This window comes from Lactuca saligna, chromosome 3, assembly GCF_052625555.1.
Source record: "Lactuca saligna cultivar CGN05327 chromosome 3, ASM5262555v1, whole genome shotgun sequence".
In the NCBI taxonomy this organism is placed as follows: Eukaryota; Viridiplantae; Streptophyta; class Magnoliopsida; order Asterales; family Asteraceae; genus Lactuca; species Lactuca saligna.
The window spans coordinates 167,972,131-168,044,219 of NC_136419.1; the positions used below are offsets into that span (position 1 = coordinate 167,972,131).

The 72,089-nt window shown below is 37.5% G+C and overlaps 1 protein-coding gene and 1 long non-coding RNA gene across 2 annotated transcripts; one reads left to right on the top strand and one right to left on the bottom strand.

Annotated features, from left to right (window-relative positions):
- Window positions 1-17,353: 17,353 nt before the first annotated feature.
- LOC145034022 (uncharacterized) lies at window positions 17,354-18,476 on the bottom strand. Its single transcript, XR_013677836.1, has 2 exons — window positions 18,207-18,476; window positions 17,354-17,778 (listed from the first exon to the last, which is right to left on the bottom strand). It is a non-coding gene; the product is annotated as an uncharacterized LOC145034022 (long non-coding RNA).
- A 2,931-nt stretch (window positions 18,477-21,407) lies between these two features.
- On the top strand, window positions 21,408-22,774 carry LOC145036138 (uncharacterized). The gene is made up of 2 exons (XM_078984613.1): window positions 21,408-21,534; window positions 22,356-22,774. Exons 1-2 carry the CDS (start codon window positions 21,408-21,410, stop codon window positions 22,772-22,774), a joined length of 546 nt encoding a protein of 181 aa, XP_078840739.1.
- The last annotated feature ends 49,315 nt before the right edge of the window (window positions 22,775-72,089 follow it).

Here is a 72,089-nt window from a genome sequence, read left to right on the forward strand (position 1 = left end):
ATATAATTTCTGGAGAAAATCCCGCTTTAAAATCTCGAAAAACGGGCTTAAAATGTTAAAAATATCAAAAATGGGCTAAAAGTGACAAATTTCCGAATTCTGGTCGAGGTTCGGCCTTCTGATGCTGAAACCGAGAGGAGGGAGGGTAGAAACCGAGAGGGAAGAAAGGAGAGAGAGGGAACCGAGAGAGGAGAAGAGAGACCGAGAGAAGAGAAGAGACTGAGAGGCGGAGTAGAGACCGAGAGTGAAGAAGCGACAGAGAGGAGAGGAAGCGACAGAGAGGCGGAAGGCGAACAGAGAGTGAGAAGCGACAGAGACCGAGGCTCGGTCTTAGCTACAGTGATTTGGTCCTCCGGTTTCGGCCAACAGAGGCTCGGTTCGTCCAGGAGAGAAGGCGACAGAGACCGAAAGCAGAGAAGAGAACAAAGAGGAGAGAAAGAAGCAGAGACCGAGAGGAGCAGAGACCAAGGATATTTGAGCGTGATTTGGGAGAGATTTCTCATACTTGGAGAGATTTGGGAGAGATTTGACATTCTTGGAGAGATTTCTCATACAAAGAGATATTTGAGAGGTTTCACATACTTGGAGAGATTTGGGAGAGATTTGACATTCTTGGAGAGATTTCTCATACAGAGAGATATTTGAGAGAGATTTGGGAGAGATTTCTCATACTTGGAGAGATTTGGGAGAGATTTGACATTCTTGGAGAGATTTCTCATACAAAGAGATATTTGAGAGAGGTTTCACATACTTGGAGAGATTTGGGAGAGATTTGACATTCTTGGAGAGATTTCTCGTACAGAGAGATATTTGAGAGAGATTTGGGAGAGATTTGACATAGAGAGAGATAGAGTGAAAATGGTTGAGAGAGGTTCCATGTGAGACAATTGTGAGTGTCCGGCATCGCAATGCATGGTTTGTAAACCCTGTTAAGCCTTGTTTAAGGATCTTACACACTCCCGATGAGTATGCAACATTGTTTTATCGGTTTGGGTCGCCACGTACTACAGTTTTAGGTTAAGGAGACCTAGATGTTCGCACTTTTTGCTTTATGATTTCTCATTAGAATAGAAGTTATGTAGAAGTTTCATAGTGTAAATTTTAGTACTCACGGGCAAATTGAGTCAAACGGTTTGACTTGCTGACTTTAGTTGACTTTGACTTGACCGAAATTTGACGGTTGTCACATCATCCCCCCGTTAAAGGGAATTTCATCCCGAAATTTAAATTTAGGCAAGGAGTAGGCATGAACAATCGAGCCAAGAAGTGAGGATACTTCCTAATCGACTGACTCACGCGCTCCCATGTGACTCTAGGTCCTTGGTTAGTATTTCAGCGAACTTTCACTAATGGGAAGTGGCGTTGTTTCATCCGCTTGACCTCGGTCCATGGTCACCATGGTTCTTCCAAGAAGGTGAGGCTCTTGTGGAACTCAATCTCGTCGAGGGGAATTGCTAGAGTCTCGTCAGATAGATATTTCTTGTAAATTTGGGGCGTGTTGGGTAGTGTGTACTTTACCAAGCTCGCGGGAGTAGATTGAAGGAGTGAGTTACAGGGCTGATTCTGACAAGAATTTCGAAAGACACAATTATTTGGGGTATTGGCTTTCCATGCTTTCCGAAGCGTACTAAGCCTTCCCAGAGTGAGTGTCTCTAGAGGAATTTGGTCGGTTATACCGGCGTTCTAAAGGTTTCTTCCTCTTTCTTCTCTTCTTGTCAAGGGTTGCTCCCTTTAGGGTCAAAGTTGGGAGGGGGGTTCGTATTTTTCGAGAAGTTCGAAAGGAATTAAGACGGTAGGTCAAGACCCAAAATCTTGGCGTGTTTCTGCTAACACCTGCGGTGCTGACTGTTTCTCAACGGTTTTGATCAATTGAAAGGGTCCTTATGAATTTCCACCTTGGTAACGATGTGTCTTGAGAATTGAACTCCTCAATTCCAAAACTCGTATCTAGAGAACTTCAGGTAATACTTCTCTGATCGTATTGCTTACGTGGTTTGTTGTAGCTGTTCTCCTTGGTTTCCTTCTTACTACGAGGGTAGATAAGTAAGTCATTTGTAATGACGATGATGAACTGATCCTAGCAAGAATGGTATATCCTATTTATTACGTTCATGAATCCAACGAGTGGGTCTGGTCCTATCCGAGGGTTATCACTACGAACTTTCAACATCTTCATCGAAATTGGAGGATTGTTCTCGGACATCCTTCTTCAATACTCATGACTGGTGATATTCAGATCTCAGGTCCACTTCCTGAAGGGTACCTCGTTCCTTGCGGTTGGTCGGCCTATTCGTTTATGCGAGGCAGATAGTAAAAGTTTCTATTAGAGATGTTGTCGGGGCCTCTGAAATCGATGGAATTGTGAGCAATTTGTCTTTCTAATTTGAAGAATAAGACGAGGGCTTTTCAGGGTAAGAAGCTTGGTTCTTCAATTTCATTGTTGAGTAGTTCGACAGGTTTTTCCTGACAGCTCTTGTAGCTCGGTAGGAAGTATGTGGGTTTGGTTCACGCGACTAGGACTTTTTGAATGGTAGGACATTTACTCGTCCTCCTGGGCAACCTTAGCCTGAAGCTCATGGCAGGACTCGTACCATATTTGTCCCAAGCTTCTATGCTTGAATCTTGTCTGATACATGCATGACATTCCCGAAGGTCTCCTGTAAATACATGTGATAAGGCTTCGGGAAGTATGACACTCCTCTGGTTCGTGTTTTGGAGTTCCACAGCGAGAGATGACCCAAAGGTCCGTGCTGGGTGTTTATGAGAGACGATAGTTTCGATATTCAGGGGTTAGGCGAAAGGCCCTTTTGTAGTCGTTTAATCAGGAAGACGAGGGCAATATCAATCAAAATTGGAATACGACAACACTATCTTTTTAGATAACATGAGATAAGTTGTATTCAAAGGAAGAGATCACTAGAGTGATAGAGTGTCCTGTATTTCTTTTCTGTGTGTTCCATTTTGTTAAATGTTATGATTATTGCATATGATTCATACCACAGTGTCTAGCACTGGTAGTGGGTGTGTTTTCGATAGCCAGTAATGATACTTGATATCATGATTCCTGACAGGTCTCCTCATGATCGAGCGGTATATGATCGTCGTATGGAAATTGATATCGTGCAATCGTCGAGTGGGTGACCCCACTCAACCCCTAATACTAGACATGGAATCGGAGTCAGGATGGAATTATCTGTTTCAAGACTTTAGTATTTTGATTTTAAATTAACCCCGATGTATGGACAAGGTCATCACAACTTACAGGTAATGCTCCTAAGGTCACATATGAATGTCTTTGGTTTGATTTGTATGAGAGAGAAAATATTTTAGCTTTTTTTTTTAGAAGGAAGGTTACTTTAGTAAGCGTACCAAATTCATTACAAGCATATAGTACTTAAACGTTTTGTCGTTGGGAACATTACAAAAGTCCCAACATGGTTCCCTTGCTGCTCCTGTTGGTGTGTTCATCACATTCCTCCTGTTCTTTCGTCATTCTTCTCAGTTGGACATTCTCTCTTGAAGTGTCCCATTTCACTACATAGGTAGCATACTGGGCCTACCTTGGTGCAGTTGATTGAAGGGAAGTGATGGGCCGAGGCCCTACAAAAACGAACGGTGTGCCCTTTCCTGTTGCAGTTTTTACAGTGCATCTCCCGGCAATCCCCATGGTGATGAAAGCCACATTTGTTGCACTTTGGGAGTGATCCCTCATATGGTCTGGCAGGCATTTGGGTGGCAGACCCCGAGGCTAGTGTCGAGGCATGTGTCGTGACTGCTGTTGTAATGGTAGGGGCGGCCCTAGGTCGTTGTCTTTTAGTGTATCCTTTAGATTGGTGGCGCTCTTTCATGTCCCAAAACTTTCTCTTCTTGTTCGTAGGTTTGTGGCCTGAGGTATTTTTGTTGGTAGGTACCCATTGGTGTCCCTGATTGTTACCACAATTTGTATTGTTAGTACCGCTTCCACCCCTGCTGACGTTGTTAGTATTGAATTGCGCCATGACGGCTGCCATGACTGCCGTGACTGCAGCCTGAAAAGTAGCAGCATCTATCTGCAGTGTTGGCGCCTTGCTAGTCAATTTCTTGCCTCTTGGTGAAGACATAGCTCTGTTTCATGACGAAAAACGACTTCATTAGTGGAAATGATTGTCTTAAGTGCATCCTTACAATTTATATTTACGCATATAAATTTTTGCACATTACTGTACTATTCTTAGTGTTTCTGCTAACGCTCCCGAGATGGAGTTATGGCAGTAGGTAGGAGTAGGTTTCATACGGACGTTGAGCTTTACTCCTCTTAGAATCATGTTTGTCCGAACACACTTGGCTGAGGAATTTTGATGGGATCCGGTGTATTAGTGCTGGAACGTTCACACTCCATAGGTCTATGAAGAAGAAACTTCTCAACAAATGTTTAAAGGTGAGACGATAATGAGTTTCTAGAATGGCTATATGTCGTGAGTTTTCTAACTAAGTTTATCTCATATCGATTTGTATCAAAGTTCGGTTGTTTAGGGTGTTCTGAAAACAATTTATAACGAGATTCTTTGTATAATAAACTCATGTATTTTAGTAGCTCGGTATCCAAGTGAAACCTTATACTTGACCCAAGCTAAGTCCTCATCACGACCTATTGATGTATGCTTGGTTATATAATTAAGTCTAGATAGACATTCGAGTCGGATAGGTACATCCTAAGCCCATCTTGTTAATATGACTCTAGAAATCATGGTTTCAGTGAAAATTTTGACCTCGATGCAGGTCTACTTCACATTTGTGCATGGGCGGGTTTTGATAGTAGATAGATTTCTTGATTAGTATGATCACTTAATTTGTAGTGTCGTGATTTTACTTACAATAGAGTAGCACCAACGCATACTTATGAAGCTAATTTACCAGGTCTGGTGAGCGGCATGAACTCTACTTACGATGATCCATCCCTTGTGATGCCTGAGGCAAGGTCGATGCAATTTTGTAGCTTTGCCAATCAACGCTTGGCTACAATCATCCTTCCTTTGAATGCTGTGTGTCCTACCCTGTTACTCTCTTTCCTCTTCACGAGTGGCGATAAGGTCCTAAAAAGAGAGTTGGTCTCAGGAATAGTAGTATAATTCTGAGTCACCGGTATATGAGATGGTGGGGTCTATAGTAGCGCGCAGTTTTCTAAGCTCAGATTGTAGTCTTCCTGTTTTAATCCCCGATGATCGCGATCTGCCGGGTCTTTGCCGGGAGGGCTCTGTCCGTCAGTCCCCCGTGGTTGAGGTCATAGCACCCTCGTTGGTCTCCACATGGTGGTTGTTTTCATTGTTGTCGACATTCAACCCTCGATCACGATTGCCCAACGGTTCACGGGTTCGTTATAGTCGAAACGGTTCACGGAACCCTTGCTATGCATGGAGGATTGATTACCTCCAGTCCCGCTTATGATTCTTCTCATAATCATTCACCATTCCTCGAGTTCGGATTAGGAAAGTAAGGGTCGTCCGGTAAGTAGGATTTTGCTATGCCGTATTTGCGAGAATAGAAGTGGAGGAGATAAGTACTATGCGTCTAACTCTATTATCAATTACTTATAGGGGGGTAATCCTTATTAGTTACTTCTATAATGACATAGTGCATACTAATTACATATAACAAGATACGATAGACCTTTGAATAAGTGATCCCACTCTAGGTCCACATCCAAACAAGGAAAAGGAAGTAAAGTAATGACCACAAATTCTAAGTCTATAATTTCTAAGTTATATATAACCTTAAGTATCCACTTAGGGACTATAGATCTATTATTAAGGATCTATTTAGTTTTCATATAAGTTATGATATTACAAAATACTCCTATAGTATTTTAAACTCATGTTCTATTCTAATGTTCTCATTGTGGTAGTGTTGGTAAGTTTCAGACTTGTTGACATATCACAACTATTCTTGGGCATGTGCTAATCACTCCTCGGACCAGCATAGTTGATTAGGCTATGCCACTCCCAGGACTGACCATGCATCCCCGAGCTTACCTGTGATATTCAACAATCATTACTTTTGTTTTGTTCTAGAGTGGTGCTGACCTTAATATGTATGTATGCATGTATACCTTTAATAAGAAACTATTTATTTCTAAAAGTATAGTTGTTTTGAAACTTTAAATCAGAGACTTAGTCCCAATGCATTTATAGTTTGTATATCTTATGTGGTTTGATATATTGAGTTCACTATAAACAATGCTCTGATACCAATCTGTCACACCCCCAAACCAAGGATGGCGGAAACGTCCGGGGGTGGAGGACTTCATGTAGAGTATCACAACAATGAGTATAATAGTGCTCAAAGTAAATACAACCAACACAAATATAATTGAAAACGTTACATCAAAGCACATGTTTACATGATTCACATCAATTACATTATAATACAAAATGAACTGTTTGACGATTTATCGTCCCATCCTCAAAACGTTGTTGATTTCCTGTTTTCACTGAATTCCTGAGAATACAAGTAGTTTTGAAAGGTGTCAACACAAAGGTTGGTGACATAAGAGATTTCGTTAGAAAAGTAAATCGTTTTCCTTGTAAAAGCGTTAGAATATGTATCCAGAAAATCCGATATTTTCTTTAAAATTTGTGTACTGTAGTCTTATGACTGAAGACCAAAATGTATAATTAACCTTTCTTATTAATAGAAAATGTTATGTGCTTAAATGGACATGGACGCGTTTGAATTAAATGAAATTATCGTATGTTCTCATGTTCGTTAATACTTTATATATGTAGTCCTAAATTATAGGACCGAGAAATAACAAGTATTGACCATACTTAAAAGTATAAATGTGGTTTCAAATGATGTGTAGTCGTAACTACCAAAACCAAAAGTGTACAGTAATATTTGTACTCGTAGAGATAAAAAGTGATTTTAAATCGACATAAAACTCATTTAGGTTTTAAAAATAAAATCCCGTAAACTTATGGATTGTTATATCCCTATGTGAGTCGCTATAATCATACTATGACTATGTGAACCTGCCACGACGTTCTCAGGCGTCGCGAAAATTAAAATGACATTTGTCACCCGTAGACCTGCAGGTCCCACTGTAGCTAGCAGCAAGGTGTGGGGTGTCAAACCCAATATAGATCTATATACAAGTATCACGTTCTACCTCAAGGAGATTCTGAATATAACTACCAGGAATTATATCCCGAACTCGGACGTACGGGGAGAGAGAGAGAGAGAGAGAGAGAGAGAGAGAGAGAGAGTCTCACAATATAGGTTAACAAGTTTACGTGAAATGTGTGTGAATATAAATCTTTCCTGTATGAATGTACCCTTTTTGTACGAGTGCATTGAGTGATGTATCATAAACTATACCTATTATAGTTTATCTAAAATGTATGTAATATGTATGAACTCTTTTATGGAAATGTATTAGTGTTATGAATTTATCAAACTATAGGTTAACAAATTTACGTGAAATGTGTGTGAATATAAATCTTTCTTGTATGAATGTACCCTTTTTGTACGAGTGCGTTGAGTGATGTATCATAAACTATACCTATTATAGTTTATCTAAAATGTATGTAATATGTATGAACTCTTTTATGGAAATGTATTAGTGTTATGAATTTATCAAACTATACTTTTTATAGTTTAATATACGTGTTCTAAATTGAATGAATAATATTTATTATGAATGACTTAGTTTTAGTTCATGATGATAAACTAACAAGGAAACACATTCAATAATTAGAGCTTATGATTATACACTTTGCTCAACATAATACAAAGTGTTATGATATTTACATGCTGTTGGCTAACTTTAGCCATTCTACCCTGTTTTGGAAAAATCATAGAAAAATCATACAAAGTCGAAAACTAGATCCGTAAATTCTGAGAGTTCAAAAAATGTGTCTAGTTTTTTCATAATTTTTATCACGATTTTTAATGACCTCCAACTTGGGTGAAAAAGTCCATAATCACAGACTGGTCCGGATTGTTGTTTGAAATGATAGGCAGTTTTGTAAAAATCACCATAAATTGTAGAAAAATCGTATGGAGATGTGCAAGTAGTCATTTTAAAGCTAAGAACTTGAACTATTTGCACCTTCTACAGTTTTGAAAACAAAAATGTTTAAGATGCCCAAAACAGTCCGTGAATGGAGTTGAACTTTTCTGATGAAGGCTATTTAAGATGCCCAAAATAGTGGGTGTGGGGTGGTTGCTTGTGACATTGGATAAGGCAAAGTCAACACTCCACCTTTAATAATTCACCCATTTGGTTTTTATTATTTAGATAATGATTTTCATCAAAATATGTTTAAATTATGAATATTTAGAGTTTATTATGTTAAAATATAATTTCTGGAGAAAATCCCGCTTTAAAATCACGAAAAACAGGCTTAAAATGTTAAAAATATCAAAAATGGGCTAAAAGTGACAAATTTCCGAATTCTGGTCGAGGTTCGGCCTTCTGATGCTGAAACCGAGAGGAGGGAGGGTAGAAACCGAGAGGGAAGACAGGAGAGAGAGGGAACCGAGAGAGGAGAAGAGAGACCGAGAGAAGAGAAGAGACAGAGAGACAGAGTAGAGACCGAGAGTGAAGAAGCGATAGAGAGGAGAGGAAGCGACAGAGAGGCGGGAGGTGAACAGAGAGTGAGAAGCAACAGAGACCGAGGCTCGGTCTCAGCTACAGTGATTCGGTCCTCCGGTTTCGGCCAACAGAGGCTCGGTTCGTCCAGGAGAGAAAGCGACAGAGACCGAAAGCAGAGAAGAGAACAGAGAGGAGAGAAAGAAGCAGAGACCGAGAGGAGCAGAGACCGAGGCTCGGTCTCGCATGCCTCAGCCAACAAAGGCTCGGTTCTAGTCCTAAGAGGCCTCTCTTCTTGGTTTCAGTTCCTAAAGCCTATTTTTCTCGTTTTCGCCCCGTTTTAAGCCGTTTTTGACCCGGTTAAGGGCCGGAATGACCCGAATGATTCTAAAAAGTTACGGGAACTATTTGAGGGAGATTTGGGAGAGATTTCTCATACTTGGAGAGATTTGACATTCTTGCAGAGATTTCTCATACAAAGAGATATTTGAGAGAGGTTTCACATACTTGGAGAGATTTGGGAGAGATTTGACATTCTTGGAGAGATTTCTCATACAGAGAGATATTTGAGAGAGATTTGGGAGAGATTTCTCATACTTGGAGAGATTTGGGAGAGATTTGACATTCTTGGAGAGATTTCTCATACAAAGAGATATTTGAGAGAGGTTTCACATACTTGGAGAGATTTGGGAGAGATTTGACATTCTTGGAGAGATTTCTCATACAGAGAGATATTTGAGAGAGATTTGGGAGAGATTTCTCATACTTGGAGAGATTTGGGAGAGATTTGACATTCTTGGAGAGATTTCTCATACAAAGAGATATTTGAGAGAGGTTTCACATACTTGGAGAGATTTGGGAGAGATTTGACATTCTTGGAGAGATTTATCGTACAGAGAGATATTTGAGAGAGATTTGGGAGAGATTTGACATAGAGAGAGATAGAGTGAAAACGGTTGAGAGAGGTTCCATGTGAGACAATTGTGAGTGTCCGGCATCGCAATGCATGGTTTGTAAACCCTGTTAAAGCCTTGTTTAAGGATCTTACACACTCCCGGTGAGTATGCAACATTGTTTTATCGGTTTGGGTCGCCACGTACTACAGTTTTAGGTTAAGGAGACCTAGATGTTCGCACTTTTTGCTTTATGATTTCTCATTAGAATAGAAGTTATGTAGAAGTTTCATAGTGTAAATTTTAGTACTCACGGGCAAATTGAGTCAAACGGTTTGACTTGCTGACTTTAGTTGACTTTGACTTGACCGAAATTTGACGGTTGTCACACTTACCTCGCTGCATCAGAACACACACGAGCCCTTGGTTCGATGCATCGCAATAGACTATGAAGTCCTCTATCCCTTCGGGGAGAGATAGTATTGGTGCAGTGCACAAGGCTCGTTTGAGCGTTTGGAACGCTCTCTCTTGTTTCTCTTCTTAGTCAAAGGCCACGCTTTTCTGGGTCAAGGTTGTAAGAGGTTTCGCTATTCGGGAGAAGTTATGTATGAATCTGCGGTAGTAGCCAGCGAGGCCTAGAAATTGACGAATTTCAGTAGGCGTCTTCAGTGCTGACCAGTTCTCAATGGCTTTAATTTTGGATGGGTCCACGTGGATTCCCTCTTCGCTTACCATGTGTCCTAAGAATTCGACTCTTCGGATCCAAAATTCACATTTCGAGAACTTCGCATAGAGTTTCTCCGTTCGTAAAGTTCCTAAAACTTGTCGCAGGTGATCGCCATGCTCTTCCTTACTTCGGGAGTAGATTAGGATGTCGTCAATGAAAACGATGACGAACTGATCCAAGTAAGGTCGATATACTCTGTTCATCAGGTCCATGAAAACTGCGGGCACATTGGTCAATCCGAATGGCATCACCACGAACTTGTAGTGTCCGTAACGAGTTCGAAAGGCTGTCTTTGGAACATCCTTCTCTGGTACCCGTAACTGGTGATATCCGGATCTCAGATCAATTTTGGAAAAATAGTTCGCCCCTTGCAGTTGGTCAAATAGATCGTCTATGCGAGGCAGAGGGTAACGATTTTTGACCGTCAGTTTGTTGAGTTCTCTGTAGTCAATACACATACAGAATGATCCATCTTTCTTCTTAACGAACAAGACTGGTGCTCCCCAAGGTGAGAAGCTTGGTCTTATGAAGCCCTTGCTGAGCAGTTCATTAAGTTGACCAGATAATTCCTGTATCTCTGCTGGTGCTAATCGGTAGGGCGACTTGGCTACTGGGGTAGCTCCTGGAACTAATTCGATTCTGAACTTGACCTGTCGTTACGGAGGTAATCCTGGTAGCTCTTCTGGGAAAATGTCGGGGAAGTCGCTCACTACTGGAATGTTCTTTAGTTCTTTCGTTTCGAGGCTCGTGTCGACGACGTGAGCAAGGAATGCATGGTATTCTTTACGCAGATATTTCTGTGCTTGAATACTTGATATAATACGGAGACTCGCACCGGGTTTGTCGCCGTAGACGATAAGAATTTCGTTAGACGGAAGGTTTAGGCGGACTGATTTCTCGAAGCACATGATGTCGGCGCAATGAAGACTCAACCAATCCATGCCGATGATAACGTCGAAGCTTTTAATCGAGACCGACATAAGGTTGATTGGGAATAAATGATTATCTAGAGTTAGGGTACATCCTAAGTATATGCTACTGGTCTTTTCTGTTTTTCCATTAGCCATTTCTACTGTGAATTGTTCTTTAAGTGCGTGTGGTTGTTGTTTAAGCATGAGAGCGAATTTATGGTTCACGAAGCTTCGCTCCGCTCCACTATCGAACAGAATACATGCATAGGAGTTATCGAGGAGGAACGTACCAGTTACCACCGTCGGGTCAGCAACTGCTTCCCCATGGCCTATTGCCAGTACCCTCCCTGCTCCGCCAGCATTCTTCGCTTTGGGGCAGTCCCTCTTAAAGTGGCCTGCTTCGCCACATCCATACCAAGTTGGGCTCGCGCTAGAGCCGGGGACTTGGGTGATCGGTTGTGCCGGGAACTTATAGAAACGGACGGTGTGTCCTTTCCTGTTGCAGTTAGAGCACTGTATTTCACGGCAGGGGCCGTTGTGGTGAAAGTTGCATTTGTTTCACTTAGGCAAACTTCCAGCATACTGCTTCATCGGAGCAGTAGCAGCAGCAGGGGTCACCGCGGCATGCACTACCACAATTTGGTACTTTTTGGCAGGTCGCTACTTCTTCTTGTCATCCCAGAACTTCCGCTTGGTGTCAGCGGGTTTGGAGGGTTCCGGGATGGTTAGGGTTGTTGTGGTTGCAGGGGTTTTGACTCCATGGTCAATGAGTCGTTGTGCCAGTCGCTTGGCACTATCGAAGGTAGCGGGGTTTGATGCTAGGACATTCCCCTGATATGGAGGCACTAGCCCCCATATGTACCTTTCGATCTTTTTCCCCTCAGTGGGAACCATATTGGGGCAAAGGGCCACCAGTTCGCTGAATCGGGCAGTATAAGCGACAATGTTGGTGCCCTTCATGGTCAGGCTCCAAAGCTCCTGCTCCAATTTCTGGATTTCGCCCCTCGGGCAGTATTCCTCAATCATGAGGTCTTTCATTATTTCCCAGCCTATGTCGTTGGCTACGACGAGGGTTAGAGCTTTAACGTAGTCATTCCACCATGTCAGGGCCTTTCCTTCAAATGTGCATGCGGCATATTTGACTTTGCTCGCAGCAGGGCATGAACAAATTTCGAAGACTGATTCAGTCTTCTCGAACCATTGCGAAAGGGAAATGACTCCGCCGGTCCCATGAAAGGACTTTGGCTTGCAGTTGGTGAAATCCTTGTTAGAGCACTCTCTCGAGCGCACAGGGGTTTCAACCGGAATAGAGTTAACAGGGGTTCCACCTCTGCTAGCATCAGTAGAGTGATATTGTGCCATGGCAGTTGCCACTACTGCAGCTACGGTAGCATTTAGGGCTGCTGTATCGATGACCGGAGGTGGAGGAGGCGGTGGAGGTGTAGGGTTATTCCGGGGAGATTTGCAAGGAGGCATCTTTCAGCTATAAGTTTATAAAGATAAGCAAAGTGGTAAGAATCAATTTGTAAGTAAGGTGAGAGTGACACATGGACTAACTAACCATAGCCCAACAGTTGAATGAGTGTTTGAGATCACAACAAGGAAGATTAGTAGGAAAACAAGAGTGTAAAGATTTTTCCCACAAATTAGATAGATGTCAATAGTACTGGTATTACCGATGTAATAAGTTCAGGGAAAATCGACCTAACAATAGGTCTTACATCATACCAGACGGAAAAGTTTGACAGTTCTTAGATTCCTAATTAGAGTACTAAAAGTTAGGAATATTTTACAGACAAGTGCTACTTAGAGCACAAATGTTAAATGCTAATCCTTAACCCAAAATATAATGATGTACTAGACATCATCTAACGGCGATGAGTATTCCTCGGGAGAACCCTGAGGTCTCTCATTTGACGGATCACCTCTTGAAGGTGTCGTTCATGAGCCCTTTGACGAGCTCGAAGTTCCATGACTTCTGCTTGAGAGGCAACCAGATGTTGCTGTAGGGTTTCATTGGTTCTCCGGGTCCGTTCCATGTCTTCTTCGAGACGGCGGATGCGGACTATGTTGACACCAGAGTTGGGTTTATAGTTTAGTATATCTTTTATGGGTTGATATACTTGATTCACTATAAACAATTCTCTAATACCAATCTGTCACACCCCAAAACCAAGAACGGCGGAAACGTTCTGGGGCGGAGGATGTCATGTAAAGTATCACAACACAGTAAATGTAAATAAGCAAACAACATCATCCATTGCATTAAATATATAGTTTTAATACAAGCATGTTCTGTACAGTTATATACACCAAAAATAATGTAAATCAAAATAATAGGATGAATCTTGGATGCGCTCCATCTTCTCAAAATCTGGCCTCGGTACCTGTCTACTGATGACCTGAGAATACAAGTTATTTTGAAAGAGTTTATTAGCATTAAGCTGGTGAGTTCATAAGTATTTTAGTGTCGGTATTTGTCATCCAAAAACGTTTGAACATGTATCAAGTGTAAGTTTGTAAAATCTTAGTAAGTGTTTGTAATTGTTTGTATGAGTTTGAATCTCTCAGAAAAACCTATATTTTCTATTAAAGTAGCCTTCTACCAAGGCTTAACTGTTTTGTATGCTCGTTTGTTGTAAAAGTGTGTAATTTCCCAAGTGTAACTATCATTTAACAAAATATAGTTTGTACATTAAAGTTTAAGTGAAACAATCACTAAAAGTATGTAATGGGTAAATTATTGTAGTACTGTAGTGTTGTATTATAGGAACTACTGCTGTACTAACTACCTTAAACCGGATTTATATTAAGGTATCATGTGATAAATTGCACCATACTATCGACTGGTAACAACGACATACGAATGGTCGTAATAACGAAATGACGTTTGGCACCCGCAGACCTGCAGGTCCGGCTGTAGCTAGCAGCAAGGTGTAGGATAGTCAATCCAGGATAGATCTATACGCAAACTCACGTTCTCCCTCCAAGAGAATTCTGGCTACAACTCGGGCCATGACATTTAAGGCATGCTCCAATACAGTGGATCACAATTGTTAACGTGTTCTTGTATATGTAATGTAATGAATTGTTCTAGTATAGTTGTATATGTTCTTCCTTTGGTATAGTTGTATATGTTCTCTGTCTAGTATAGTTGTATATGTTCTCTTTCTAGTATAGTTGTATAAGTACTCGTAGTAATAAGTATTGACTCATGAATGAACTGACTCATTTATCTAGAAATTGTAGTAGTATGATCCTATGTTACCCCGATGGTAACTTACTGATGATGTACTGATAAGTATGAATATGGAAGTACTTTTATGTCTATACATGTATATTTGATATATAACTAATATTGAAACGACCTTCGGACGGTTACCCGAAATCCCATCAGACCACATCCAAATCGAGAAAAAGGAAATAGGGCGGATGACCTTCCTAAGCCCTTTAAACATTTCTTATATATCTATACATATATGGGCATGCAATTTATAAGAAGTAAAACAAATTTTAATAAAAGCATTTGATAAGTAAAAGAGTTTGTAAAACATTTTGAAGTAAAACAGTTTGATAAACAGTTTGAACAGTGATAAAATCATTGGTTTTCTAGTTATTAATCGCATGTGATTAATGTAATCACATGTGATTGATATAATAACTATACGTATTTAACTTGTATTCCCCCCATAAAGTATTTAAAACATTTAAAAGCATTTCAAAGATTAATTAAAGGGGTATGAACTCACTTGTGGCGAGTGGATTGGATTGAAGTATCGGATACCGTGCTAGGTGGCAAACGGAGACTTGTTCACACGCACAAGCCTAGTTATCATATAATGAGCATATATATATAACTAATTAGCCAAATAATAACTTATTGGAATAAGTTGGGACACTCAGGAACATGTAAACACTTTGTATAAGTGTTATAGGTCCTAAGGGTTGTTTCTAGGTTGTTATGGGACAAGGCTAAAGGGGTTTAATGTACCAAAGGGCTTTATATAAGAGTTTACTATGCAATAAACCCCACAAAAGGAGTTTACTGTCATAAACCCTTGAGTTTACGGCCGTGAACTCTAATCTTGGTGGTTTTTGTTGTTTTGAAGTGTTGTTTGATTTCTAGAATAAGCCTTGCTTGGTGGTTTAATCCTTTGGGTAGTTTAGGGCCTTAAAATACTCCTTTGAGGAGTTTACGGCCAAAAGACCATTTCTTTTGGAGTTTACAACCGTAAACTCTCAAGGGATGGGTGTTTTAATTCTTTCAAGTCCCTTGCACAAGTAGGATAATTTCTAGGCTTTTGTTTAAGGCTAAAGAGGACCCTAGGTACACTTTAGTGCCCTTACTTGGTGTTTACGGCCCAAGAGTTGTTCCTTGGCCGTAAACTCCCTTTAAGGGGTGTTCTTGATGTTTAAAAGTCCATAGATTAGCTAGGATTAAATGGGTATTAAAGTCTAAAGCCTTAGGAGTAATTAGGACACATTTTCTCCCTTGAATTTGGAGTTTACGGCCTAAGACTTTCTTGGGTCGTAAACTCCTAAATCTATGTGTTCTTGATTGTTTTCTAGCCTTAAATGTACATACATATCATCCTAAGCTAGTTACCTAACAAGGAAATGGGACTAGATAGCCTTTAAGCTTCGTTTTGGAGTTTACTCCCCAAGAACGTTCTTGGGCGGTAAGCTCCCGAATCTCACATATTTGACATGTAATCTATGTTATTAAGCATATAACAAGCATTAAATAACAACTAGAGAAGTGTACTCACGATTTGGGACGAAAACACGAAGATCCGTGAGTGAGAAAATGGCTTTTCTCTAGTTGGAAATGTGAATAATGAATGACTTTAGTTCAGAAATCTATTTATAGTCCTGAAATAGTTTTGGCAGAAAATATTTTTATTCCGGAATTGATTTCTAATATAACCGAGTTTTGGAATAACAGTGTTGCACAAAACCGTAGTGCATCCACTCTCCTGATATTTACTGAAGTGTAAACCCTAAATTACTCCAACTTATACGAAAAGTATGAAAATCGACTATGACTGTTATAGCTTCTATTGAAGTGATATTGTTTGTATAGAATGGAAATTTTGGGTTGTCACAGAATATAAAGTACAAAAACAAATGGCTGAAAAGTTGACAATTATCAGTTTTGATATCCCAACTTTAGGGGAATGTAAATCATTGAATATTAATCAAAAAATGACGAAATTATAGTCTAAACTCATGTAGAAACTCTAAACTACAATTTAGAAAAAACCACATGTCAATCCGAGTTCAAACGAATTATATATGCATGTTTTAAAACATTCATAGAATACAAAAAAACTAAAAAACTAAAAACTTTCAGCTTTGATATCCCGACTTTGGCGGACTGTATGTCAATGAATATAAAACTAAAAATGGAAAACTTATAGTCTAAAATCATGTACAAACTCTAAACTACACGTTGGAAAAAACCACATGTCAATCAGAGTTGAAACGAATGAGATATGCATCTTTTAAACGTTTCACAAAAACCGGTTCCGACCCTAAAAGTGGTTGCGGTTCCTAACACCGGTTTCTGGTTTTTAGACCCGATTTACCCGAACCTGATGAACCCAATCCCGGATTACCCGGAACCCGAATAAAGCCAATTTTTAAACCCGGAACTGGAACCGGTTCTATATATTCCGGTTCTAACGGTTCCGACTCCGGTTCCGATCCAATTTTTCGGTTCTAAATCTCATCCTTACTTACGATTCTTGGCACATAAATTGTAAGCCAAATTGCCAGAAAGATTCTGTGAGTGTTTTAAGAAAAACGAGAGCTATTTTTCGTGTGTAGCTTCTAAAAGGAATAGTCGTTTCTATATAATAAATGAGATTAGGGTTTCAATAGGGTTGAGCCGTTATGAGTTCCTTTGGAATCAAGTTAGCGGGACCTCAATCAGGGGCGCTGCCCCGAACCCCCGACTTGTCGCCGAACCAACTTCCAATTCAATCTTATACATGCGTGTACTCTGCACAAACCTCATACATATATTAGAGTATAAATTATGAAACCCCTTAGCTCATATGTTAGTTCCAGTAAGGGGTCGTTTGATAGCTGCTAACTGGGTAAGAACTGACTGAGTTAGACGCTGGCTGAGTTAGAAGTTCTAACTAAGTTAACTTCTGACTGAAACTTGTTGTTTGATTTTACATTTGACTGATTATGCAAAATGACTATATTACCCTGAAACAACATTTCTTCGTAAAAACATTCAACCTACAGTAAAACATAATAACTATATTACCCTTGAATAAAATAACATATAAAATCCAAAAGTAACGATATAATACACAACACTTTTAGGTATAAATCTGACAATCTACACACATATTCCGTATGTACAAAATTGTTCTTTTTTCCTTCTTCCCATTCTTTCTCAAGCTATTATCATCAACCCCATACTTCATAATCCATATACAATAAAACTCATAATCCATATACAATAAAACATATCGATTTTAAACGCCTTTGAATTTCCTTTTGATCGCATCTTTTTCAATTTGCAAACATCAGCACAAAACTAACTTCCTGATTGATTGTTAAGGATGGAACTCCAATTTTGACCATCCAAACTTCTTTGACTTTTAAACTCAATTAATGCTTCCGTTTACTATTGTAAATCATAATCGCATCGTCTTGCATCTGATTTCAAACATTTAGAATAAAAAATATCATTAACTTTGGAACACCTGAAAATGAAGGCTTCGTAATTTCGTTTAATTCTTTACTAAACAACTCGTCAATCATCAATCAAATAATTTTCAATGTCAAAGAGTCACACCACAAATTCGATTATTTCAATACAAAAGATTATTATATCTTTAATATATTGCTTCTTGATCAAAATCAAACTAGTCGATTTGATTTTTTTTTTCCAGACCACACAGAAACACAATTAAATCTTCATATTAATTTCCAAAATCAAGCTAATCGATTTGATTGTTTTTTTCTAGAATCAACCAAAATGAAGTTCTTTACAGAAGCAATACAAGGTATCCCATAACTGGAAATCTATTGTGAATCAGAAATCGTGTTGCAGAGATAGAGAGGAGATTAGAGAAGAAACTAACGATGAAGGAGGCCGGAGACGACGATTGCGATGGAAGACGATGCTGGAGGAGGAGGCCGGAGTTTGAGGAGGAAGCGGTGGAGCTAGCTGTCCTTGCGTTCGTTCTTTGGCGACGAGGAAGAAGAGCTGCGAAGGATTACATATATTTTGGGAGGAGAAGGGCAAACAAATGATTTTACTCGGTGAGCTCTTTTTTTTTTTGACGGACCGAATCAACAACTATTAGCGGACTAAGTCAGCAGATCAAATGCAAAACAAACAATCTGACTGGACCGAGTCAGACAAAAACCTCTGACCGGACCCAATCAGCATCTAATCAAACAGGCCCTAATTTAAAAATGATATGGTGATTAATGTATGAATAGGTTATATGTAATTAATTTAATATAATTTAATTAATCACCAACAAAATTTACAATATAATTTAATATGAATAGGTTATATGTAATTAATGTATTCACACACACAAACACATACACTTACACACACATACATCCATATATATATATATATATATATATATATATATATATATATATATATATATATATATATATATATATATATATATATATATATATATATATATATATATAACAAATGGATAAACTATATTTTCCACTCCTCGTAGAGATGATGATGCGCTTGTTTTTTCATCAATTTAGCAACCTGGACATGTAACAATAAAGAATACAGTTCGACATATTAACTTCGTTGATAAAATTAAGATATAAACACCAAAAAGAAAAGAAATACAAGTATTTCATGAGCTACACATAAAAAGCTTGATAAGTTGTGAAGTTCAAGAAATTATAGACATATTTCGAGGACCAGGCATTATTTCAGTTTTGTTATGAAATAATTAATGGTTATAACTAAATTACCTTAAAATTTCAGAAGTATTACTATACATAATTTTAAATTGGTATGTAATTAATTTTATAATTATAACTAATATCACATCATAATTTAAAAAATAATAATAATACAAATGGAAAGAGTTAGAGAACATGAACTTTATTAATACAAATGGAAAGAGTTAGAGAACATGAACCACAAAAATTTTGTATCTAATATAAAGTTAGTATATGAAACTTTCGTAGGAGAACTAATGTAGCTTTTATTTGGCAAGTATCTAATTGAGGGTAAATGATAATTAATAACGCATGAATAGTTAATTTACATTCATCCCAAAAAGATTAGAAATGATTCAACCACTGACATGTTATAATAATAAAAATGAACGTGATACTTTGTGCGATGCTTCATTGCTATTATCTAGTGCTTTTTTATTATATATATATATATATATATATATATATATATATATATATATATATATATATATATATATATATGCTTCATTGCTATTATCTAGTGCTTTTTTATTATATATATATATATATATATATATATATATATATATATATTATATATATATATATATATATATATATATATATATATATATATATATATATATATATATATATATATATATATATATATATATATATATATATATTAAACTTAGCCTCCAACATGAACAGTAAAATGAAGAGTTTTTACAAAAAATGGCACTTCCATTGTGCTGACAGGATTTAAATGTTGGAAGGAAAAGCTGTTGGGTATTTTTTGTTTGCTTTTTTATAATTCTATACATGTGTTATTCATCGTGCATGGTATGTACTTTTTTCATGTATATCCATTCTGCTTGCCTATGTGTGCTCTTTCTTCCCGATTTTCGCTTTGCGTCTCTACTTCTCATTTCAGGTAAGGGTTCCTCCTGATTATTTATATTTCCTTCATTTGTTGTTCTTCTTTTTGGTATTGTGTTTCGGGTTTCTTTTGTGTTTGTTTCTGTGGGTATGGGTCTTGGCCAGGATCGTCGTTGCGGTGATGTTGCTTCCTCTTCCGGTTTGCCTTCTGTTACTCACGGTAGAAATGTTCGGCGGCGGTTCTATTGACGGACAGATGGTTTTCGTGCTCTCCCTGAATATGTAGACTGTGGCAACTGTGATGCAGTCTGCGGTTATTGTGGTGCTTTTTATTTTTTGGCTTGGAGAAAGATATTTGAAGATGTCTACTCCTCAGCATCCGAGATACCATCGATGTTGTAAAAGTGGTTCTGTTGTTCTTCCGTATCCTTCTAGAATGTCGGTTAAATTTACCGGCTTGTTTACTAACGACCATTTTTACAGGACATTAGAGTGTATAACAGTATGTTCTCTATGACCTCTTTTGGAGCAGATGTTGATGATGATGTCAATGATGGTCGAGGGCCTTTTGTGTTTAAGATTTCTAGACAAATTAGTCACAAAATTGGTTCCCTTTGTCCCAACCCTCAGAAAGGACCACGATTTCTTCAACTTTACTTATTTGACATAGAAAATGAAGTCGATAATAGGTTGAGGGTTTTTGATGGTCCAAGAAAACCAAATCTGGATGAGAGCATAGTCTTCTTTCTAGTTAGTTTTTTTTCTAAGAACAATGAATATGTACGAACATTCAAGACTGCAAAGGATGTTGCAGACCAACAAAATATAGCCTCTTATTCGGTTCGTTTGTTCAGCAATGTTTCGGATCGTAGGTATGATCTCCTTTCACCAAGATCGTTTGGCTGCATTGTTAGTGGTGATGACAGTAACTGTACTGCCTATGATATTGTGGTCCATTCTAATTCTGGTCTGCCATAGCGTATTAGCAAGCTTCATCCCTGTTACATGCCCCTGCAATATCCGATTTTGTTCCCGTATGGTGAAGATAGTTGGTCTCCACGGTTGAAATTGAAAAATGAGATTGGTATCCATGCTCGGAGTCTTACGGTTAACATGTATTATGCATATCAGATCCATGCTCGGCAAGGAATATGGTCTCCATTTTTAAGTGCCTCTCGCCTCTTTCAACAATATCTCGTGGATGCATATACCTGTATTGAGGCTGCACGGTTGGACTACATTGCTAAACATCAAGAAAATCTTCGTTCTCAGTATGGTAGTGGGTTGTATGATGCACTTTCAAAGGGGGATAGGGATAGTCGGTTTGTAGGCAAACGAGTTTTTTGCCAACATCTTTTACAGGAGGCCCCCGGTACATGTATAGCCACTTTCAGGACGCACTCGCTATATGTAGAGTTTATGGTAACCCACAATATTTCATAACTTTCACATGCAATGTAAAATGGCCTGAGATACGCCGGTACATGGATAGATATCACGAGAAGGATCCGAATAGCAGGGCAGATATCATTGCAAGAGTTTTTAAACTGAAGGTTCATGCTTTTATCGACTTCTTGAAACGAGACAAGACCTTTGGTGATGTTGATGCGTGTATGTTATTTTGTTTCTCTATGAGTTGAAATGTTCTTTTAATTCAGAATATTTTTTATTCAAATATCTTATAAGGTGTTTGATTTTGATGATTATTTTGCAGTGTGTTTACTGTGTATTTTGTCACCTGAATGAGACAAATATAATTGAGGTTATTTTTTTTATGGAAATATGTTATAAGTTGTTTGATTTTCATGCTTATTTGGCTGTATGTTTACTCTTTATTCTGACACCTAAATGAGACAAATATAAGTGTATGCAAGTGTTTGTTCATTGAAAACTGTTATGTTGAAATTTTGTTATGTATACAAACGTTATGTAGGGGCGTTTTAGTCCAAAATTGTTAACATAACTTCTTTTACACCTATAAAGGTAGCATGTAGGGAGAATTTGGTACAAAATTCTTAAAATCAGTTTTCTTTCTTTACAAAGATTATGTAGGGGAATCTTCATCCAAAAATCTTAAGTTTTAAATTTTTAACGATACACTCGCTATGCAGGGTCTGTTTGGTCCAACTGTTGTCACCACCTATTTTCGTAGGATACCATCTGTTTTCATTTCAATGGTTTACTATTTTTATAGGGGAGTTTTTCAGTCTTTAAATGTTTCTATGCATATATCATGTAACAATGTCACGATTGTATCCTTCCATTTGTCATCTGAAATTCTTACAGTTCTGTTTTTCCATCCATATTAAATTACATTTTTTTTCTTATCTTGCATCTTCCTGTATTTCGTACATCCTAAATTTCACTTACATATCACTACCATAAAACAAAGTACATTTCTTTTTATTCAACACATTTACTTATCCTCACAGATTTTTATACAATAGAGTTTCAAAAGAGAGGTCTTCCACATTGTCATACGTTGCTATGGGTAAATAGTTCATCTAAGATACGGAATGCTGAAGATGTAGATACATATATAACTGCTGAACTGCCAGATCAGTTTGTGGAACCAGCACTGTATAGAACAGTTACTGCGTGCATGATTCATGGTCCATGTGGTCCGCTAAATGATAAAGATCCATGTATGTTGGATGGAAAATATAAGAAACATTTTCCAAAGCCATTTCTCGAATCTACATTCTTTGATACTGATGGTTATGTATGTTACAAACGTTCTTCAGCAAGAAAACACATAACACCACGTGGGATTCCCATAGATAATGGGTATATTGTACCCTATAACAGAAGGTTATGTTCTCGGTTTGATGTGCATATTAACGTTGAGTAATGTGGATGGAACATGATGATAAATTATCTCTTCAAATACATTTCTAAAGGAGCAGATCGTGTTAGATATGCACTAGAAAAAAATGAAAACAACAGATAGAGGTGGTCCAAGTGTTGTCACAAATAATAAGCTGGATGGAAAAGAAAAACACTCTTCTTTCGTAAATGAAATTCAAAATTTCATAGATGGATACATCTGTCCACATGAGGCGGCATGGTGTATTCTTTATTTTCATATACATCACCGCCACCCACCTGTTCATACAGAAAACACACAACATATTGTGTTTAACAAAGAGAGCACAATACAAGAAGTTTTGTCCAACCCAAATGCTTCTAGAACAACCCTTCTTGCATGGTTTCAGAGCAATGCAATAGATGCATCTGGTCATGATGTCACATATCTTGACTATCCAAAGTACTACAAATGGGATGCTCCTTCTAAATCATGGATACGTAGGACTGATGACTCATCAAAAATGGTTGGCCGGGTGGTCTTTGTTCATCCATCATCTGGCAAATTGTTTTATCTCAGAATGTTGCTCTCTCATCAGAAGGGTTGCAAATCATTTGAAGATCTCCGTACCATTTCCAACATTGTCCATCCAACCTACAGAAGTGCCAGCAATGCATTATGAATAATTGGAGATGATATCGAGTGGATGAACGCATTCATTGAAGCTTCTGTCTGGGCGACCTCAGCACAACTGCGATCCCTTTTTTGTCACTTGCTGCTTTTTTGTGAAGTAAGTAATCCACGCCTCTTATAGGGAGTCACACATGAAAAGATTTGTGATGATTATCTGTATACGATGAAAACCAAAATAACGGATAGGTCTTTGTCTTTCAAAGATAATCTTATAACACATCAGTTGCTGCACAGTTTAAAGGATACGCTTCGTTCTTCTGTCCCTTCAAGATCATTACATGATTTTGATTTATCGATTCCATCATCTAATATCCTTGCTGTGATTGATAATCGGTTGTTAGTTGAAGAAATGACTTACAATAGATAAGAACTACAAAAAGTGGTTGCTCAATTTCTGCCACGATTAAATTCACAATAGATGTCAATTTATCAAACAATTGTTGGGTCCATTAAAGATAAGAAACAAGTTTTGATGTTTGTCTATGGTCACGGGGGTACATGCAAAACTTTTCTATGGAGTACGATTCTTTCTTATTTTAGATCAATTGGGAAAGTGGTTGTGGCTATTGCTGCATCTGGAATCGCATCATTACTACTTCCATCTAGAGCAACCGCACATTCAAGATTTAAGATTCCAATAGATCTCACAAACAAAACATATTGTGATATAAAAAAGAGAACAATGTTAGGCGATCTCATGTGTCATACATCACTTATTGTATGGGATGAAGCACCAATGAGTGACAGAAGATGTTTTAAATTTCTGGACAGGTCGTTACGAGATGTTTTAGAATGTAATGAGAAACCATTTGGTGGTATTTTTGTCCTCCTTGGTGGTGACTTTCGACAAACACTTCCTGTTGTCCAAAGAAGCACACGTTCTGAGATAATAGCGCTTACACTACCAAAATCATATATTTGGCCTCCTTTTCAAGTTAGAATGCTCACGGAAAATATGTGTTTGCTTTCAAATACAGATGCCGAGACACATACACTATCAACAACAGATTTTGGCACATGGCTTCTTAACATTGGAGATGGTTTGGTTGGATGTCCTGATATAGATGATCCGGACAACACGTCTTGGGTTCAAATTCTAGATTGACTATTGATCCCACCTGGACCAAATTTGTTACAAGATCTTATACAGTTTGTGTATGGAGATTCTATACTGACCAACCCAACCGCGAAAGATCTTTCAGAAAGGGAAATTGTTTGTCCAACAAATGAAGTGGCAGATAAGATAAACAACATGATCCTAGAAACTATCACAGCTTCCGGTGGAGTATATAATAACACAGATTCAATGCAGCCAAATGGAAAACACACAACTAATCTAGAAGGACTATATCCTATAGAGTACCTAAATGAATTAATATTTCCAGGAATCCCACCTCATGTACTTCACTTGAAACAAGGAACACCGATTATGTTATTGAGAAACCTGAACCAAAAGGAAGGATTATGTAATGGTACTCAATTGATTGTTTCACAGCTTCTCCCAACTAAAATCGAAGCTACCATAATGACAAGAACTTATATTGGAAGACCTGTATACATTTCGCGCATAAAATTGATACACATGCCATCTGATTTGCCATTCAGTTTTTCAAGAAAACAGTTTCCAGTCAAGATCTGTTATGCAATAACAATCAATAAAAGCCAGGGACAATCATTAAAAATAATTGGTGTTTATCTATCTCAATCAATTTTTGCACATGGACAGTTGTGTGTAGCTTTCTCCAGAGCAACATCACCTGCATCCATAAAAATTATTATAGAAAAAAAGACCATTTCATACCCACAGAAACAAAAAAACATTGTGTACAAAGATCTGCTACGCAATGTATTCCACAAACAGGTCCAAAATACCCATAATACCTTAAAATTTAACTTTCATATCACTATTGGTTACATAGCTGTGATTATTTTCCAAACAAGTCTCAATGCATGCTATATGTAACAACTAACACTTTTACCTCGATTAATGTCTGTTTACCTAACAGTGAAGACATAACAATCATGACTTGTATATCCGATCTGAAGTGCGAAGGTGTTGGAGCTCCTTTACAACTGAGAATCATCCGCAAATGGAAGAACGATGTCCGTCGATATGAGACATGGTACTTAGGTGTTGATAGATTTGTAAGTGTATAAAATATATACAGAAAACATGAATATACAATAAAAAATTATTATCGTTATACTTTAATACTTAATAAATTCTATAGGGAGATGCAATACAGATTCTTGGACAACGTACTAGTTAGGCTTATATTGAATCAATATTCAAATTATTCGATTGCTACACGATCTCCGAATACAGCTGTCCAGAACTTGATAGGCACCATAAGGTATTAGAGAATGATTTCTACATTGAGGTTGGTCTCATTTCAGTAATCAAATCACTTCCAGATACAATGACAATACCGAAACACTGGTTCCGCTTTGTCACAAAATCGCATCTCATGGAACTTGGAGAAAAACCACCTTATTATCTAGGTATACAGATCTGTCCTTCATTCTATATTATATACATTACTCATGTAATAACATTGATTGTTTTTTAGATTTTATTGGTGTTCTATCAAAAATCAAAGACTGCAAAAAAGCAAATCATGAGCCATATGTTTTCCTCATGCTAATAGACAAGAGGTAACTGCAATATCATGGAACATATATTAAGTACAGATTACACTTCCATTAGCTAATAACATGATACATTAAACGTCTAGTGGTAATGAACTTCCAATAAACCTATGGAATGAATGCATCACATTCCCAAAAAAATTCAACCGCGATCTACTCATCTTGTTGCCTACCATTACAGTTGTTGCTGTTACAAACCTAAAGGCTTCCACTTCTGCAGGTATGGCACTTCCAATCTGAAAGTTACCAAAAAAATCACTGCTATACCATAATAATTGTTATTAGTGAATATAATCCTCTTTTTAATCCTAGGAACATTGTGCCATGGATCATCCCCTGCCACCCATGTACATATAAATCCAGAAATACTAGAAACATCAGCACTTCTTGATATGTACAACAAATTTCTCATCTGTAAACATCATATTTGTTCAATAAAAATATTGTTAACAAAATGACTCTCTGGTTTCAGTTTCCGTGGACCACAAAGACCAATTTCTATTCCGTCTGGAATACCAATTACATTCCAGGATATGAAAACAAGAAAAAGATCATACTTACTGGTCATGTTACATGATATCTTCTTATCTAATTTCATTCAATAATATAGATAAGAATCAATACCCTAACAGTACAACCATCTGTTTACAGGATAAAACTTTTTTGATCAAAGCATCAATCATGGATATTCAGTTTCAAGACAAACTGTATCAGGTTCTATGTCCCACTTGTAGAGATTCCATTCATAAACGTGGCCCACAATGGTAATACAGTGCACATTCTCTCACTGAAAACCCAAAATTTTCGTAAGTACACTTCAATCTACATTACAACTATTTATCCTGTATGCTATAAGCTAACAAATTTATTTTAAGAGCAGACATAAATTCAGCCTAACAGTAAGTGATGCAACGGACACAATATCAACAATCATATCCAACACCTCATGTCAGAAACTGCTCAAGTTTACCCTTCAAGATCTTATAGCAAACAACAACACCGTCAACATGAAAACACTTCTAGCTTTTCTTACTGAGCAGAAAGGGCAAACAAAAAACATGTCAATTCAGATCCTAAAGGCATCTGCCGGGGACAATTTACATTTCATAATTGTAGACATTGAAAGCTCAAATTCTACATCTCAAACAAATGTCCCAACAACTCCAACACAGGTCCCCACGACAAGGTTAACAATGCAAGAAAGCACACCTGATTCTACAATGCCCGTCACACGCAGCGCATGTACTCTGTCATACAACACTACTGGTATACACATAAATCAAATTATTACATATTACAACTTTATGTTTTCTAACACATCCTCTCTGTTGCATGTAGATGACCCAACACCATCAATAGACAGAAAGCGAAGCCGTAAAAAATAGATCTCATCACCTCTTATTTTATTTTTGATGAATGTCTCCCATTTGTTAGTAGTTAGTATCAGATGTTCCACAAACACTTTTAGTGCTTTTGTATGTAAACAACATAAGACTTTGTACCAATGGCTTAACTACGTAGCTTTGGTGAATAGATAGAAATCAGTCTAATAGGACCCTAATTGTGGACCCAACTAAAATAACCAGTTCCTATAAATCTTTGACCAATATGTAAAAAGAATTTCTATAAATATTTAACTATTCCAACGCATCCACACCCTCAGAAAGAGAAAACATTTTCTTCTGCTGTTGTTCAAATTACAATCTATGTTGCTTTGTTAGATTTGACAGGATATATTTCTTTTACACAAAATGCACATACAACCACTTTTTCCTAAATAATACCAACTTTAGCCATCTATTTCCTTATCAAGAATAACAACTTGAACTCATAACCACAAGACGCTAATATTTACAAAAAGTACATAATATTAATGATGTATAGAGGGGGACCCATCCTACACACCCACACTTAAATCATGTCAATATTTGTCACACCCCAAAACCAAGAACGACAGAAACGTTCTGGGGTGGAGGACGTCATGTACAGTATCACAACAATGAAAAGTAGTAAACAAGCAACAACATCATCCATTGGATTAATAATATAATTTTAATACAAGTTTGTTCTGTCAAATTATAATAAACACTAAAGTATAAAACAAAATGAAAGAAGAGTCTTGAACGAGCACTATCTTCTCTGAACCTTGCATCGGTACCTGTATATGGTTGACCTGAGGATACAAGTTATTTTGAAAGAGAGTATCAACTTTAAAGATGGTGAGATGATAAGTAGTTTAGTGTCCTAATTTGTATGTAAGTATTTGTATTTATATGAACTGTAAGTATTGAAAATGTTTTGTATGATCCTAGGAAGCCCTATGTTTCCTACTAACCGTATCCTTCTACCAAGGCATCTAGTGTCTGTGTGTGTGGCTCTTGTAAGAGTGTGTATTTTCCTAAATCTAACTATCATTAACAAAAAATATAGTTTTGTACATTACCGTGCGTTGTGTGAATGTTCATGAAGTGAATGTAATAGGAAAATGAAACAGTACTATGGTGTCTAACTACAATCGTACTAACTACCTTAAATCTAATGTAATTTAAAGTAACATGTGATCGACCTGTATCCTGCTACCGACTATAGTAAAATGACGATGTAAGACGCCGTAAGAAATGACATTTGGCACCTGTAGACTTGCAAGTCACACTGTAGTGAGCAGCAAGGTGTAGGATAATCAATCCAGTATAGATCTATACGCAAATTCATACGCTCCCCAAGTAAGGAGATTTTGGATACAAAAACGGTCATGGCAGGTAGTGCCATGACCCGTCTAATGGCTCACAAATCTGAATGTAATGTATATGTAATGTATGTGCTAGCTGTATTGTGTGTTCTCTATCTGTCTAGCCTGCATGTACTAAAGTGTTCTGCGTGTGCTAGCTGTAATGTACGTTCTCTCTATCTAGCATGTATAGTAATGTACTGTGTGTACTAGCTGTAATGTATGTTCTTTCTATCTAGCATGTATAGTAATGGACTGTGTGTACTAGCTGTAATGAGTGTTCTATCTATCTAGCATGTATAGACTCATGAATGAACTGACTCGTTGTATGATATCGCGTTCTAGTATCTTCCTAAACTACCCATATGGTAGCTTACTAGTAATGTAACTGGTACATATGAACATGGAAGTATACCCTTTCTACCCAAGGGTACTGAATGAACTGGAAGAACCTATATGACTATATATGTACACATGATATATAACTAATATTTAAACGACCTTCGGACGGGTACCCGATATCCCACCAGACCACATCTCAAGCGCGAAGAGGAAATAGGGTGGATAGCCTTCCTAAGTATTTTAAACATTTCTTATATAACTATACATATATAGGCATGCAACTGATAATATAAAAGCATAAAATAAGTTTTGTAAAACCTTTAAAACATAATTATTATCTAAGAAAAGATCGACTTGATGTCAATCATTAAAACGGTTTGAAAGCATGGGTTTGATAAAACAGTTTAAGTATAAAGGAACATTTGTTTGAAACACAATTGTAAATGAGTTTGAAATGAAACATATAGTGTAAAATGAACAGTTTTAAATAAGGAGTTTTAAACATATGAAATGTTTATGAAAAATCATTTGAAGGAAACTGTTTGGTAAAACGGCTAATGAGTAGCAAATCATTTGAATGCTGCTTATTAATCACATATGATTGATATAATAACTAGCATGATTCTACTTGTATCCCCCCCCCCCCCCATAAAAGCATTTAAAAACATTTAAAACATTGATTAAGGGGTATGAACTCACATGATGCCAATGGATCGGAAGGAAGTGTCGGATAAGTGCGTGGTGTCAACTGAAGACTTAGACACGCACAAAGATCATTGTGGAAGCTTGAAATGAACTTTAAGTCCAAGAACACTAGTGTGTGTTCTTGGCATGGTGTTTTGGAAATATAGATTGAAGATTTTGAATAAAAACTTGGATGATACTTAAGAGGATATTTTGGAGTTTACTCTTTTGGTATTTGGGGAGTAAACACAAAATGACTAGTTTTTGGGGAGTAAACTCATGGTTAAGGCATGAGTTTACGTTTTTGGATGATTTTTCGACCCAAACATCAAAGTTTGGTCGTGAACTTCTAAGACACGGGGTGTTTGCGGTTTTTAGATTTCAAAACCCAAGACGACACTTTCTTTCCCCCGTTCGCTTAAAGATTAATTATTAAAATAATCAAATGAACTTATTTTTCCCAAAAACAAGTAATAGTGAACTTGACTTATAATATAAAGTGATTGACTTTTAGGGTTTGACCGAATGAAGATTCTGGGTTGTCACATCATCCCCTTGTTAATGAGAATTTTGTCCCGAAATTAGAATTTAGGTAAGGAAGTAGGAACGAATGATCGAGTCGAGAAGTGGGAAACTTCCTAATCTATTGGTTCTCGCGCTTCTAAGTGAAATCGGGTCCTCGGTTGGTATCCCAATGAACCTTCACTATAGGGAGGCGACGTTGCTTCGTCCGCTTGACCACTCGGTCGAGGGTCACTACGGTTCTAATACGAAGGCGAGGGTCTCGTTAATTCGATCTCGTCGAGTGGACTAACGAGAGTCCTAATGAAAAGGTACGGTTTCAAGATCGAGACGCGAAGGGTAAGATGTACGTTACTGAGTTCGCGGAGTAGGTTTAGTCTGTGAGATATAGGAGTGATTCTGGTAAGAATCTAGGAAGTCCTGACTATCTTGGATTTAGCTTGCCATGCTTTACGAAGCGCATTAAGCATTCCCAGAGTGAGTTTTCCTAAAGAACTTGGTCTCTCACTTTGAATCTCCAAGGTTTCTTTTTCTTGTTTATCTTCCCAGTCAAGGGCCACCCCCTGCTGGGTCAAAGTCGTAAAGGTTTCTGTAACTTGCGAAGAGTTTTGGATGAACTATGACAGTAGGTCTGTAAGACCTAGAATTTGGCGAATTCCTATCGGCGTCTCTGGTGTCGTTAAATTCTAAACGGTTTTGATAAATTGACAGAGGACTCAATAATTTCCACATCACTTATAGTGTGTCTTAGGAAATTTTGACTCTTCGATTCCAAAACTCGTGTTCAGAGAACTTTGCGAAAAGTATCTCCGAGGGTAATGTTTCCGCGGGTTCCTTCTTACTACGAGGGCAGATAAGTAAGTCGTTACATGGAGAATGACGAACTGATCCAAGTAAGAAAGACGGAATCTATTCATTAAACTCATGAATGCTTCAGGCGTATTGGTCTTATCTGAGGGGTATCACTATGGACTTGAAGTGTCCTCATCGAGTTCAGAAGGTAGTCTTTCGGACATCCTTCCCTCACACTCAAAATGGTGATATTCGGATCTCAGGTCCATTTTTGAAAGTAATTCTTTCCTTGTGTTTGCTCAACCAATTCATCTATGCAAGACAGGGGCAACGATTTCTAATGGAAAAAAATTTTTGGACGGAGTCCTCGATAGCCAAGGTACATATGATGCAATCCATTGACCTCTGGAAGAATAAGACTGGAGCTCTCTAGGGTGAGAAACCTAGTCTTCTAATTCTATTTTTGTGTAGTTCGCTAAGTTGTCCGAACTGTTCTTATATCTCCGTAGCTGTTTAGACTGAAGGTCAATCTATTTACTGAAGTCTTACTGGGTTCTAAATTTGTTCACATTACGATGCGATTACTCGTAAGCTTTGGTAGTTCTCCGTCCTGAAGTTCATATTAGAATTCATACATGGTTTCACAACCACAATCTAGTGTATATGAGTCGTATATAATTAAGATTGAAAAGGTAGTCGAATAACTAATTCTTCTTTAAGCTCACATCCCATCAAGGAAAAAGAAGTTAAAGTGGAATCATCATTTCTAAACCTGTAGAACCTTGATTATATATTACCCTTATGTATACATTCCTCAGTGATAGATCAACCGTATGAATCCTTGGATTGAACTTGACGTACTGCACGAGTGGTACTTCAGGGATTTCTTCGAAAAAGAAAAGAACTATGGGGTACTCCAGGCATGAGTACTTCGGTGTTCTGAAATGACGGTTTCGCTAAAAAGATGTTTACTGATAAAGAGATGTACGTATGAAGCTGTTTTTGTAAGGATCAAATTGAATCAAGTCGTATGATAATGTCGGAATCATACTGAAACTTAAAGACATTAGATTTGAACATAAGATGTTTACAGACAAAACACAACCGTGCAATCATCAACAGAGTTACAGTACTTTATATTTACTACAAGACTATTGCTGCGAATAAGGTATAATACAAAAGACAAGTATACGCAGCACGAGCATCCTTATATCGATAGGATCTTGCAAAAGATAAGACTCTAGTTGCACTAGTTCTGGATAGTTTATAAGTCTGTTAGAACAACACGCCTAAGTTACATTAACGTGGTTTCGGAGCAGGATCTCCTGCAGCTGTGATCCTGAGAATCTTCCCATCTGCACCAGAGTTCTTTGCTATAGGGCAATCCTTCTTGAAGTGCCCTATCTCACCGCATTGGTGGCATGACTGGCTAGTACTTGCATTGGTGGCGGAAGTGATGTGTCGAGCTAGAGTGACGTGGACACGAGTATTCTCCTTGTTCATCCACTTTGAAATTTTCCTTTCATAGGGTCTAGTTTTAACACCACCATCATAAGCCTGGTTGACTCTAATGTTAGGGGCTTGAGTGATGGGTCGTGCCGGTGCTCCACAGCTACGAGCATGGTGCCCTATTTTTAGGATATTACAACATTGCATATCATGGCAAGCCCCATGATGATGGAAACTACACTTATCACACTTTGGGATTTTTCCCTCGTATGGTCTGCTCAGTACGGGGATGGCAGGGGTTTCCACTTGCTGTTGTTGCATGACCAGCCTTTGGGATTTCTTGCGTTCTTTCTGGGCTTGACGCATTCGTTTCTTGTTCTTTGTTTTTCGGCTTTGCGAGCGTGTGACTGTTACTGTTTGATGACTTCCTGGATTGGTACTACGATCGGAATCTTCAACCCCAACATCAGCATTGCTTGCGTTGATAGCGCTATGGTGCCCAAGGATAGCTGTCACGGCAGCCATCACGACAGTTGTAATTGTGGTTTGAAAGGTAGCACCGTCCATAGGAAAGGCAGGCATTTCGTTGCTCGGCTGATTGTTTCCGGATGATGACGTTATTCTGTAACACGAAAGATAAGGATTTTGTGAGCGATTCTGGTTGATACTTGATGTACTTCGATCGTTCAAGAAAAGAGTAAGACTATGTTCTCGAAATTTGGACCTACATCCCTATGATGTAGTCCTAATACGGATTGGAAGTATGTTCGCGAAGGTTTGACCTACATCCTTATGATGCAGTCCTAGTACTGAGTGGAAGTAAGTTCGTAGAATGGTCTCATGACGTTTTTCGTTCAAGCCGAGGTATCGTGGGTTGGCGAATAACATGATCCAACCACTAAAAGAGACTTGGAAGTGTCTCCGGAGCTAACTTGCTATAGTCCAATGACTTGACTAAAGCATGTTTAAGATAAACTCTAATGAAAGTATGATAAGAGTACTTGAATAAAGATCGACACATGAGTTAGCTGACCATCAATATCTTTGATATTCATGACGTACAAGTTTGGGAAAATGACCTTGTAAAAGGTCTTACATCATATCCAGAGAAGATAGTTTCTTGACAGCATAAAGACCTAACCAAAAGTACTTACAGTACAAGATAGTTTCATAGAAAATGCCACATCGAGCAAAGACAGAAAAAAAAAAACGATTCCTTTTAACAAGGAAAATAAAGTAAAACATCTATTACTAGCGACGGTCATCCCTCTGGTGAACTCTTAGTTCATCCAGTTGACGTTCCACATCAAGTAGAAGTCTTTCGTACACTCTCTGGCGTACGCGGAGTTCTATGACTTCGGCTCGTGATTCAGCCAGTGCTTGCAGCAGGGTTTCATGGTTTCTGTCAGATCTCTTGCGAGCATCTTCTAGACGAATGGTGCGGAGGTTATGCATTCTTGCATTGGCGACAACTTCAGTGATCTGATGTAGGGCTGTCCTGCCTTGAATCTCATTTCGGGCTACTCTGCGGACCAAGATTGGCAAGATTCTATCTGTTGAGCCCCCATTTCTCAGGTCATAAAAGCTTCGGTCACCATCAAATGGCATGGGCTGATCTTGTCCTTCGCTCCATGTTTCCAAACATTCCACCCATGGAGGCGTCGGGCCATGAAAAGCCAGACGAGGGTTAGGAATTGGAACGGGAGCTGCTTGGGGTAGGTTCTCAACCTTGGGTTCGGATTTAGCACCGTCCGAAAGTTCTTCATCATGGTGATCCTTCACAGGGATAGGATGATCATTAACTGGTTCTTCTCCAAACCAACTAGCAATGACTTTGTTCGGGAGATACTGGTTGCCGTGGGGATGGAGTCCAGCCATGTTATCTACGCGAGAATTAGGGTAAGAAAATAATTAGTAGACGAACTATCTAGATAATTATTTAGAAAATCTTCATTAGTTACATCGCTATTTGTGAAGTGCATACCAGTTATATGTAATCGAAAGAGGATAGGCCTTCGAATAAGTGACCTTAACTCCCAATTCACACAGAATAGGGGTGAAGTAAATTTTTCACAGATTCTAAGTCTATAACATCCTAATTACATATAGCCTTAGTGTATCCACTTCGCAACTATCAACTTAGTAATGAAGATATTGTTTTAGTTCTCATGTATAAAGTACTTATAGTAACACCAAATAACCCTACAGTATTTTGAGTTTAATGTTATGTTCTACTGTTCTCATTGTGGTAGGGTTGGTAAGATTTTAGACTTGTTGCAACGACACAACTACACTTAGGCACATGCTAGTCAACCCTCGGATAATATAGGTGATCAGGCCATATCTTCCCAGTTTTGACTATATGTCTCTAAGTCCACCTATGTTGCCCAACAATCGTCATTCTTTTGTACTATCCTAGTGACACTGATTTTAGTATGAATTCAGGCACGTATACTTAATTAAACGTTTTATTATTTAAAGTATAAACACTTGGTCAGAGTGTTTTTAATCCCTATGTATTTATAGTTAGTATATCTTTTATGGGTTGATACACTTAAGTCACTATAAACCTGGCTCTAATACCAATCTGTCACACCCCAAAACCAAGAACAGCGGAAACATTCTGGGGTGGAGGACGTCATGTACAATATCACAACTATGAAAAGTAGTAAACAAGCAACAACATCATCCATTGCATTAATAATATAATTTTAATACAAGTGTGTTATGTCAAATTATAATAGACACTAAAGTATAAAACAAAATGAACGAAGAGTCTTGAACGAGCACCATCTTCTCTGAAACTTGCATCGGTACCTGTCTATGCTTGACTTGAGGATACAAGTTATTTTGAAAGAGAGTATCAGCTTTAAAGATGGTGAGATCATAAGAATTTAAGTGTCTTAATTTGTATGTAAATATTTGTATGTGTATGAACTGTAAGTATTGAAAATGTTTTGTATGATCCTAGGAAGCCCTATGTTTCCTTCTAATTGTATCCTTCTACCAAGGCATCTAGTGTCTGTGTGTGTGGCTCTTGTAAGAGTGTGTATTTTCCTAAATCTAACTACCATTAACAAAAAATATAGTTTCTACATTACTGTGCGTCGTGTGAATGTTCACGAAGTGAATGTAATGGGAAAATGAAATAGTACTATGGTGTAGTATCTAACTACAACCGTACTAACTACCTTAAATCTAATGTAATTAAAGTAACATGTGATCGACATGTATCTTGCTACCGACTATAGTAAAACGACGATGTAAGACGCCGTAAGAAATGACATTTGGCACCCGTAGACTTGCAAGTCACATTGTAGCGAGCAGCAAGGTGTAGGATACTCAATCCAGTATTGATCTATACGCAAACTCATACGCTCCCCAATTAAGGAGATTCTGGATACAAAAACGGTCATGGCAGGTAGTGCCATGACCCGTCTAATGGTTCACATAACTGAATGTAATGTATATGTAATGTATGTGCTAGCTGTATTGTGTGTTCTTTCTCTGTCTTGCCTGTATGTACTGAAGTGTTCTGCGTGTGCTAGCTGTAATGTATGTTCTCTCTATCTAGCATGTATAGTAATGTACTGCATGTACTAGCTGTAACGTATGTTCTTTCTATCTAGCATGTATAGTAATGTACTGTGTGTACTAGCTGTAATGTGTGTTCTCTCTATCTAGCATGTATAGACTCATGAATGAACTGACTCGTTGTATGATATCACGTTCTAGTAATAGTTCTAGTATCTTCCTAAACTACCCATATGGTAGCTTACTAGTAATGTAACTGGTACGTATGAACATGGAAGTATACCCATGCTACCCAAGGGTACTTAATGAACTGGAAGAACCTTTATGACTATATATGTACACATGATATATAACTAATATTTAAACGAATTTCAGATGGGTACCCGATATCCCACCAAACCACATCTCAAGCGCGAAAAGGAAATAGGGTGGATAGCCTTCCTAAGTATTTTAAACATTTCTTATATAACTATACATATATAGGCATGCAATTGATAATATAAAAGCATAAAATAAGTTTTGTAAAACCTTTAAAACATAATTATTATCTAAGAAAAGATCGACTTGATGTTAATCTATAAAACGGTTTGAAAGCATGGGTTTGATAAAACAGTTTAAGTATAAAGGAACATTTGTTTGAAACACAATTGTAAATGAGTTTGAAATGAAACATACAGTGTAAAATGAATAGTTTTAAATAAGGAGTTTTAAACATATGAAATGTTTATTAAAAATCATTTGAAGGAAACTGTTTGGTAAAACGGCTAATGAGTAGCAAATCATTTAAATGCTGCTTATTAATCACATATGATTGATATAATAACTAGCATGATTCTACTTGTATCCCCCCCACCATAAAAGCATTTAAAAACATTTAAAACATTGATTAAGGGGTATGAATTCACCTGATGCAAGTGGATCGGAAGGAAGTGTCGAATAAGTGCTTGGTGTCAAGTGAAGACTTAGACACGCACAAAGATCATTGTGGAAGCTTGAAATGAACTTTAAGTCCAAGAACACTAGAGTGTGTTTTTGGTGTTCTTGGTGTTTTGGAAAAATAGATTGAAGATTTTGAATAAAAACTTGGATGATACTTGAGAGGATATTTTGGAGTTTACTCTTTTGGTATTTGGGGAGTAAACACAAAATGACTAGTAAACTCATGCTTAAGGCATGAGTTTACGTTTTTGGATGATTTTTCGACTCAAACATAAAAGTTTGGTTGTGAACTTCTAAGACACGAGGTGTTTGCGGTTTTTAAATTTCAAAACCTGAGACGACACTTTCTTTCACCCGTTCGCTTAAAGATTAATTATTAAAATAATCAAATGAACTTATTTTTCCCAAAAACAAGTAAAAGTGAACTTGACTTATAATATGAAGTGATTGACATTTAGGGTTTGACCGAATGAAAATTCCGGGTTGTCACAATATTGGAAGCTAACGATATCTTCTCCACAATCCAAACTCCATTCAACCCACCTTCCAACATTACTCTAAATGAAACAACAACAAACGTACAACACAATCACCATTATCCGATCTTTGATAGTAAATTCAATAAAGACAAATTATCCATAAACACCACAACAAAACACATTCCACACGTACATGTAAAGTACTAATTATCAGTTCCATTACTTAAAACATAAAAGCATTATATTACATATCATGACCAAAGATACGCTTCCCAACCCATTACAAGTAGACAAGAAACAAAAAACAAGGAAACACCATTTCTAAAAAAGACACCATACGACCATACCCATTTACAACCTCAAAACGCCATTCACATTCTAAAACAAAATAGCATAACAACTACCTCCATACAACTATCACCTCAATAGACATAAGGTCGATCATCCTATGGTAGTTTCTTCAGCTCCTTCTTCAGTTCCTCCATTCTCATCTCTGCTTCCCTCTTCAGCTTATAGATGGTTTGGATGGCTTTCGATGCTTCATGTGTTATCAAAGACTAGCTTATCCATAAGCACGTAGTTAAGATACCTAGGTCGTCGGCTCATACTTGCCTGTATGTCGGCTTTTATTTGCTGGTTTTGATAGAAATCGTTTTCAACATTTGCCAATGCAGTTGCCTCGTCTTCTGCCTGCTTGATCAAAACATTGATAATCTTTTCCATTTCCTCTGGCTTCATCTTTCTTGGTGGTTGCTTTCTACGGCTGACGTTCGAAAACAATGTGTACAAAAAAGGAGATGTCTGGAATAAAGGGTAATCCCTTTACGGATCTTATAGAAGCTAGGTTGCCCTCCATGACGATTGTCTTCCTACACTTAATGCGGTCATCAATATCGCTGACGTAGATTACATTTCCAATACCATCTTTAACCTCTTTACCTACCCAAGTCGGCTACAATTACCACACCCTAATCATTCCACTTGACCCCATTCTTTATAGTTTTATCAACTAAATTTACCACTCATATATATATATATATATATATATATATATATATATATATATTACATAATAAAACTATCCTTTAAAACATATACCGAAAAAGATAGAAATAAAATGACGATCAAAACCGAACACTGCGGAGCGGGGTGCACCAGCTAGTTTCAATCTATGATTTTCTAGGATTTTACGAGATGGATAGACCAGAGAGGGATAAGAAATATATCATAATCGAAGTAGGGAAAAAGAATGACATACCTACTTGAACTTGTTATGGGACACATATAAATTCAAAAAAAATATAACTGTATAATATAATTCATAATTCATTTTAAAACAAAAAAGAAAATTTATTTCAAGAAAGTAAAAATTTTAATATTTAACACAAGGCAATACAAACCTACAAATCTATCTATCAAAAAAATGTTAGACTAATAAGCAATCTATTAAAAAAAACTAAACAAATAATGTGATTAGAGATATTTTGTTTTTTCAAAACATATTGATTTGAAACCTAAATAACCTTTTATATTCCTTAATTAATAACATTTATAATGATTACCAAATTCTAGTAAGTGTTTTCATTATCTCATTATATATATATATATATATATATATATATATATATATATATATATATATATATTAGTACACTTTTCTTATAAAAAATCATCGTGTGGTTAAAGATATTGTGATTCAAAAAACTTTCATGTAGTCGAAACGTTTAAGATTCAAATATTAGTTGTATTTCTCACATCAAGCTTTCGTGTAGTTCAAGCATTTACAATCCAAATATGAAGAGTTAGAGAAATGGATTATTTTTCATCAATGGTAATTGTAATATATTTGTTTCCTTCAACCAACACGAATGAAACTTTTATATTCTTTCTTTATATTCAGTTTCTCATGTCAGCATTATATGTGTATTACTCAATCTTGAATGTGACTCTATAAATATCAATGTTTTACTTGGAACATCTTTATAATTCGTCTTTGTCAAGAAAAACATTTTGATTACACGTTAGTGAAGAATTATCATCAAGTTTTAAGGTTAAATGGTGTCAAAAGAAGAAAAAAAAGTCACAACACGGATATCGATTTTTTTAGCAGAGTAGATAGATTTGAGTTTTTTCTCTTTTTATTTAAATGTTTATTTATGTAATATTTTTATTTATATATTCAACCGTCCATATTTCTTATGTATTTTATTATAGATTTTTTATTTTGATTATGTTTAGTTTCTATTATTTTTTTGGTTAGATTATCCTTAACAGCATATTTAAAAAACAATATTTAAAAGATAACATCATTTTTACTATTAGATATGTAATTATGATTGAGTTATCATGATATTTTTTTTCATATGAAAGTATTTTTTCCATCTTACAATGACAATAATTACATATTACATTTAATGAAATATATAGTATACATGATTTGTTTAACGTCCACCTATGTATGTTATAAAATTAAAATTAAATATATTTATGTTTATAAATTGAAGGGGATTAAAATGCATCAAAACCAATTATTTAAATGAGAAATATTATTTATAGTAATAATAATAATAATAATAATAATAATAATAATAATAATAATAAATTCATATTTCCAAACACCATATTTATTTGAAACTCCCACTACAACGAAGAGTTTAATTATTTATATATATTTATTACTTACAACTCAAAAGTTTTTTAGCTTATGATTAATAATTAGTAACCACTAATAACTTTTTATTTTTCTTTTATTTATAATGTTATAAAGTGTTTCTCATTAAAAATATTAATGTGTTCTAAGAGATTTGTCATTCAAATATTAAGACTAATACAATTTTTATAATAGATGTTTTAGTGCTTTTATTTTATTGAAAGTTGTAGTGTTTATTTTTCATACTTTTTTTTATAATATATGTTTTAGTATTTTTATGTTACTAAAAGTTTTATTGCTTATTTTTTTTTCATATATTTTTTTACACATTATCTTTAGATCATCATACGTTTGATATATAATTTACACAATTTTAAACGATTTATAGAATTATCAAATAATGGTATAAGTCACAAGGTTAAAATTTAAAACGATAATGTTTAATAAAACTAATATGTTAACTATAAGTTTGCTTTACTACTAAGATTGAGTTTCAAAGTAGAAATGTTAAATAATAATTCTGTAAAAAAAATATTATTTTAACTATTTAATTGTATATGTAAACAAAAATAGTTTAATATTCCTTTACTACCCATTTTTTTCCATTTAGAAAATTATAATTTTCAAGCCATGGTTTTTAAAATGTACATAAATAGTCAATATATATCTGCCTTAGATCTTAATATTTGAAGGGCTCATAGTTCTTCTCAAGTTCTAAAGATTTCTAGTGTTCTCGATTTAACCTATATGTATAGTTCCTGAGAACTCGAGAACTAAAGGTGGAGCATAATAATAATTTTACCAATGTCATTTAATGTTTTTTTTTTGTGTTAATAGAAAGATCTAAAAATTAACACAATAAATTAAATTTTTATCAAAAATAAGAGTTTTCGATTTTTCAAAATGATGGAGATTTTTTTAAGTTTTTTCGAAAACATGAATATTTTAAAATATTGAAAAAAAAACATTTCTTTAAAAAACAGCAATGTTTCTAAAAACATTATATTTTTAAGAATCAGTAAATTTTAAAAACATCTGGAATATTTATAAGAACAATAATATTTTAACTAAAAGAATTAACGTTTTAGGTACATCTATGCATATTTTTTCTATTGCATATTCTTTTAGTATAATATTCGTAAGTAATTATAAAAAATCCATTTTTAGTTACTCATATATAAATACAAAGGTACAAACATTTTATTCAACACGAAATAAAATATAAAAAGAAAAAACTGTTACAAAATTTCAAAGCGTTTTTATTTCTTTGTGTCAAGGTTTCCATATGTTTCTTCAATTTATCACTTTTCACAGCTTTAATATTTTTCACAAATTCTTTCAAATCTACAATATAATTAAAAAAATTTGATGAATACAAGAACACGAACAAAAATGCATATGTATATATTATGTAAGAGTCACATGTGATTATGTCATATAAGATTCGAATGTGATTATATAATGTGATATTCACATGTGATTGTATCTTGTAAGCTTGAAATGTGAAATTCACAAGAAAATTTAAAAAAACAATTAAAAAAGAACACTCACACAAAATTCATGTATGCATATAGACATAATTCATATGTGATTCACTTGTGATTTACATGTGAATCACATATAATTCATAAATGATTCACTTGTGATTTACAGGTAAATTACATGTGATTCATATGTGAATTACATGTGATATGAATTACATTCGATTCACATGTAAAATACATATGATTTATATGTGAATTACATTCGATTGACATGTAAAATACATATGATTTATATGTGACTCACATGTTATTTATATGTGAATTACATATGAATCACATATGATTTGTATATGAATCACATGTTATTCATATGTGAATTATATGTATTCTTATCTTGTTTTGGTTTTAATGGCATTCATTTGAAAGAGTCATGGAGTAGTTTCTTACATTTGATGATTGATGTGTTCACTTGTAGCCACCTACCTTAGTATACCATTAGCTCAGTTGAAGAAAGCCATATTTTTACCTTCTATAACCTAGAATACATAGCAATCCAGGTATTCATAAAGCAAAATCCATTGAACAATATAAAAAATGTATAATTTACACTTGTTGTAGTATCTAGCAAGTAATAAACACAATCAACTAAAATAAATATCCAAAAACTAAAAAACATGAAAACTTGAATGGGAGAAAAGGTATACTAGGTAATTTTTTTGGTTTTCTCATAGGGAAATTTGTTGTAGTGGCTAATGCAATTGGAGGACCAAATATGAAACCTCTTCCTTCAACATCGACATTATGAAACCAAAAGGAGCTCATGAGTTTCTCCATTAAGTCAGAAAGAAACACCAATATGTAGCTTACTAAGAGATATATTTAAGCATTTTTATTAAAGTACCTTAACAATACATTCTTTTGAAAAACATGTGCTAATAAAACACAAGTTAGGAAGGGGGCAGTGGTGAAAGAAAGTTAGAAACTACAACATACTACCTCTATTCCAGGTTAAAAAATGATACATTTTGTGAAATCTAACATCAACTTTCCTTTTTGTATCTTTCTATTATAAAATTAAAAGTAGAAATGATGTTTTCAATAGATAGATATGAGAATTGTGCTAGTTAATAGAACCCAAACCTGAACATAATCTTTAGTTTTTAAAATAAAGGTTTTCAAATCTTATGTTTACAATATCACATAAACCGAACTATATTGTAGCACCTGGTTCTTGGTACGTATTCCTTCATCAACTATAAATAAATAAATATATATATATATATATATATATATATATATATATATATATATATATATATATATATATATATATATATATTGCATTTTGGCCTTGGACTCGGCGGGTTGAAGGACCAACTCGCCGAGTAGAAGTGGGACGGAATGGAGGACTTAAATGTTGAACTCGGTGAGCCAGGTCCCGGACTCTGCGAGTAGGTACTGTTCGGACAAAACCCTAATCCGAGGGTTTGCACCCTATTTAAGCAATGATATGACGGCCATATTGTCCCCTATGCTCCCAAAACACTTCTCATTGAAACCCTAGCCGATTGTGCTTTGTTGAGGCCATTTTTGGTGTTCTTGTGTGCTTGTAAAGCTTGGAAAGAAGGAAGGAGCTTGGAACTTGAGTTGGGGCCAGTAGATCCAGGGATTTTACTTCATTTTCAGCAGATTCAAGGTATAATGCTCCTGTCCTGACTTGTTTATATGTTTATTCATCTTTAACTTGTGATTTCTTTGGATTGCTAAGTCATGTTTCGGAATTTGAAGTGTTGAGTGGGTTTTGACCTTGTATCTGGACCTTAAGAGGGGTCTCCTGGCATAAAGGTGCCAACTTTAGTGCCATGAGATCCCTATGCACATTGTAGGAAACTTTATGTGGATTTTTGAGCTACATACCCCATGCATGTGCACCAAATTTGGAACTTTATGTATAAAATGGACATTAGGAGGCCAGATCGATGGTTTTGGTGTGTTAGATCTCATTTAGATTGACTGTATGGAATTGGTCAAGACTGGACTCGACGAGTCCAAGGCATAAAGTCCCATATCTGATAAGAGTCTAAAGAACTTAGCTAGGTGTTAGAAGGACTGTAGTAGCTCAGAAAGAGTGACCCAATGCATTGGACTTGGTTTTAGACCTGAGCTCATGGGACTCGACGAGTGCTAGAACAGACTCGGCGAGTCGAAAACAATCTCCTTAAGATTGAGGTGAACTCGATGAGTTATTCGTACAACTCGGAGAGTTGGATGAGCTTCATGCAATGTTCATATAAGAGAGGAACTCGTCGAGGCGAAGCCAAACTTGACAAGTCGGGACATGGATAAGGACGAGTAAAGGATTAGCGACTCGGCGAGTTGAAGGACCAACTCGGCGAGTCGGGTTAACTTGAAGTTGACTTTGACTTGGACCTGTTTGGGGGTAAAATAGTCATTTTACTCTAAGAGTAGATATCAGTTCTGACTGAGTGTTTTATGGGGATTGTAGCCGGAGGATTTTCGGAGTAGCAGTAGGAAGAGACTTCCCACTCGGTTTGACAGCAGCTACTTGAACGAGGTGAGTTACTCTCCAGTAGTGGTGGGTCTACGGCCATAATGCCGACCCACAAGTAGGAGTTGTTGTAACGACCCGTTCCCGGTATGTTGATTTATTGGCAATTGTAGTGAGTTTTTCTAGAGGGATTCGGCGAGTTCTAACCTGACTCGCCGAGTTGGGTCACATATTCTGTGCACGCGGGAGCCGGGGACTCGGCGAGTCCATATCCCGGACTCGACGAGTCCGTCCGTCTGGGTGAAACCCTAAAATCCCCGGGTTGCCCACTATTTATACCACCTTATAGCCCCCATTCTCGCCTCCCTCACCCTGAGAACACAGTGTTAGAGCCCCAAACCTCCATTGAAGAGCTCATATGTGTTTTGGTGCCATTTTGTGAAGGTTTGAAGAAGGAGAAGAAGGAAGAAGCAAGGAGAAGTGTTGTAGTGCAAAGATCCAAGGCCAAATCAGAGCTAATAGAGGTATTTTCGGAGTTCCATCTTGTTATATGCTTTAAACTTCCATTAGAGCTCTCCCAAGAGCTAGTTGATGCTTGTTCCAAGCCTTACACTTGCATGAATGTCTTATTAAGTCGGAATATCTATGGATCTGAATGTTGGGGTGTAGTAGAGCCCAGATCTACTGTCTTTTTGGAGTTATATTGCATGATAACCATAGATCTACCCATTTTATGCATCTTTTAGCCTTATTTCCCTTATTCATGAGGTTGTGCACGTAAAGTTGGAAACTTTACGTGGTAAAACAGCTTATTGGACTCAGATCTATCAATTGTATGCATTGGATTCAAACAGAATCAAGTAGAAATCAGTTGCATGGCGGCGACTCGGCGAGTCGGAAGAACGACTCGACGAGTCGGGTCGCGAGTCCCAAGTCCTTCAGTTTTATCAGTGTCGAGTGTACGAGGTGAGTTAGAGAGTGGACTCAGCGAGTTGAGAATGGACTCAGTGATGGAGGGACTCGATGAGTTTGTTCATACAACTCGGCGAGTCCAAGGCAATCTTCTTGGGATCAAGAACAACTCGTCGAGTCTGTTCATACGACTCGGCGAGTCGGATGAAGATTGTCTGAGTTCTTGGATCCAGAGGGTACTCGTCGAGTCGATGCCCCACTCGACGAGTAACAGCGTGAAGAGCTGAGAGATGAGACTAGGACTCGGCGAGTTAGGTAGCCCGACTCGGCGAGTCAGCCCAGAGTGAGTTGACTTTGACCAAGGGTAAAAGAGTCATTTTACCCCAAGTGCAGTGTTTAGTATTTGATTGAGTGTGTTTATGGACTTGTAGCCGAGGAGATTCAGGAGCAGCCGCCGTTAGCTTTCCGAGCCACACACTCAGCAGCCAGCTTACGAGGTGAGTTTCCTTCCAATAGGAACGGGTCTAAGGCCACAATGCCGGCCCGTTCAGTTAGCAGTAGTTTCCGGATTTAGGTCCGATACAGCAGTTAGTATGTTCGATGCCTTCGTGGTTCGAACAGGATTTGTGTGCTATGTTTATGTGTTAAGTATTATGTGTTCCGGGTCACGGCCTGATGTAGCATGTCGTATATGTGTTATGCTAGTTGATGTGTTATGCCATGCCATGTTCAGTCAGACAGTTTCGGACTTCGGTCCGATACAGTTAGTTCCGGACTTCGGTCCGATGCAGGGGACAAGGTCCCAGTCAGTTCCGGACTTCGGTCCGATGTAGTTAGTTCCGGACTTCGGTCCGATGCAGGGGACAAGGTCCCAGTCAGTTCCGGACTTCGGTCCGATGCAGTCAGTTCCGGACTTCGGTCCGATGCAGTAGTTCCGGACTTCGGTCCGATGCAGGGGACAAGGTCCCAGTCAGTTCCGGACTTCGGTCCGATGCAGTTTCCGGGCTTCGGCCCGATGCAGTGGGCAAGGCCCAATATGTGTTTATATGTTATTGTATGGTATGTGGTAGTTTGGGGGAGCTCACTAAGCTTCGTGCTTACAGTTTCAGTTTTGGTTTCAGGTACTTCCGCAAGCAAAGGGAAGAGCTCGGGTTGACGACATCGCACACACCATCGCCTCAGCTTTAGCCTGGGATTGATTTAGTTGTTTGATTTGATGTAGTATGATACAGTTTTCCGCACAGTATCTCATCATGTTTTGGAACACATCACGCATGGTTTTATTATATGATACTCTGATTACAGTTTTGATTATATTAAAAACAAAAAAAATTTGGGTCGTATTTTTGGGTCGTTTCAGTTGTATGTCAGATGATTGTTTTTGTTATATCATCTTGGTTTTCTACTAACTTGAAAGACCCCAACTTTCGTATTTTTTGAAAGACTCAAACTTTCATACTTCACAATATCATTACTCCAAAACATGGTACTTGCATATTCATAAAAGCAATATTTTTCATTGATAAAGGGTTACAAACTATTGGATACAAACCGACTATTAAAAAGTATTATATATATATATATATATATTACATAACTATCCAGGATATTGTAATTTATACAAACATAAACTGAAGTACAAAAGTACTATTACAAACTATTCTAAATCTTTCAACAGTATGTGAACATACTAGTTATTTATCACCTGCAATTGTTAAACATTGATAGGGTAAGCGGTGATGCTTAGTGAGTTCAATAATAGATACAATATAACGATATGTCATATATATACTTCAATGTGGCAAAAGTAAAGAGGAACAACAAGATATATGTGAAATCATGTGACAAGCGTTCATATCAATCAAAGACTTTATTCAAAGATATACTTTTCAATGCTTGATATACATCAATAAAACTTTGGCCCAAATGGCATAGAAGACATGCAATTTCTGATTAACATCTTGTTAGATTTCAGGCTTATAGTCATATCTAACCATTTGCTAATGCCATAGAATAGAATTCATTCTCTTACAGAGACATGCTCTACATGGCTAGAGGCTACGCACCAGTACCATTGTGAATCTAAGTCCTTTCACTAATCACATGGTCAAAGGTATTACAATTGCTATAAACATAGCGAATAAAATAACACGGGAAAATAACTTAGAATAATAACACTGAAAAAGCACATAGCACATATAACACATAACATACAATTGTTCCAATATATTGAACTCACCTTAAGTTAACCGGATGTTAAAATAGTAATTTGGACAGCACTTCGGCTTTAAATATGACTTTCTATATTGAAAACCGGGAGCTTAATTGAAAACTGGGCTCTGCGAAGGTAGGGCTTCAAAATCGAAAAGATAAATTTTTTGGGCTTCTCGGCGGTCTCGGGGCATGTTTCGGGTGCTAAATTGATGCCGGGGCTTCGGGGAAAGTCAAAATAGTGAAAATATGGATTTAGGGGTGAAAAATGGCAAACTCTCAAAATTACCCGGGAAGGCTCGTAGGCCTCCTATTTATAGGCGAGAGGGTTCGGACCTTGTGGCTGAGAAGGATCCACGTCGCATTTGCGAGGATCGGTCCGGAGGGGGGTGACGAAGCAGATGCGAAGCAGCTCGGTGGCAACAGTTGCGAAGGGCACGCGGCAGGAGCAGAGCGAACCAGGTAGCACGCATGCAGGGACTGGGTGTGAGGCTCCGAAGTGCGACACGGGGCGAGATGTGTCGGAGGCGCATTGGTCTGAAGATCTGGGCGAACCGGACTGCGACGCGTGTCGGACACGAGGCGCGATCTTGCGAGGGTGACGAGGCTGCTTCGTGGGCAGTACTATTCATGCGAAATTTCTCAGTTTTTGGGCCCCGAACTTCTAAAATCCGTAACTTTCGCATATGAACTCCGTTTTTGACGTTCTTTATATGCACGCGTAACTAAAATTATGCTCTACAACTTTCGTTTATATTTCTTCGGCTAATTTTGAATTTATTTTTAATATTATTATTTTTAACAGACCGGGAGAGGAAAATCCGTTAAAAATACATAACTTCTTCATCCGACATCCGTTTTCGTCAGACTTTTTACCGTTGTACTAAAAATGACGAGACCTTCGATTCTCATTTAGGATGTATCGGCCAAATATCTTTCGTTCTAAAATCCGAGTTTTTAGTTGTCTACTGTTAAGTTGAAACTTCGAAAAATCATAAATTCCTCATACGAAGTCAGATTTTGGCGTTCTTTTTATCGAATATCTCGATTTAATGAATACTACAACTTTAATTTAGATTACTAAGGCTAAAAAGTAGTTTATCAAAAACTCACTTTTTACGTCATTTGGCGTCGTGCCAGTTTTGTCACGGATCTTCGGTTGGTCATAACTTCTTCGTTATAACTCGGATTTCGACAAGATTTTCGCCTACAAGTTTCTAACGAGATTTTCTACAACATCAAATAATAAAATTTTACTTATTTAAAATTTTATATTTTCGCTAAATTTCACTATTTGACTTTTAATTGGAATCTCATAAGACTTCTAATATTTTTTGCGTGATTCTAAACATAGTTTTACTTCATTTCTAATAAAAACCATCTATTAGAACTCCACACTCAATTTCACATAGTATTTCACAATTTTATTCATTACAAAACACGATTTCAAAAGGTGTATGTTACAAATACCTCCTACTTTTGAGGATTTCGTCCCTGAAATTACATCGATTAAAATAAATGGGGATATTTTTCTTTTATCTCATTCTTATTCTCCCAAGTATAGTTTGGGAATCGATGATGTTTCCACTTGACAAGCACCAATTCTGCTTCTTTATTGTGTAGCTTAGTTGTTCTTTCATTCACGATTTCTTCAGGTTCTTCAACATATCTTAACTTATTATCCAATTTCAACTCGGATAATGGAACTGTCTCATCGTAGATGCTCAAGCATTTGCGCAGATAACTTACATGAAGCACATCATGAATACCTGCTAAATCTTCAGGCAATTCTAAGCGATATGCTTGCTTTCCAATTCTATGGATGATTTTGAATGGACCAACAAATCTAGGAATCAACTTTCCTTTCTTCCCAAATCGCATAAGGCCTTTCCATGGGGATACCTTCGGCATCACGAAATCACCCACTCGGAATTCTATAGGTCGTCTTCTCTTTTCTGAATAGGACTTCTGTCGATCCTAGGCCGCTTTTATTCTTTCTCGTACGATTTGAATCTTGTCGGTGGTGTCTTGAATCATTTCAGGGCCTCCAAGGATCTTCTGTGCTACATCACGCCAACATAACGGCGTACGACATTTGCGACCATATAATGCTTCATATGGTGGCATTTTGATTGAAGTGTGGTAACTGTTATTATACAAAAATTCGACAAGTGGTAAGTATTTATCCCAGTTACCACCGAACTCCAAGACACATGCATGAAGCATATCTTCTATTGTTTGTATTGTTCTCTCCATCTGACCATCTGTCTGGGGATGATAAGCGGTGCAGAGAGCAAATCGAGATCCCAATTCGCGTTGCATACTCGCCCAAAAGTGAGAAGTGAAGCGAGTATTGCAATCGGAAATGATATTTAATGGCACACCATGTCTTGCAACAATTTCATCCAAGTATACTTGTGCGTATTTCTCTATTAGACCTGTTTCATGCATGGTGAGAAAATGTGTACTCTTAGTCAGGCGGTCGACGATTACCCAAATGTTATCATGCTGTCTAGCAGTCTTTGGCAATTTGGTAATAAAATCCATGGACAGCTCTTCCCACTTCCATACAGGAACACTAAGACTTTCTGGGGTTCCATAAGGCTTTTGGTGCTCTATTTTGACTTGTAAGCATACTAAGCATTCCTGTACATATCTTCCAATGTCTCTCTTTAATCCAGGCCACCAATAATCAACTCTTACATCATAGTACATTTTACTTGTACCAGGATGAATTGACAGCTTAGACTTATGAACTTCATCTAAAATCATCTGTCTTAATCCACCAATCTTTGGAATGCATAGTCGATTCTTAAATACTTTTAATCCTCGTGGATCATCAAGTAAAACATCAGCATAATGTACCATTCCTTCATTCTTCACATTTTCTGGCTTTAAGGCCTCAACTTACCACTTCTCTAGTTCATCAAGAATAGTGAACTTCACCATAGTGTCAGTAATAGTATAACACATACTATTACGATAAAATTTCCTGCTAAGTACATCTGCAACCACATTAGCCTTTCCAGGATGGTACATGATTTCTCAATCATTGTATTTGATCAGCTCCATGGCTCGTTGTTATATCATATTCAAAGTTTGCTGATTGAATATATACTTGAGACTCTTGTGGTCGGAAAACAATTGGCATTTCGTACCAAAAAGGTAATGTCTCCAAAGTTTTAGGGCAAATACTACTGCAGCGAGTTCAAGATCATGGGTGGGATAATTCTTTTCATAATCTTTCAGTTGTCTTGAGGCATAGGCTATCACTTTACCACGCTGCATCAACACACAACCGATTCCCAATCTTGAAGCATCACTATACACGGAGAAATCAAGATCACCTTCTGGGAGTGATAAGATGAGAGCATGAGTCAAAAGATCTTTTATAGTTGAGAAATCTTTTTCTTGAGCTTCACCCCATTCGAACTTCACTTCCTTCCGTGTAAGACTCGTGAGAGGTACGGCTATACGAGAAAAGTCTTTAATGAATCTCCGGTAATATCCCGCGAGACCTATGAAACTTCGAATTTCAGAAGCATTACGGGAGTCCAGGCAGATCATCGGGGAAAACATCAGGATATTCGTTAACAATGGGAATATCATTTACAGTTTTGTTCTCCTTTCTTGAGATGTCAACTGTATAGGCCAGATAGATAGGACGACCTTTCGATATGAATTTACGAGCTTTGAGGAAAGAGATTATTTTTAAGATCCTCTGTTCACCATAGACATGAATAGGATCTCCCCCTTCAATAGGAATGTGTACCATCTTTTCGTAACACAAGAGTTCTGCATGGTTCTTTGACAACCAATCCATGCTGAGAATAATATCGAAGTTGGGCAAGGAGATATGGATTAGGTTAGCAAGAAAATTACAGCCTTCAATTTCAATGACACAATCCCTATAGATTTTATCAGCAAGTAATGATATACTTACTGCAATATCTACGTGAAATGGTTGCGCGAGTGCATAGCAAACAGTTTGAAAAGAATGCGCAAATTCATAAGATACGAAAGAATCCGAGGCACCAGAATCAAATAAGATGTGAGCAGGTCTACAGTTGACAAGATATGTACCCAGCACAAAATTTGGGCCCTCACGTGCTTCCTCTGTGGTAATCTGGAATGCACGACACTTAGCTTTCGGCACCTCCTCCTTTTTAGCTGGAGTACTCTTTGGTTGTTGAACAGGGACTTGAGTTCTCTCCGGTTGTTGAACAGAAGCTTGACTTCCCGTCACTTGGCTGGTAAGAGTAGGGCAAAAACGCTTCTTATGGCCAGTAATACCACATCCATAGCAAGTCACATCCTTCCTTGGGCAAGCTGGCTTTATATGACCCGTTTCTCCACATCCAGAACAGACAATGGATTCCTTGTCTATTTTGCATTGACCCAGATGATTCCTTCCACAAACGCGACATGAAAGCAATTGAATAGAAAAAGATTGTGACCTACTGCGGCCATGAAAAGCACTCTGAGATTGTGCATGCTTCCTAGGATCAATTCGAATAGATTGAGCTAGTGGAATAGTGGAAGCAGGTGTTGGATAAGGTGTCTAAGTCCATAACTATTTCTAGTAAATAGTTGACCCGACCCGACATGGTCCATTTGGGTTGCATGACACCATGCAACTGGATAAACTAAATGAGAGAAATAACACATATGGTTTATTAATATATTATAAGTTCTAATATATTAATAATATTATTTAATTAGTTTTGATCAAGAATTAATTTAGAATTAATTAAGTGATCAAAAGAATAACTAATTAAATACATGGGTAGATTATATGAATCTTCCATATCTTATATAGTCGGCTAAAAGGCTCCATGGATTATCAAGTTGGGTTCCACCCATAAGGTGCTTCATGGATGCTCCATGGAGTTAACCCATGGATTGAGAAATGAAGAGTCATGTTACATTAGGGTTTTACCTAATGCAACACACTATATAAGGACCATGTCTCTCCCCAAAATCGGGTACACAAGAGAAACAAGGGGGCTTGGCCGATTTTTAGTGTGTTAGAGTATTCTCTCAAGTTTATACTTTGCATTTGGTGTTGTGTGAAGCATTTGAGTCATCACACTTGAGGTGCTAGGCTCACAAGGTTTCAAGGAACACTTTCAACAACAAGGTATGTAATTCTATCTTTTATACAAAGAAAACTTGTTCCCCATGTATGCTAGATAGGATCATAGCCTTGGAAATCAACTTTGCATGATAATTAGACCAACATATATCCAAGGTTATTAGGGTTGCATGTACACTTAGGAAGTGTTAGAATGCTCATAACCCAACAATGGTATTAGAGCCTAGGCTTGCTTGTTTGATTTTTGTGCAAACTGCTTGAAAAAAAATCAAGTTTTCTGCTTTCTGCCAGTATGAACTCGCCGAGTCCATGAGGGGACTCGACGAGTCCATGACCAAATGCAAGCTACTCGTCAAGTCAGTTCATGCACTCGACGAGTAGAGGTTGTAGTTTTCAGAATTTCGGTTCTTGTTGTTGGAAATGGACTAGGAATATTAACCTAAACTGTTTTGGTGTTTTAAAACTTGTTTTAGTTGGTGTAATGTTCATTATAATCCATTTACAACAACAAGTTATCAAAATTAGAAGTTATAAGTGTAATTTTTGATTCATGAAAGTGTTCATATTCATGTTCTTGATCTTATGATATTTAGATGATCATAGGAATTATTTGTAACTTATGTGGTAGATTAATTCATGATCTTTATGTGTTTTAATGGAGTCCATAACTTGTCCTCAAGTTATGGAAAACCAAAAGTCACTTTGCTTTAATACCATTTTAAGAACACATGGGTTATAAAAATGAAGAGTCTTCATTTAAATACCCTAATAAACTCATAAGTTACAAGAAATAAAAAGTTTTGAAAGTTTACAAAACTTGCCGTCAAGTTTTGGAACAAGTAAAGTCTTGATTAAAACTTTAGTTCCAACCCTTAGAATTTTAAAAGTTAAAATTCAACCCTTATACTTATAATATTATAAGTTAATAATATATATATATATATATATATATATATATATATATATATATGTATAAGATCAAAGTCGTCTTACCGCTAGTACGCCTCATTCACGAAGCCGGTCTATAAGGTGGGTATAAGGTTGTTGCCTATAAAATGGCAACTTAATGGGTGTCCACTCTCACCCACCGCTTGCTTGACTGGTGGAGGGTTATTAGCCGAATGGGTAAGACAAGGACTTATAAATTCTCATTAAAAGTATGATGAATATTATAAAGTAACTAAATGTTTTATTAAATTCCCAATCTTAGTTACTTTAGGAAGAATGTGAAAAAGGTGCTAATCCATGAAATTACACTTTACACTTTGTCTAAGTCGTTAGTGGAGAGTGTGTGGTTAACCGGCACACTAACTTGGACTTAACAAGGTAAGTAAAGGATCACTTAATATTTATCATAGTATCGATGGAGCGTGTGTGGTTAACCGGCACATCAATTGAGGGTTAAATTATTAAGGGTACCAAGTAATTTGCATGGTTACTTCACACCTCGTTTTGTGATTCTCGGCATCCCAGTCACAAAACTTGGAGGGCACACTCGAGATTGAAACATGCCTTTGAAAAGTTCATTGAATCTCAAAAGAATCTAGGAGTTTCTTAGAACCAAATTAAATATTTTTAATATTTCGACTTTGGTGGAAATTGGTGAATCGTCATTCACCTACCTTTCAAATATGTTATTACTTAGATTACGACATACCTTTTCTAAGTATAATATATTGTGATTGGGTCCTAGCCTTAATACTACATTTGGGTGTTTTATTAAGGACTATTCCTATTTCTAAACTAAACTTTTCTTCTTTTAAGATGTCTGCAAACATTGCTGCTTCTGGCTCTAATCCTAATGGCTCATTTTCTCTTATGAACTTGTGTGGGAAAGTCACTTTTGATGGATCCAACTTTAATGAATGGATCAGAAACATCCGAATGATTACCTATGAGGAAAAAGAATATTTCCTAGATAAGGAGCTTAAGGAGATTGATGAGACAGTTGCTACTCCTCAAGAGATCGCTGATTTTAGGGAACATGAAAGGGATGCCACCAAGGTGGCATGCATCATGATGGCCACTATGACAGCCGATCTCCAAAAGTCCTACGAGGACTACTACCCTTTTGAAATGCACCAAGATTTGATGGAAAGATACCATCAAAGTGCACGAAAAGAGAGGTATGAAATCATCTCCTCCATGATAACAACCCGAATGATGGATGGAGAACCCATCATGGGCCACATGCAGAAAATGCAAAGATTTGTGGACCGCTTGCTGAAGCTTAATGTGAACTTCCCCGACGAGCTAGCAATAGATATTATTTTGCACTCCTTACCTTCATGTTATGATCAATTCCGCATGACATACCACATGAACAAGGAAGAGGTCACTCTCAGCAAACTTCAAGGACTCTTAAAGACTGCGGAAAGTGGTCTTAAGGGTAAGGCGGTTGTTACTACTCCTACTCCTACCAACTTTGCCCCTGTCTTGGCAATCAGGAAAGGACGAGGGAAGAAGAGAAAGAGTTCTTCGAAGGGTACCAAGGTTAGGACCCTTGATGGCTCTTCTTCAAGTGGAACCAAGAAAGGTTTCATCACTCCTTTTTCTGACCCAAAGGAGGCTGAATGCTTCTATTGCTATGAAAAGGCACATTGGAAGCGGAACTGCCCAAAGTACCAGCAAGATGTGAAGGATGGGAAAGATAAACCCAACCATGGAGGTATTTACACTATCTTATCTAATAACCCACCCCATTCTAACTCATGGGTCCTTGATACCGGTTGTGGTATTCATATCTGTTCTGATTTGCAGGGACTAAGAAGAAGTGAGAATGTGGAGCAAGGAAGGATAAACTTGATCATGGGAAGCAGGAAAGCTTCAATTATCACCAAGATTGGAGTTTTATACTTTATCGCTAAGTAGTGGGTTTAGTTTAGATTTGAATAAATGTTGTTATTCGCCAGAAATGGCAAGAAATATTATTTCCTTTCATGCATTGTATAAACAAGGTTTCACCTTTTCATTTGATAATGAAGTTGGTTCGATTAATGCTTTCTTTAATAATAGTCTTTATTTTAAAGCATTACCTTGTGATGGCATGTATGAAACTGTATCTGTTGTAGATAACTTAGGAAATGATGTTTTGTGTATTGATTCTCCTAATAATAATAACTTGGATAAAGCATCACTATGGCATTGTCTTCTTGGACATATAAGCAAGAAACGCATAGGCCAACTCCAAAAGGATGGAATCTTGGAGTCATTTGACCTAGAGTCTGATGATAGTTGCGAATCATGCTTACATGGAAAAATGACAAAGTCACCCTTCACAGGTTCTTGTGAGAGGGGTGAAGGTTTGTTGGACCTTGTGCACACGGATGTGTGTGGACCATTCAAACATGCCACAAAGGATGCTAATCATTATTATGTTACTTTTACTGATGATTACAGTAGATATGGACATGTCTACTTAATCAAGCATAAGTCAGAGACTTCGAAAGGTTTAAGGAATTTAAACAGGAAGTCAAGAATCAATTGGGCAGGAACATTAAGATGCTTCGATCCGATCGAGGTGGTGAGTATCTTAGTTCAGAGTTCCTCGACTAACTTAGAGAATGTGGGATTGTCTCACAATTAACAACTCCCACGACACCGCAGTTGAATGGTGTTGCTGAGAGGCGTAATCGAACCTTGTTGGATATGGTTCGTTCCATGATGAGTCGAGCTTCGCTACCAGTCTCATTCTGGGGGTATGCTTTAGAGACTGCCGCTCATACTCTTAATCTAGTCCCTACAAAGAAAGTTGCCAAAACTCCTCACGAGATGTGGACTGGTAAAGTACCTAAACTAGACCACATCAAGATTTGGGGTCGCAAGGCTTTTGTGAGGCGCGAGTCTCATGATAAGCTAGAACCCCGAAGCGAGAGGTGTATTTTCATCGGCTACCCACAAAGATCCTTTGGTTATCTCTTCTACAGACCTAGTGATAATGTGGTCTTTGTAGCAAGAAGATGAGTCTTTCAAGAGAGAGAATTTATAAGCCAAGGAGATAGTGGGAGGCAAATTGACCTTGAAGAACTTCAAGAGTCAAGCGGTGAAGGAACTTCAAACCCTAACCCTCTACTTGAGGAGGAAACTCCTGTTGAGCCAATTGACGAGTCTGTACCTTTGAGGCGTTCCACGAGAGTTAGGAATGCACTTGAGCATTACTATGGTTTCCATATTACTGCGGAAGGTGAGACACTTATTAGTGATGAGACACTACTAGGCCTGGATGAACCTAACAGCTACATGGAAGCCATGGCAGGCCCTGAGTCTGCTAAATGGAAAGAGGCTATGGGTAGCGAGATACAATCCATGTATGATAATCAAGTTTGGATCTTGGTTGAGAATGTACCAAGTCATAAGACTGTAGGGCGCAAATGGATCTTCAAGAAGAACACCGACTTGGATCGTAATGTACACACTTATAAGGCTCGACTGGTTGCAAAGGGCTTCTCTCAAATTCCTGGAGTGGATTATGATGAGAATTTTTCTCCATTAGCCAAGATTAAGTCTATTAGGGTTATGTTAGCCATAGCTGCATTTCATGACTATGAAATTTGGCAAATGAATGTCAAAACTGCTTTCCTTAATGGAAAGTTAACTGAAGATGTTTACATTATGTAGAGTATATTTGTGTTGCATCTTGGGCTAAGTGTTTTGTAATCCGGATTGGGCCTGTCCATCCGTGTCTATCTAGATTAGTTACGTAGTTATCTAGATTGATTGTTAGGGTTATAGTATATATATGCATGCATGTATGCGTATATTGATAAGTTTTTCATTACGTTGATTTTTGTAACCCTAAACGCCTCTACAGATTGAAGTTCTTTATCGAGTTCTTCTGAGGTATTAATGCATTAATCATTCGACACATTCAACGCAATACTTGTGTTCTTATTACGTTCTTATTTTATATCTTGCTTAGAATCATACGATCCTAAAGAACTTTCTTCTAACAATTCGTATCCGAGCAGGAGACTGTGTGATCAATACACATTCCTTCTGTATACGTAATTCTTTAGGGTTTCTGCTTTTATCTTATAAATAGAAGTCGTCGTCTTCATATCGACGATAACTCTATTTTTGATAAAACCCTAATCTCAAGTTTACAGGTTTGATTCTGAGCAGCTCACCATGTCTCAAGAAGATTCACATACAAACCCAATTAACATCTCAAACAGCATCGGATCAACAACCAGAATACCCATACGCTATACTCAAGACTACGAAGTATGGGCTCATCACTTTGAAGATTATGTGGTTGGATCGGAAGACAATGGCTATCTCATCTGGGAAGCTATCACTCTTGGACCGTTTGTACATTCGGAAAGAAACATAACTTTTAAGACGCAAAAAGATTACAACAAGTTGGTGACAGATGTTCAAAAGATGCCACAGGATGAGAAGGACAAGATCTTGTGTAACGTAAAAGCCATGCGGATGATAAGATTCGCCTTGCAATCTGACACCTTTCGGCTTGTAGGTTCATGCACAACTGCTAAAGAGATCTGTGATATGCTGAAGGAACTTTACTTAACTGATGAAGATCTGGAACACTCCATTCAAACTCTGTTACTATCAGAATTTGGAGTTTTCAAACAGAAACTTGAAGAGAAGCTTGTACAGACCTTTGATTGGTTCAATTATCTGTTAAGTAAGATGATCAAGCATGGCATAGAAAGGAAGCTGATCGAGCAGAATGTAACGTTCATGAATAGGCTGAGACCAGAATGGATGGCTGTGGTTTCCACTGTGAAGGCGCATGAACAATTCAAATCGTACTCGCTGGCGAAACTAGTAGGGATACTGAAATCCCATGAAAGTGTTGTAACTAAGGAAGCGAAAGTGGTCTCTGGTATGGGATCATTGGCTCTTATTTCTAAAGGGAAAAGTACTGCTGAAAAAGAAGAAGAAGAGTCAGATATGTCAGAGTGCGAGCTTACAAGTGAGGAATATGCCTTGATGATCACAAATCCAAAGAAATTTGCGAGGAGAAAATTTCCCGCCAACAAGAACCGAAAGTGGCAAAGAAGCTACAGTTCTGAGAAGATGAAGGATGAGCCGAAAGTCTCCTCTCAAAAGGATGAAGAGTAAAAGGAGAAGACCCTTGCAGGAGACTCCGGATACGACTGCAACTATTGTCACGACAAAACCCATTTTGCCAAAGATTGCATGTTGAGAAAGATGGTTGAGAAGAGAGAGGGTGAAGATGACGAAGCGTATTATATGCGCAAATTAGAATAATTCACAAAGAAAAAGGCGTCCAACAGCTCAATGAATGCCTTAATCGTACAGGAGAACACTGAGGAAGATGAGTTCGGTGGCGTAGAAGTATGGTCAACCGACTCTGAAGACGAAGAGGTTAGAAGACCCACTCATGGAAAGGCGAATGTGGCAAAGAATGAAGGTTCGGGTGGAAAATGTTTTATCGTCACTGTTGGTCCATCAACCGAGAGTGCAAATTCGGAACTGAACCTGACTGAAAATAAGTGTTTTCCGGCCAAGCCAGTGAGTGAGAAGATCAACGACTGCGATCGATTGATCACAAAGGTACATTCTATTCTTGAGTCTTAAAATTTCAAAAACTGATTATCAAGAAGAATTAAATGAATTAAACTCTAAATTCTCTAACCTAAGTAGTAGCCTCATGCAAATCCACTTAGCAAATTCTAACCTAACTGACCAACTCGGCAGGGTGTCTTCAAAAAGTGAGGAGAGGAGAATCTGGATTGAGCTGAAGGAAGTAGAGTTAGTTAGGGCTAGGGATGAAGGTATTTATTTGCAAAGAGACAATTTAAAGTTATTAAAACAAAGAAATGTTTTTTGTTTGATTGCTAAGCGTCTTTATACTAATATTGCTCAATTACATTTAAATTGTGAAATTGGTAAGAAAATTCATAAGATGATTTTTCCCTTTCTTGAATTTAAAGAAGATGAAGTTATAGCTGAATGTGAATCAGAAGTGTCCTCTGAAGAAACGTCAATGTCGTATAGGCTAGGTTTGGATAAGATAGAAACTTTCATCGATTCTAAGGAACATAAAAGTATGTTAAATGATATCTGAGATGAAAATGATAGGCTAAAGATTAAAACTGAAACTATACATACATTCGACTTGTCAAATGCTAAAATTGTTAAGGATAATAAAATACACTTAGATAATTCGTCCGAATTTGATGCAAAAAGCGAAATGAGTGAAATCTCAGTAGAATATGAGTTTGATTGTTCTAAGTTTATGAAAAATGAAACTGAGAGTGAAAAACCTCTAATATCAGAAAATTAGGTTGAGTTTGCTCGTCTATCAAAAGAACAGAAATCAAAACTCAAGGAAAAAGCTTTGGTTTATCAAAAGGTCTAGACCGTGCCAAATCAGGTTTATGCTACGACTGGAGTCACTCAAAAGCAGACGGCAGAATTAAGAACAATGGTTGACGAAGATAATGTTGTAGGTTGCGAAGACTATTTCTGGTCTGCTCCTATTGATAACGCAGACGAAATGGTGGGACTATCTGAGAAAACCACATGGGGAGTCAAGGGTAGATACATACCAGAACCTCTCAACAAACCCTCCAGTTTTGATATTCCAAGCACAAGTGGAACCAAAGATGTTCCTAAAGAACCAATAGTTAAACCTGATGTTCCTATCAAGAGGGAAGAACCGAAAGTTCTGCTCAAGAGAGAGGAAGCACCGAAAGTTCAAACTAAGTCACCTGTAACCCACCAGCAAGAGAAACCAAAGGCAAGCTTCAATATTCACAAATCTCAGAAGGAGCTAGCTGAACAGAAACGCCTAAGAAATCGAAGATACGCCACAAATCTGAATGAATGTAAAAGGCATTGGAATTCTCAAAATCCCAATTATGACATTCCCAGGAAAGAATCCATGGACAAAGGAAAGGAAAAGATGAAGGAAAACTGTAGTCCAAATTCCTATTATTCCAAATCCTAGAACCGAAAGTCTAGTCTCGGTCCTGAACCCACTTTCGGTCGTCGACCCACTTTCAGTCCTCGACCAAGATTCGGTCCTAAAACCATATTCGATTCTAATCCTAGTTATGGATCCTCCAAGTCCCAAGATACAACAAATTCTTTAAAGGACGTCAAAGGAAAAGGAAAGCGGGTATCAGATTCTGAGAAGGAAAATAAGAAATCCTCTACTAAACCTAGGAATCAAACGAAAAACACTAAACCATCAAAAGCAACACCAAATGATACACTAAAATTTAAAGAAGATAAATCAAAAATCAAGGTGTATACCATTAAAAGAAATGATCAAACAACTCTAATTAAACGAACTTATTTGGTTGATGCTTATGTTGTAATTCCTTTCTCTGTGAAAAACTCACAAGGACCCAAGAAACTTTGGGTTCCTAAATCTGCTTGAATTTACAGGTAATCAGTGACAAGCAGTTTGACGAAGAATGGTCTATAGACAGTGGCTGCTTGCGTTACATGACAGGAAGGAAGGAGGAGCTAAGGGAGTTTCGGTCCCTGAAAGATGGTGGGTCTGTGAAGTTTGGAAACAATTCCTATGGGACAATTAAAGGATACGACATGATAACTAATGGAGATTTATCAATCAGAAAGGTGGCTTATGTAGAAGGATTGCAACACACTCTCATCAGTGTATCGTAATTAGTTGTGGGCACAGGTTTGAAGGTATCATTCGATGATGAGGGGTCTGAGATAATCGAAAAACAATCTAAGAAGGGTCTGCTGAAATTTGTGCGGAAGGGTGAGATGTACGCTTTAAATATTATTCCAATACGAGGGACACCAGCTATTTGTCTTCTGTCAAAAGCAAACACTGATGAAAGCTGGTTATGGCATCGACGTCTATCACACCTAAATTTCAAAGATATCAACAAATTGGTAATCGGGGATCATGTTCGAGGCCTTCCTCTTCTCAAGTTCGATAAGGAGCATTTATGCGCAACATGTGAAATAGGTAAGCAAAGCCGAAAAAGCCACCCAACACGCATCAATACTAAGATAGTGGAAGCACTTGAGCTATTACACATTGATTTGTGTGGACCTTCTGCTATAGAGAGTATCGGTGGAAGTAAGTACATTCTTGTTATTGTAGATGACTTTTCCCGCTTCACTTGGGTTTTCTTTCTTAAACAGAAATCAGATGCAACTCCCAAGCTGAAAGTGTTCATCAAGCAAGTGGAAGTGCAATTAAGGAAGATAGTCAGAAACATCAGAAGTGATAATGGACTAGAATTCAAGAACAAGGACTTTGAAGACTTTCTGGCTGATAAGGGGATAACTCACAATTTTTCGGCCCCCTATACACCACAACAGAATGGGATTGTTGAAAGACGAAATAGTTCTCTATGTGAAGCAGCCAGAACCATGCTCAGTTACACTTCTCTACCTTTATACTTATGTGCTGATGCCATCGCTGCTGCTTGTTATACTCAGAATCGGTCTTTGCTCAGCAAGAGATTCTCCATAACTCCTTATGAGATCTTAAATAATAGGAAACCGAACGTCAAATTTTTCCATATTTTCGGTTCACGATGCTTTATTTTTAACTCTAAAGAGAACCGAAATAAGTTTGATGTTAAAGCTGATGAAGGCATATTTCTGGGTTACTCTCTGTCATCAAAAGCATATAGGGTGTTGAATAAGAGTTCCATAAAAATTGAAGAAACTTATTATGTCACTTTTGATGACAATTATTAGAAGACGGTTCAAAGGACTGACAATGCTTCAGGAGACATATTCCCAGAATCTGGACAGGTCTCGGTTCCAATATCCAACCTATTTTCGGAATACATTCGACTGTTCGATGAACCAAAAAAATCAATTCATTCGGAGGCAACAACAGTAGACAACAAAGTAGATAATATCAAGAAGGTGATAGAAGAAGCCACTAAAGAGATGGAAAGCGAACCACCAAGTCCTAAGTCATCCAAAGGCTCTCCAAATAAAGCTTCAACGTTCCAGGGGGAGAGCTCAACCACTCCAAAGACAACTGAAATTATTTTTGAGGGGGCGAATCCAAGTTCATCCCCAACATCTAAAAGTATAGATGATAAAGATACAATTGATCCAAAAATCACAAGTGAAAATCCAATCGAGGGGGAGACACCCACTTCAACAACCAATACAAACTCTGATGATGACAGAGACTTCACTTCGCCAGTCGAGGGGGAGAAGGAAAAAGTAAGTGATAGTTCTACTGACGAAGGCGAAGGTGATCCGTCAGATGTTGAAATAGAAGTAGAAGCTGAATTGCATTCAGAATATGATCCCAGCTATCCTCCATTAGTAAAATGGACAAAGGAGCATCCCAAAGAGAAAATTATTGGTGAAACTTTTGAAAATGTTCTTACTCGGTCTCAACTGAAGGCGAAACAAACTGCCTTATTCTCTAAAATGGAATTTTGTATGTTTAATTCGTTTATCTCCAAGATAGAACCGAAAACTGTAAATGTTGCACTTGATAATTCTGATTGGGTTCAAGCAATGCATGATGAGCTCAATGAGTTCGAACGCAACAAAGTTTGGAGGTTGATTCCCATACCGAAAGATGCCTCTGTTGTCGGCCTAAAATGGGTGTTTAGAAATAAGCTGGACAAGGAGGGGAATGTCATTCGTAACAAGGCTCGGTTGGTAGCAAAAGGTTATTGTCAAGAATAAGGGAAAGATTATGAAGAAACCTTTGCTCCAGTAGCAAGGTTGGAATCTGTTAGAATCTTTCTTGCATATGCTGCTCACAAGAACTTCGAAGTTTTCCAAATGGATGTCAAATGCGCTTTCCTGAATGGAGAATTAGAAGAAACCGTCTATGTTGAACAACCGCCTGGTTTTGTGAATGAAAAATACCATGATCACTGCTATGTGCTGGATAAAGCTGTATGTGGGCTAAAAGAAGCACCGAGAGCCTGGTATGAAACACTAACTCGCTTCTTAAAAATGTCAAAATTTAAACAAGGTTCGGTTGACCCAACCTTCTTTCATAAGAAGGAAGGCGAACATTTAATGATTGTTCAGATTTATGTTGATGATATCATCTTCGGCTCCACGAATCCTAGCTTAATAGCTTAATTCAGGAAGTTGATGGAGACTAAATTTGAAATGAGCGCAATGGGTCTAATTAACTTTTTCCTTGGTTTGAATATTAGACAGGGACCAGAAGGTATTTTTATAAACCAGGAGGCATACACCAATAACTTACTAACGCAATTTGGAATGAAGGGTGATTCAAAAGTAAAGGTTCCTATGGCATTCGGCACTAAGCTAACCCTATCTCTGGAGAAACCTTCTGTGGACATAACACTTTATCGACAAATGATAGGGTCTCTTATGTATCTGACAGTTAGTAGACCAGATATTATGTTTTCTGTTTGTTACTGTGCCAGGTTTCAAGCCAATCCAAGAGAACCTCACATGCTTGCTGTGAAGAATATTTTTCGATATCTGAAGAAAACTTCATCTCTCGGTCTCTGGTACCCTGCTAACTCAGGATTCTTCGTTCAAGCCTTTTCTGATGCTGATTTAGGAGGATGTGGACTGGACAGAAAAAGTACTACAGGTGGATGCCAATTTCTTGATGGAAAACTTGTGAGTTGGCAATCAAAGAAACAAACATATGTTTCATTATCCACAACCGAAGCTGAATACATCATTGCTGCATCTTGTACCTCTCAAGTGGTTTGGATTCGAAGTCAATTAAGAGACTATGGGTTAAGTATGAAAAAGATTCCTATCTACTGCGACTCTGAAAGTGCAATAAGGATTTATCATAATCCAGTACAACACTCAAAAACTAAGCACATTGCACTTAGGTATCATTTCATCAAGGATCATGCAGAAGACGGAAACGTGGAAGTTCACTTTGTTCGATCTGCTCATCAACTGGCTGACATCTTTACTAAAGCCTTACCCGAAGCAACCTTTAACAAAATCGTACAAGGCTTGGGCATGATGGAAGGAGAGTCGGTACCGAATCTTCAAATCTCTCATTAAAAACTAGACAACCGAAATGGACAGACCGCTCGGTCTATTTCGACTCTCGAATTTTAGGGAATAGAAATGGACAGACCGCTCTGTCTATCTCTGCTCCGTGATTTTCTAGAACAAAAATGAACCGAATAGTCGATCTATTTCGCTTCTCTCAAATAAGGTTTCGATTGTATATTTTGTGCATATATTTTGTTTGCTTTGAACTTTAAATATTTTATCTTTCTGTTTTTATTTATTTTTTCATAAAATTTCAAAAATCCAAAAATATTTTATCTTTATGTTTTTATTGTTTTTCAGAAAATTTCAGAAATCCAAAAATATTTTATCTTTCTGTTTTTATTCTTTTTCAGAAAATTTCAAAAATCCAAACATATTTTATCTTTCTGTTTTTTTTCTTTTTCAGAAAATTTCAAAAATCCAAAAACATTTTATATATTTTGTTTTTAGTATTATTTTATCTGTCTCGATTGTTTGTTTGGTGTTTCTCTATATTTTTCTTAGGATATATGGGTAACAAGAACAACCGACTATGGATCTAAGGCAGGTATGATTTAATTTTAACATGAACTAGTTAAGGGTCCCTAGAAGCATGCTGCTGCATGTCGTCTTAAGCCTCTATGATCTTGAGTAGGCCTTAATGATTCGATCTATACCTATCGGTTCTTCCAAATCAGGCTAATTTATGCTACTCGGTCTAGAGCTACCTTACTTTTCTCATATGAGTTAAGAGTTTTTCTGCTCTGTCAGGATTATCTAGCAGAAGGTACATTCGGTTCTTAAGCAACCTCTTTACATTCTCCATCTACTTTCGGTTCACCAACGTAACCTTGGAGACTCTCGGTCTTTACCACTGAGGTTTATGGTTACACAACATCTGTGTTTATGATCTTAGATACATATACCATGTGCTGAGTGAAACCCAAAATCCAACACCAAAAATGAATTGACGGTGAATTATACATTCAAGATTTTACTGGTTACCAAAGGAAATATCTTTTTATTTTGGAGATCTTTATGAAATTGTCTACAACCAAGGCATTTCTTCCCAAAAAGATCCAGTTTGTTTTTTTTTTTTAGATTTCTGATTCCAATATAGTCACTAAAATAAGATATCCTACCTACCTGTTCAATAGACCACATCGGTCTCACAGGTACTTCTTCCAACGATCGGTTTATGTTAAAACCCGAAGTTCGGTTGAACACAAGCTACCTTGAACCTATTATTAAAAGAAGCCTTTCAATGTTTATTAACAAACAGTTGATCGTATTTTTCGGGAAACCACACAAGCACTTCAAGTCTATCTTGACTCTGAAGGAAGTGATTCTTGCCCGGAATCCTCTGCTTTATGTCTCACAGACATCACTCACATAATATACACATTTGATTTATTTCTTTCTCTTTGTCACACTTACGCATGAAAATTTTATTTTCCAACATTCTAGGTACTGTTTGGTATGAGTTTTGGTTATCCATTGTAACCAAACAAGGAGCTATATGGAATTTCAAACGCCAATTAAACATAAGATTTAGGAGCGTGAATTTGATCCGTTTCTAAACCAATGCGTGCTGACGTAGTCGTGGGAGTAACCATACTATCACACATCACGCTTTTTCAGGCGACGTTTTAGCAACCTAATCATCACGATTTTCTCTCTCCAGGCAACGATATACAAAGGGTTGAATGAGTTATTTGTCATTTACCAGTCTCAATTCTCTCAACGTAAACAACAAGTAAAAACTGTTCATCTTCTTCTTCATTCATCAATGGCGACTTCTTCATCTGCACATGATCATACCGCATCATCTTCTTTGCTCACTATAAGACCTAACCAAAACATGATCATTGAACTTAGTCTGTTCTTATATGATCCATACATGTTACAGGTTGTGGAATGCTTGAAATATTCCCCCTGGTTTTAGCCCTAACCCAGGTTGAAGCCGTTCCAATGTCGCTCTTATCACAAGTTTATTCTTCGGCGACATATGACAAGAACAAGGATCGCATCTACTTCACCATCCACAACAAGAAATCTTCAATTTCAAAAGTGAAGTTTTGTTCAATCTTGGGCCTTGCAGTTGATTCCTCCATTATATCACCAGATTTCATCACGACATCACAACTGTTCTCCATGATGTACAAAATGGGGTACACGGATGTGCTTACCACGATTACAAAGGTGAAGAAATCATGTTTACCATCCCAATGGAATGGTTTATTAACCCTGTTGATTAAGGGTTTGGCCGAACGAAGTGGTGGTTCCGATACCACCTGCAAGGGGTTTGTTACTCTTCTTTGTGGTCTCTACAATGGGATCAATCTCGATTACGGCTCCATCATCTGGTCTCAAGTGGTGCAGAGTCTAAACACTATGACACGCCATTCAGAAATCTCCTGTGGCCGTTTTTGGACTTTAATTACCAAGAAGGCTATAGATTTGTTAGAGATTCCAATCATGAAGGATGCTCTTCTTCCTACAATCGCAACCTTCCATACGAAGAAAATTATTCTTTCAGATCCACGTATGTTTCTTCACTATGGAATGATTCCTGAAACAATGTACAAATATGTTTCAGAACAGAGCAACGTCCTGGCCGATTATAAGAAACTACCTCCTATTGGACCGAGGGTTCTAACTCCTGAGCAGCAAGTTGCCTTAGACGCATTGGAGAAACCGATCAACCGAGGAAAGAAACCTACAAAGAAAGAGGAGCCTGAGGAACCAAATTCCAAGTCGTCTAAGTGAAAATCTGATGAAGGGGACTCTTCTAAACCGAAAAAGAAAAAGGTAAAGAAGATGGCTCGTAGGCCAAGAGAACACACTTCTCCAAGAACAGAGCTTGATGCTAAACAACCTGAGGAAGAGGAAGTACATCATGACTCGCCCCGAGAGCTCACTCCTCCATGCTCCCCTACTCCACCAGAATCTCCACAACAAACAACAATTCCAACTCCTCCTCCATCACCAAAACAGACAGTTGACCTTTCTGCTCATGCTGTTACTCCACCAGTTATCATTCCAACAACCGCTATGCCACCTTCATCACCGATTGCTTCTGTTCCTATCTCTACTATACCATTATCAACTCCACTTGTAACCGAATCTACCACAACTACCATTCCCAAACCCACAGTAGAAGTCAATGTATCTGATACAGGGGCTACTACTGTGCCTAAACCTCCAGTTATCAACTTACCTCCTTCACCAACCCAATCCTCCGATTCTGCTGCCACTCTTGGGGGAGATGATGAGGATTTTGATTCTATTTACTATAGCCCTTATCGAATTCCATCAGAAGAAACAGCTGATGCTTCTGTCACAAGTCAGCAGATCCAAGACATTCATGAAAAGTTGGATAAACTGCTTGTTGATAGCAAAGCCTATGGAGCGGCTATGGATGAGTCTGCTTCTACTTGTAAGAAGGACACCAAGGAAGTTTTTGAGGTTTCTCATACAACTCAGATTTTCCTTGACTCTTTAAAATCTCATGCTGACACCAATGCAGCAAAATATCAAGCTTCAGTGGATTCCTTCTCAAAGTCTCTTCGTGAAGAAACTGACAAATTTCAAGCTGTTCATACTGAGCTTAAAACAAAAACCACCTCTTTTTTACAATCTGTGAACTCTCGGTTTGATGCTCTAACTGCAAATCTGGCAACTGAGAGTGCCTTGAAGGAGGATCTAGTCAAACAGTAGGCCACTATTAATATACAGAAGGTGCAGCTCGCCCAGGCAGAGAAGGAAATCTCTCTGTTAAAAACTCAAAGGGCAGTGTACAAAAGTTGTGCAGGAGATGCTAAGGATATGCTGACCAATTTGCTGGAAGCTCATGATCCTATACTAACCTTGACAATTCGCAAACATCTTCAATCCAAAATCCTCCCTGCCATTTCCATACTTAGCGAGATGAAGGGTGTTTCGGAGGGGTTCATACCTCCAAAACAACGTGGAGAGGGTAGCGCACAACTGGTAAAAATAGAACCGAAGGTTAATTTAGCTTCGGTTTCTGTGAAAAAGCTGAAACAGAAAGAGGTTCATATTGCAACTGATAGTGATACAAAAGAAGAGACTATTGCAGATGCTCTCAAGAGGAAAAAGAGAGACAAAGAGTTGGATGAAACTATGAAAGTGGCCAGAGAGGCTGAAGAAAGAGAGAAGAATAATAAGGAAGTTGAAGAGGCCTTGCAGTGCAAGAAGGCTCTTTTTCCGGAGTGGAACAAAGATACACTTATCAATCAAGCGATTGAGTTTCCATCTGTCTATTGGTTGGATCCAGTTGCTTCGTTTTACTGTGAAAACTCTAGAGACTCGCAGTTTGACATGCCCATAACCAGAAAATCATTCACTTTCCATTTCTTTGAGGCAACTGCTGAGGTCCCATATCCACATTCTAAGGTTGACAGGGAGTTGATAGACTTTTATTTGAAGAATGGTCAACCGCAGTACTTGAGATGGAGCGCACAGAAAATTACTAAAGTCAAGGTACTGAAACCTTTATCTACAGGGAGATTCATCAATGTCAATTTTAAGATCAACCGTGGTTCAGCAAACACGGAGTCTTTTATCTCTCTGGCAGATCTTCCTAATCTTAATCCACATGACTGGATTCTGCTATACAACATTCTACTCTCTAATCCCAAAGAGTATGAGCCGATTCTTGAACATATTAAAAGAATGTTGGCTTCCTATATTCATGAGCTAGCAACCATGGATCAGGAGATAGCTAAGGTTGTGAACAGAAAGCCGAATGTGAAGCCGACGTCTAAGCCAAGTGATGTGAACAAAATGAAATTGGGGCAAATTGATTCTACAAATCTGACAGTTATGTTCACTAAAGGTGATAGACACAAGTTTCTGTTCGCTTTGGTCGATAAGCATCTATTTTCAACAGATTGCTTGGAGCATATCATAAATATCATACATCGATGCAAGCAGAACTCAGTGGCTGACAAGAAGAATTTCCCAGACATGCTTCGGTGGTATATAACGTTTCGACATCATATTCTGGCCATTATACTGAAGGTGTTTAAAACAGTGAAGAAGCCTTTGGTTGTTAAGAAGGAATGAAGTTTCTGCTCCAAAGATGCAAAGGGGGAGATTGTAGAGTATATTTGTGTTGCGTCTTGGGCTAAGTGTTTTGTAATCCGGATTGGGCCTGTCCATCCGTGTCTATCTAGATTAGTTACGTAGTTATCTAGATTGATTGTTAAGGTTATAGTATCTTAATGCATGCGTGTATGTGTATATTGATAAGCTTTTCATTACGTTGATTTTTGTAACCCTAAACGATTCTACAGATTGAAGTTCTTTATCAAGCTCTTCTGAGGTGTTAATGCATTAATCATTCGACACATTCAACGCAATACTTGTCTTCTTATTATGTTCTTATTTTATATCTTGCTTAGAATCATACGATCCTAAAAGAACTTTGTTCTAACACATGAGTCAGCCAGAAGGTTTTGTCAGCAATGAGTACCCTAATAGAGTGTGTATGCTTGAGAAATCCATTTATGGATTAAAGCAAGCACCTCGCAGATGGAATCTTTGCTTTGATGAAAAGGTCAAGGAATTTGGCTTTTCTAGGAGTGAAGATGAATCTTGTGTGTATGTCAAGGCTAGTGGGAGTATAGTTAGCTTTTTGGTATTGTATGTGGATGACATACTACTCATAGGAAATGACATCCCAACTCTGCAAGAAGGTAAGTCCTGGCTTGGGAAGTGTTTCTCTATGAAGAACCTAGGAGAAGCTACTTATATTCGAGGGATAAGGATTTTGAGAAGCCGGAGTAAAAGACTAATTGGACTTAGTCAAAGTACATACTTGGACAAGGTGTTGAAGAGATTCAGCATGTAGAACTCCAAGAAAGGAGAGTTACCCATCCAGAGTAACGCCAGATTGAGTAAGACACAAAGCCTAAGTACCGAGCCTGAGATACCAGAAATGAGTCAAGTACCTTATGCTTCAGCAGTAGGCTCGATCATGTATGCTATGACGTGTACTCGACCTGATGTAGCCTTTCCCTTGAGCATGGTTAGCAGGTATAAGGGGAATCCTAGCAAGGCACACTGGACTACGGTAAAGAATATCCTCAAGTACCTACGGAGGACTAAGGACTGGTTCCTTACCCTCGGTGGGAGTGATGACTTGAGAGTTATAGGGTATACTGATGCTAGCTTCCAGACTTATAGGGATAATTTCGCTCTCAGTCGGGCTGCGTCTTTACCTTAAACGGAGGAGCAATCACTTGGAAGAGTTCCAAGCAGGAGACAGTGGCTGATTCCACTTGTGAATCAGAGTATATAGCAGTGAGCGAGGCAGCAAAGGAGGCAATATGGCTAAAGAACTTCATTGGAGATCTTGGAGTTGTACCAGCTATAAAGGAGCCCATGGAAATTTTCTGTGATAGTGATAGTGCGGTTGCCTTAGCCAAAGCACCAAGGGATCATGGGAGATCCAAGCACATCAACAGAAAATATCATTTTATCAGACATCACATAGAAGAAGGAATCCTCGTGGACAAGAGGGTATCATCGAATGAGAACCCAACAGATTCCCTCATAAAGGGACTGAGTATGGTTAAGCATCTCTAGCATGCTCGGAGCAAAGGGCTGAAGGATGTATAAGTATTAGTAGTTAGATAAATTATGAAATTTCTGAAGTGTAATTGACATTTGATGATGAATAAAAGTTGTATTTATTTATGAGTAAAGTGCTACTATCTTTTGTCAATCGTTTACTATAATTTCTTTTGCATGTTTTGACTTCCAGAATAATTATGTTTGGTATATCATATTATTCAAACCTCCACAGTCGGTCATATGTCGGAAGTAGGTATGAATCAAGACTATCATGATTGGTTGCAGAGATCTAAGGTGTTGGACATGGATACAACAATCATGAGTGCTCATAAGTTATGAGCATTGGACACAACCCACGCTACTGGAATCACTTCATGGAATTTATCTCGAGTGATCGTGAGACGGTAATATCATATAAGTCTTCAAACCTAGAGATATGATTTGTTACTTAGGAGTTGGTTATGCATTGATTGTACGAAAACGAATTGGTAACTCGATGTTATAAAACGTGCTTTTGTGTGTAATTCAATGAGTGGTAGAACAAACATATGAGTCGAAGTTTATCTGTTCCTTCTTGGATTAGAAGCTGATATCTGGGCCCCTCGATGATTTTGTTTTGAACTATGTACCGGGCCTGGTCAGAACTAAGTTTATGTGTTCAATTAAGTTCTTTGTCAAACAAATCGGAAATCGGGAAACAAACTGCGGGACAATAAGTAAGACATTGTTGCATGTATTTGTCCAGCTGATATCTAGAACAGAGGATTATATGATCACTTATCTTAAATGGTGTATCAACATCTTCTCAGTTCCAAGAGACCTTGAAAGAGCTATGATTGCCGATCGGTTCCTGAAGTATTGCAGTTATAGTTATTAGACTTATCCAAGTGGGAGACTGTTGGATAAGGTGTCTAAGTCCATAACTATCTCTGGTAAATACTTGACCCGACCCGGCATGGTCGATTTGGGTTGCATGGTACCATGCAATTGGATAAACTAAATGAGAGAAATAACACATATGGTTTATTAATATATTATAAGTTCTAATATATTAATAATATTATTTAATTAGTTTTGATCTAGAATTAATTAAGTGATCAAAAGAATAACTAATTAAATATATGGGTAGATTATATGAA

What these genes read in the sequence shown, in the direction of transcription:
- LOC145036138 (XM_078984613.1), top strand. Translation starts at nt 21,408, where the DNA reads ATGGATAGATATCACGAGAAGGATCCGAATAGCAGGGCAGATATCATT. An exon ending in CTTTGGTGATGTTGATGCGT is followed by an intron (nt 21,535 to 22,355) that starts GTATGTTATTTT and finishes TTATCCTCACAG; the next exon opens with ATTTTTATACAATAGAGTTT.